Source organism: Paramisgurnus dabryanus, chromosome 3 (genome assembly GCF_030506205.2).
Source record: "Paramisgurnus dabryanus chromosome 3, PD_genome_1.1, whole genome shotgun sequence".
In the NCBI taxonomy this organism is placed as follows: Eukaryota; Metazoa; Chordata; class Actinopteri; order Cypriniformes; family Cobitidae; genus Paramisgurnus; species Paramisgurnus dabryanus.
Window position 1 is genome coordinate 2,662,209 of NC_133339.1, and position 72,089 is coordinate 2,734,297.

The 72,089-nt window shown below is 37.6% G+C and overlaps 1 pseudogene; it reads left to right on the plus strand.

Annotated features, from left to right (window-relative positions):
- The first annotated feature begins 10,073 nt into the window (after nt 1-10,073).
- Nucleotides 10,074-55,506, plus strand: LOC135733741 (sialoadhesin-like; annotated as a pseudogene).
- Nucleotides 55,507-72,089: the final 16,583 nt, after the last annotated feature.

Here is a 72,089-nt window from a genome sequence, read left to right on the forward strand (position 1 = left end):
CCTTCTCCGGTCTGGGCGGAAACATCCGGGCGGAACCAAACTTTCCCAACTTTTGGTTCCGCCCCAAAAAGATCGTCACCTTGTGACATAATCAATGCTACACCCATCAGTTCAGCATAAGGTATACACTGTTATGTGATCATAATGTGATCGAACTGTACATGTTGAAACGTGTGTGTGTGTGTGTGTGTGTGTTTATGCACAATGTCTTTACTCATAAATTGCTTGCATATCAATAACTTTGATATTGTTGACATCATACTATTTATTTGATGTATATATTCAACTGTTATTTTGATATTGTGTGAGCGTAGTAGCGAGAGATTTTTAATCAATACCGCTCTACCATCATCATGGCATATACCATTTAAGTGATGGGGGTTGATAATTCGGTGTATGAGCATGTTGTGTTAACTTATGTTTTAAGTAATGTGTATATTTATGCATAAGCATAAGCTGGTTTTAGCCGGTCTCCCAGCTTGGGTTTAGCTGGTTTTGCTGGTGTAGCAAGCTGGTCTAGCTGTGTTTTGGTCACTTTTAAAGCTGGTCAAGCTGTGTTTTGGTCACTTTTTAAGCTGGTCTAGCTGTGTTTTGGTCACTTTTTAAACTGGTCTAGCTGTGTTTTGGTCACTTTTTAAACTGGTCTTGCTGTGTTTTGGTCACTTTTTATGCTGGTCCAGCTGGACTTAGCTGGTCAGGCTGGGAGACCAGCTGACTCACCATCTTGATCAGCTTATGCTGGTTTTAGCTGGATTTTTCATTATGGTATTTATGAGATGGAATAATATGGTGTTTTAATGTTGATTGATGATAATACCATGGGCTTTTGTAATGATACACTTAATGAAGATTGTTTGGTCCCCGCTATTTTTAGCTGTTCCCCAGTGCTGGCGCGAAAAGGTGTTCATTAGTCTGTGAGTGTTTGCACATGGGAGAGCCTATATTGCATTGCTGTGAACTGAGAGGTTCTGTGTGACCAGGTGCCCTTCCACGTGATTGTGAACCTCTATTTCCTCTCTCATTACTATTCATGAGCTCTCCAACTTGAGACCGTGCCCACAGAATACATGTAGTTTAGTGAGTTTTCCTAACAAGTCACAGCAAGGAGGCTGAATGTCAACCGTACCGTATTCAGGCCATTGTTTTTCGTCAAGAGACATCATTACTATCAAATGTTTGGATGTTCAGAAGAACGTTGGATTTGAAGGGAGACTGCGATTAAAAAGCAATGCTACTCCATCAATTTTGGATCTGGACAGAATGGCGCAGCTTATGTGAGTAAAACACTTTAGTAATATGTGTCTCTATCAGTTGTGCGAATTCACACAAATTCATCCAACCATCTCCATTGACTTTGTATTGCTAGATGCCGCCTCCTTTTCATTTCTGGGTTATAACAAATGCCTAAAAGCTGCTGTGTGACAAGATTTACAGCTAACAAGCCAAAAAAACCAGAACTAAATTTTATAAGCTGTCGAGCCGTAAAACTCAGCCTTTAAGAAAAAAGTGGGTCGTTTGTCACAGTGGTTCCCAAATCCAGTCCTCGGGACCCCCCTCCCAGCATGTTTTAGATGTCTCCTTATATGAAACACCTGAATCCACTCATCAGGCTCCTTCCAGCCTAGCCTGATGAGTGGATTCAGGTGTTTCATATAAGGAGACATCTAAAACATGCTGGGAGGGGGGTCCCGAGGACTGGATTTGGGAACCACTGTCACACGGTGACGATTTTCGGGGGGCGGAACCAAAAACACAGAAGATTGGTTCCGACCGGAAGGTTTCCCACCCGGAGGTAAAACCGGAACACCGGACTTCCGGGAAAACGCCGCGAAGAAAATTAGGCAAACGAGACCCAGGTGTAACAAATAAACGCAGCGATCTATGATTGGAGGAAGAGACGGATAGAAGGAGGATAAAGAGGACCTGAAAATGAAGGTTAGGGTGCAGTGGATTTTCGGGGAAAGCAGTTGACTTTGGGAAACGCTCCGCTCCGCCAAGGGCGGATTAAACGTCCACTCTTTAGACGGCGCCGTTGATCCGGGGATCGCTCCGCGAACGGAAAGAAGACGGCTGAAGGAGCCGACAGGGAGGAGGAAGACGTTTATAAGGAGTCCCACAGAGAGTTCAGTTTGGCTGAGTTTGGTTCAGTTTTGTGGCGGAGTGTGGCGGTACGGTTTGGCTGTGTATTGTGGCGGTGCAGTTTGGCTGTTTGGTGGGCTGTGCATTAGGAACATTTGTATTGGAGTAACAAGCAAGTGACTGGGACCTCAAGACGGATTAATCTTGGCTGGGCTGAGTATGATCTAAACCCCTGTTGTATGTAAGATGTCTGACTCGCTTGATATGTAGAAGTGTATGTGGAGTTCTTTTACTACAGTTACCGAACCACGTGATACACAAAGGAGAAATCGAACGGTGGGGGAGCTAAGAAGACGCAGAGAGGAAGTAATATTCACCACTTGTGAGTACCAAAGGTGTAAAAGTGTTACGTGTATATGAAGTATACCAGCTGTTTCATGTGAGAGTTTTAGCAACAGGCGTAGCGGCCCCATCACGGAACAGTGCGGTGGGAGAGCCGGGAACGCAACACCATTGGGAATCTGGCATCAGCGAACCCTTTTCAACCTCTGGCTTATTCGTCGCAGTGCCCCGCGGATTCTTCAACCGACCCCACGAAAGATCCATTGGCCTGACCTTATTTATTCATCAAGTGTGTCGTGGGTGAGTCTGGATTTACAGAGTGAGTGTGTGCACGTGATTGTATTGCAGTGAAGTGCTGTGTACTTGTTGTCAGAAGCTACCATTGTTTGGAGTCGGCCGTATTCGAACGGAGAAGACGCTGTGTGGCGAACGAAGAGTCAGCCTATCATACGCTGTCCATATACCCTGGGTGTGGAGGCTGGTGAGACACTACGAGGTCTCCGGCCCGGGCAACGTGTGTTACGGTGGTGACGGTGGGAAAAGGGTACAGAAGGAAAAGTTTGCGCGTGAGTACAATTCAGAGTGTTGGTCTGCCTGTGAGTGAAATATTACATTGCTGAAGCTTAGTCGGCTATTCACTGCCTGTCACGGAGTCTCTTCAAAGGTGCGCCCCTGTTCCGAGTCCAGCAAATCCCACGTATGGGAAGGAGAGGGCAGCGTTCGGCTCGGCAGTGACGGCATTCCTTTTCTCTGACTAAGGCCCGGGCAAGAAGGATTGCTGACCTACTACTCACCGAACCCATTCGCCTGTTCACCACCTGTAAGTAGAGAAAGCCACCGTTAAAGGAGAAAGTGTGATTTGTGTTACAGCCCTGAGCCCTCTAAAGGAGGAAAACGACGAGTCAGTTACCTGAGAAGTACCTACCGTATCCACTGCTACCAGCCACCTGCAAGTAAGAAAAGCAAAGCTAACAGAGAAAGTATGATTTGTGTTACAGTCCCGAGCCCTCTAAAGGAGAAAAACCGACGAGTCAGTTACCTGAGAAGTACCTACCGTATCCACTGCTACCAGCCACCTGCAAGTAAGAGAAAGCCACCATTAAAGGAGAAAGTGTGATTTGTGTTACAGCCCTGAGCCCTCTAAAGGAGGAAAACGACGAGTCAGTTACCTGAGAAGTACCTACCGTATCCACTGCTACCAGCCACCTACAAGTAAGGAAATCAAAGTTAACGGTAAAGTGAGATTTGTGTTACAGCCCGGAGCCCTCTAAAAGAGGAGAACGGCGAGTAAGTTACCTGAGGAGTACCTACTGTGTCCACTGCTACCAGCCACCTGTAGGAGAGAGCGAGAGAAGAGATCACAACCATAGTCCAGTGTGCTTTTGTGTCCACAGCCTCGAACCCTCCAAGCGAGGAGATCACGAGCCCGCCACCTGTAGGAGAGAGAGAGGATTAATCCACAATTAGTAGTTAGAAGAGGCCGTTTATTTTAAGTTCCCCTTTCCCTCCCCAACTAATTTTAAGTAATTTAAATAAAGTTTGTTTTAATTATACGCTTACCTTGTGTGTCTGGTCATTGGGCTGGCTTTGGGAACCTCCTCGAGGTGGAAACTAGGAAGGGGCGTGACCCTTTAGCTATCTCGGGTCCGCTCCAACCTGTGACACGTTGACTACATTTCCCTCTAGTGGGTGCAGTTCTACTAATAGAAGTGCTATGAAAAGTTACCTGTTTCCACTTTTTTTTCTTGAAACGCTCATGGGGTCGACAAAAATGATCTTGTATGGACTTTTTAAGGTCTTTGTCACTGTTTCACTATTAATCATGTTTTAGTGATGTGAATTATTGCTGCAATATTGTGCGTGTTGCGTTTTGCTTTTGTATATTTTTAAGGTTGGTGTATTACATACTGTTGTATAGTTTAATCTGCATCAATGTGTTATTTTCTAAAATAAAAAAATCTGCCTCCATCATTTGGTCTGATAGGTCTCAGCTGTTGTGACCCAATGACAAGCGGAGTGGCAGGAAACAGCAAGTGACGCAACTCCCCCCATAGGCTAGACCATTATATTTCATTTTGCTTCATTGCCTTCAAAGTCTGCAACCTTAAAGGCGGAGTCCATGATGTTTGAAAGCCAATGTTGATATTTGAAATCCCCTAAACAAACACGCCCCTACCCCAATAGAATCTGGACCGTCTGTTGATAGACCCGCCCCACACATACGCAACCCGGCATTTGATTTGATTTGATTGGCTATAAGTGTGTTTTGGTAGTCGGCCCGTCTCCTTTTCCAAACCGTTTTTCAAACATCGCGGACTCCGCCTTTAAAAGGATCCAGACCCTGAATCGGGGATGTCATTTGCCTTCAAATACAGCATTGGAAGGCTACAGTCCCTGAATTGGGATGCACCCACTGATTCATGAGTTTATTTTTAGATCAACACACCCTAGTGGTGAGCCATCGGAAGTTCAAAACGTTTTGAAACAGTAAACAAAGCCTCGTTTGCATAGAAGGTTGACATCTTGGGGTGGTTATTAAATTATTATTATTTACTAAAACATTAAGTTTAAGACTAAAATTTTATTTTATCAATCATTATAAGTTCTTTACTAAAGAAACCATTTGCCAAACAACTAATTTGATAATATTGTGGATGTTTAGCCATTATTGTGTTAAATTGGTGGAAAACTTTTACATTACAAATTCAGTCAGAACTTATAGTCTCTGTTATTATTTTATCCAATTCTTTTACTTTTCCTCCTGATAAAAGTGTCAAAAAGTTCCTAAAATCTAATGAATAATGGTCTTTGTAAAATTATATTACTGCAAATGACAGCAAATTTAATTGAGTTCAACCACTGAGAGAGAGGACACCAAACCAAATGAGTACTCTGAATTAAACTGAAGCAACAGTCAAGAAGACCATATTTAGATTATGTATATAAATATATAATATTTTACAGATGTCAAATATCCATTAAATTTTTCTCTTTTATTACTAAAATGTCACAGCAAACATCACGCAGGCTTGTACAGCTCACAAACATGAACACACACGGTTTGAAGACTTATAAATGATGGGTACGTTAATCTGCAGGTTTTTCTAAGGGTATCTGGGTTCGTGGAATCTGGGTAGGCTGTCTTTATAATATCTATAAAGACAGCCTTCGTGCTTTCAGTGTGGAACTAGTCAAAGCTAGACAGACTTTCTTTTCAAATATTATAAACAACAACATAAATAAAACACGCACTCTTTTTGCTACTATAGAGAGACTAACAACCCCCCTAAGTCACATTCCAAGTGAAATGCTCTCAGACAGCAAATGTAACGAGTTTGCTTACTTCTTCTCTGAGAAAATCAATAATATCAGAAAGGTGATCAGCACATCTTTGAGCTGCGCCGGGGTCAGACAAGTCAGACCACAACATCAGAAAGTAGTTACAATGTCTGATTTCGAAGCAGTTGATGTTAATATTTTGGAAGAAACAATATAGCATCTTAAAACATCAACCTGCGCCCTTGACACACTCACTTTCAAAAGTGTCTTTAACTGTTTATAAGCAGATCTCCTAGAAGTGGTAAATTCATCACTTATCTCTGGGACTTTTCCAAAGTCCCTTAAAACTGCAGTTGTTAAGCCCCTCCTGAAAAAGAGCAACTTGGGTAACACTGTGTTGAGCAACTACAGACAAATCTCAAATCTTCCTTTCATAGGCAAGATCATTGAAAAATGTGGTTTTCAATCAGCTGAACAAATTCTTAATTTCTAATGGTTACTTTGACATTTTTCAATCTGGTTTCCGACCGCACCACAGTACAGAGACAGCGCTCATAAAGATAATAAATGATATTCGCCTCAATACAGACACAGGCAAACTATCAGTGCTGGTGCTACTCAACCTCAGTGCTGCTTTTGACACTGTCGATCACAACATACTTCTTGACAGGCTGGAAAACTGGGTCAGGCTTTCTCGGATGGTCCTAAAATGGTTCAGGTCATACTTAGAAGGGAGAGGTTATTATGTAAGTATACTGTAGGTGGCCATTAATCTGAGTGGACATCCATGACATGCGGGGTCCTGCAAGGCTCAATTCTAGCGCCACTCCTGTTCAACTTGTATATGCTGCCATTAAGCCAAATAATGAGAGAGAACCAAATTGCCTATAACAGTTATGCAGACGACACTCAGATCTACTTAGCTCTATCCCCTAATGACTACAGCCCCATTGACTCCCTGTGCAAATGCATTGATGAAGTTAACAGTTGGATGTGCCAAAACTTTCTTCAGTTAAACAAAGAGAAAACTGAAGTCATTGCGTTTGGAAACAAAGATGAAGTTCTCAAGGTGAACGCATACCTTGACACTAGGGGTCAAACAACTAAAAATACAGTCAGGAATCTTGGTGTGATTCTAGAGTCTGACCTTAGTTTTAGTAGTCATGTCAAAGCAATAACTAAATCAGCATATTATCACCTCAAAAATATTGCAAGAATTAGATGCTTTGTTTCCAGACAAGACTTAGAGAAACTTGTGCATGCTTTCATCACCAGCAGGGTGGATTATTGTAATGGCCTCCTCACTGGCCTTCCCAAAAAGACCATTAGACTGGCTACCAGTTACATTTAGGATTGATTTTAAAGTATTATTAATGGTATATAAATCACTCAATGGACTAGGACCTCAATACATTGCTCATCGAATATAAACCCAACAGATCACTCAAATCATTAGGATCACATCACCTAGAAATACCAAAGGTTCACTCAAAGCAAGGAGAGTCAGCTTTTAGCTATTATGCCACCTTTAGCTGGAATCAGCTTCCAGAGGAGATCAGATGTGCTCCAACAGTAGTCACATTCAAATCCAGACTCAAAGCACATCTGTTTAGCTATGCATTTACTGAATGAGTTCTATGCTGCGTCCAAACTGATTGCACTATATTTTATATGCACTATTTTAATTCTTTTTATTTCTCTTGTTTTTATTCTTATTTTTAACTGTTTTATACTTTTATTCCTGTTTTATTCTTTTTCACACATTTAAACAGTTTTTATAAAAATCACATTTATTTTCTTTAAATTGATATTTTTAATTCGTGTAGATTTGATTTTTTGTTTTCTCATTTCTATGTAAAGCACTTTGATTGACCCTGTGTATGAAATGTGCTATACAAATAAACTTGCCTTGCCTTGCCTTGCCTTGGGCAGACCTGCTTTTCATCCAGAGCTTGACGCTTTGTGTGATCGACATTATGTGGTGCTGCGCAGACTGATCGGCATATGACATCAAAGTATCGAAAGAGAAATGGTAAAGGAGGACCATTTCATAATATTTCGACTTGCTGTCACAGTACTCTCATTTCATAAGCCGATCGGTCTGCACAGCACCACATAAAGTTTAACTGGGCAGTGCCCTATGATTCTTTGCAGCAAAGTACCAGCAACATGAGAAGGGGTGGTACGCAAGAGAAAGTTAAGGTACGTTTGAAAGCCTAAAATATAAAAGTGACAGTAGGCCTACAGCGAGCACTGCTTTTACTTAAATCATGTTGCTCTTTTACCACATCTTACAACCTGAAGCATCACACATGCACACCTGCTCTGTAGTTTGTAGCTTGCGCTCCGGCTTCTTTGATTTGATTGGCCATCGCATCATTTTAACTTTGACGAGTGCTTTTAGACTGCTGAATGAGGCAGACAGATAGAGTTTTTGGCAGACAGATAAAGAGGCATTGGAGTATTTAGGCACAATGGGCAATTATTTTATGACCACAGGGATCTTTTTCCCTACCATTGACAATTTTTCCAGCAATCCACAATACTGCTATTATCCACAAAATGGCACTCTTACCCAACTTATGCAACCAGGAAGCAACCAGATGTCTTTCACAAAATCGCAATTATCTCAGCTTTTTGCTCAACATTTTGTATTTTTGGAGAAACCTACCCATATTTGAGAGGTGATAAAAAGAGAACAAATTAAGCTAGGGTGATTTTTTTTCTTCCATTTGATATATTGTATGTTTATATATTTAAAGATGAACATTTTCTGGAAGGCATTAAACTTTGTGAAAATCATAAATAATGCTGGTGCTGGCTGGACTTTTTTAATAACACTGGCAGGGAAAGAGTTAATGGTGGGCACGAGCCTGCATGAGAAAATGAATGTGTGGCTTGAGACAGTGTAGCTGTATCCCCTCTAGCCAGAACCATGTGCAGTGCATTTCAAATCAAAATCAAATCACTTTATTGTCTCATCCTTGACACAGGTGGAGTGAAAATCTTGGGTGCATAGTCCTGGCAGCAGTGCAGTTGAGAAGTTACAACAATAAATACGCTAAACATAGTAATACAACAGTAAGTACACAAGTTACAAGAATAAATACACAGGTCACAGTAAATAGACTATACACATGTACATAACACAATATAATACAGTATACGCTGAATTTCACAGAACAGTACAATGATACAGGACAGAATCTATAGCAGTAGTTTAGTAGTGATTGTGAGTTAGTTTTGTGAATTTGGTGCTCTGATGGCCTGTGGGAAGAAGCTGTCCTTGAGCCTGCTGATCCGGGTCTTGCTGCTGTAGTACCGTTTCCCTGATGGAAGCATGCCCAGAAATTAGAAACACCTGACCCTTTCCACCATCTGATCATTAATGGTAATGAGGTCATGGACTACTTTGTGTTTTCTGTTGTCAGCTCCTTAGTCTTGGCAACATTGATTGTATTGTTAAACTGCTTTATATACTTTCATATGTGATTTGTGAGTATTAAAGCGTTATTGTTTGTGGCTAAAATTAGTTAATATATATATATTTATATTTTATATACATTAAAATAATTCTTTATATTCCTTACATTAAGATTAAAAAATAGATCCTCTTAAGCGCCACTGATAACTGTGTTCACATGTGTGTATATATATCATTGTCAAACTCAGCACTGTCTATATCAGTGATCTGAGGAAGAAGTTGAGCTCAGTGATGTTTCAGTTTCAGTTCTGTTTTAGGTTTTTGGTATTAACCAATGTGTAAAGGACAGCAGTTGTTTATCAGCTTCTAATAATTTTTTTCCTTTAATTTACAAACACGGTCACTACCACAATTATTATCTGCAGTCATTGACAAATAAATGTAGTTTTAGTCCATTTGATGCTGGATGAAAAAGTCACAAACAAACATTTTTTGTGTAGAACTGCATGTAAGTCTTTTGTGACTCTTCATTTTTGGATTTTATATCAAATATCTATGCTGCATTTCAGTTTACCCACTTATATTATGCCCTAAATTTATGTACTCTTTTATTGTGAAAGTACACAGTATGCATCTAAATGTACAGTAAAAGATTAAAGTACTGGGACATATTAACACATAACAGAAGTGGTTGTTTTTGTGTTGACACATCCTGTTATAATCAAACATCAAAAGACAACTTACATTTTGTCTTTTGTTCGTTCATTATTTCTTATGCAATGATCACTTCATATAATCATCACTAAACACCTCCCTCTCACAATGAGTTGTGGGTAATATCAGCAGTTAGATTGTTTATAGGTCTATACATGGTGTTATAGCTAGAGGAAGTGTTGAGTTTTTATCACAGAGTGTTTATTGTTTAAGTGTCAGTCATCAGTAGATCAATATGGAGTTGATTTCTCTTCCTCTAGTTCTCTGTGAGTATTATCTTCTCTCTATGGATTTAACTACACATCAATTAATGTCACATTGTCTACAGAATCAAGAGATTTACTGCTCATGTATTTTTACTAAATCTTTTCATGCTCTTCTCATGATGTATGAGTGAATGATGTTTGCATTAAACAGTCAGTCAGTTGTGTCAATAGTGTTAAATCTCTAAACAGCACAAACACCAGAGAGAGGTTTTGTGTTAATGTATAGCCCACCAGTTTATACTGGTCACAGTGATGAGTGTGAAAAGGTGGATTAGTAGCAAAACATGATAGAGTCGGTCAAGTTTTTTAGGGCTGTGGTTGGTGCCATTCTTTAAATAATATCGCCATAGTCCACAATTGGCAGTACAGTCATCTTACCAAGGGTGCATTTGGTCGCATGAGTACAGGAAGCTTTGTTGCGGATAAGAAAGTCTAGTCTCGCTTTGGCTTTTGCTTGAAGGTTATTTATGTGTGTAATGAATGACAGGGATGAATCCAACCAGATGCCTAGGTATTTATATGTTTTGACAAATTCCAAAGCCATGCAGGTGTTGTAAGCAAAGTCTTAGTAAAAGGTTTTCGGCTAAAGAGGATGCACTTTGTCTTACTGGTGTTAATACGTAGGTGCAGGTTGTCAAAAAATGCTTTATAGAGGTAAAGCTGCTCCTCAGACTGGAAGCCGCAGAAATGAGAAAGGGGCACACTGAGTACAAAATGGTGTCATCTGAATAAATGTTCATCCTGGACTTCAGAGGTAGAGAGAAGTGTAAAGGAGAAGCCACTGTTGCTTGATGGAGAAATTTGAAGATCTTTTGATATAGAAACTGAAGTGTCCATTGAGACTGGGTTTAGGTTTGACATTGAAATTGTATGGGTTGTAGGGCTGTCCCCGACTAAGGATTTACATATTTGAATCAAAATTTTCTAATCTTTCTATAGTCGACTGATAGTCAAATCATCTATGTGGGTGTGAATAGGCTGGGAGGGGCACGACCAGTGGCGGCTGGTGCTAAAAAAATGGGGGGGGGGGGGCGCATACAAACTTGAAATTAAACTTTTACTGTGGTAATGCAGGTCTGTAAATAGCCGTTTATCAGGTGATAAATATCATTACTGCTTAGCTAAAATGCTGAAAATGTTACTGTTGAAGTCATGAACTAAATCATGAAATAAATTTACTATGAATGTGTAAATCTGAGTATAATGTGGGTTTATTATCAGTAATGAACTAATCATGGTAATCATTCACACACACACAAACACACACACCAGAGTTTGCGTTAGACTATTTCATTTGAAAATCCCGACAGTTAATTATCCGTCTTTTCATGTTTTAATGATAAGAATTGTTTTCGTTCACCTGTTCATTTCTAATCATGAACTTACAAGACGAGCATTCAAGTTCAAATGTGTTTATTTATTTGTGAAGAGAACATATGATGAACAGAGACTGTGGATAACTTTACATGTTTAACATCACATGAAGCAGATTAATGATTTTTTTTCTCGCAGTGACAGACAGCTGAGGCGATACAACACACAAAATTTGTGCTGAACGGGCAAATATGAACAAATCAAATCACAAAATACTATTGCGACTAAAATGTATGTGTAAAAATCTCTTGTCATTAGATTTTGTGTTTTTACCTCAGAAAGACGACGCAGTTTTACTTCTGTTCTGGAGATTGATTGCGTGCTATTACATTACGCTTCGGTTAACGCGATCTGACACACACAAACACACACGCAAACACACACAGTAAAGTTGCCTAATCACAGACCAGTACGTTGCAATAAAGTTGACCAAGCCACGGAAAAATACCGGATTATCTGAACATCATGTCCACGCAAAGGCAGCTCTTGCAAACAGGGAAATAATACAAGGCATTTGACTTACATAGCATCCAGCTAACGTTAGCCAACTCCGTTTGCCATAAGTCCTGGAAAAGCATGCAAACTCGACCATGATCATTTCCTGCTGCTCAATCTGGTCCAAACTCCTTAATCCTTTATTTATTCTTCAACTGAACGTCTTGAAAAGGGTGATTTTATAAGCATAAAATCATGTTTTCTTTTATCTCAAGGTATTTCACTTGCTTTCACTGATCAGTACTGTATCTAGCAGTTACATGGCAATCTGCAGCGCAGTTATGAGACTCTGAAAACAATCCATCACATGAGGTCAAAGACATAAAAAACTATTCTGATTTGCTTACAACATAAGCGGGAGGGTTTGGGGCGCACAGTCCTGCGCCCCAGGGCGGATCCGAAACCAGCCAATTAGAGCTCAGCCTCAGGTCACATGTTTTTACCCTTTTTACTAACCTACATAGACCCTCATTAGGGGTGCGCCCCAGACACACAAACATGACACACACAAAGCGAACTCAGTTTTGATTATTTATTTTTTTAAATAAATGGTAACATGACTAACAGTGAAATGACACCACTAAACGATTTTATTTTGTATTAATTTGCATTATATATTTATCTTTTTTGTAACATGTTAAAGCTTTCTACTCTGGCCAACTTTGGGGGGCGGCGCCCCAGCGCCCCCTAGTGACCAGCCGCCACAACACTAGGTAGTCAGTTATTTTCTTTTACACTGCACACAGCAACAGCTTTTAATAAAGAGAACAAAACTGCTTGCCAACTGACAGACGAACTGATAATGGCTTTCTTATTTAGGTTTAAATAAAAAGTAATGTGGATAAACATTTTTTTATTCACATAACAATTCAAAGCCGCGGTCGAAATACAGAGCATCACACAAATACATAAAAGAACATTTTGATAAATAAACCTAAACATGCCTAGGGAGGAAAAGAACACACTGACTGCAGACAGGATTTACATTTTCACATTTTGCGAAATTAAATTAAATCGGCAAAATTGCCTCTGCCAGCAGCATGCATAACTGCAGCGCAACATCGACAGAATGAAAAACAATAAAAACATAAATTTACAGAATTAAATTAGAACAGAATATACACTTTTAATAATAAAAAATTAATGAAAAATAAAATAAAGTCAGAATCAACTCACAGGGAGCATAATAAATGTGTGCAAAATGTCAACGTTCAGGGGAACATATATTTAAAAAAAAACGTTAAATTAAGTAACCCTGAGTGATCAATAAATAAAAATAAAATAAGTAAGTTATTTAAACAATAAAAGTTTAGCCAGAATTGTGAACTTTCTCTTTTTAACTGCTGAAACAATAAATGATAAACTGAGAGTTTTTTAACTAACATGTTTACTGCAAATTAAAATGAGAAACGGCTGAAATGTTTGAAAACACTTGTACCCTACCTGATCGAAAAAAATCCAGTCTTTCACTCTGCTTGTGTGTGTTTGAGTTTTTTAATATTGTGTGTACTCCTGGTTTTACTGATAATAAATCCACCCTTGGAGAAAATTCTTTCTGATGGCATGGAAATAGATGGGATGCTGTGGAACATCTTTGCGACCCTGGACACAAGGGATCTTTCTTTAATGTGCTGTTTTAATGCACAACTGCAGTGTATGCCCCACACAATGGATTCCCTGGACATTTCCCCATGATGGATCTTGGGCCAGTTGATTGGTGCATGCAACCATATTCGTTGCATTGTCATGAAGAACAGAAACGATCTTGGTACCTGGAATGTCCCAATCAGAAATGACTTCTTTCAGTGTTTGTGAAATGTTTTGCTGTATGACTTTCCTCCATTTTGTTTTGTTGCTAACACAAAATTTTCCAGTTGCCAAGCTTCAGTAATAAAGTGGGCCGTAACTGTAAGATATGCCTCCATTTGCAGGGAGGTCCAAATATCTGTGGTGAGGCTGATTGCTTTGCAATTGTTTATTAAAATGTAAACCTCCGCGCGTATGGACGCATGTATTTTGCATTCAACGCATGCATAACAGTCTCTCTTTTGGGAACTGTGTATCCTGGCTCAAGTGTGCGCATTAATTCTTTGAAACCTTCACCTTGCACAACATTCACTGGCCTAATGTCGAGTGCAATAAACTCCGCAATTTTGTCGGTGATATCTCTTTTCCTTTTTTCCGACAATGGCGGTCTCAAATCTAGCTTTCTTTGAGTTAGTTTTGGCGCAGCTCCTGTACTACTACTAGATGAACTGCCATTGTCAGTCTGATACTGTGGGTGGCTCTAGAAAAAAGACGAACATATTTTGAGTCCCAGCATATGATACTGCTTTTCGTAAATTAAAAGCGCCATTATATATGAAAGAGTGAACCGTCTTTATTGGTAAGAAACTTATCTGTTTTAAGTGGAAAGCAATGTTTGTTGTTGATGAGTGGTAGGACATGAGCTGTTGGCACAACTTACATTTTACTTTTTTTGGATAATCTTTAACAATTTCAAAGTGCATCCACACTTTAGATTTTCTTATTCCAGACATTGTTAAGTAATCCCTACCTAAAAGATGCTCCTCGTCTGTCATGGATCAGGGAAAGTGAAACTTAAATCTGTCACAGGGGTGGTTGGATTTATTCACAGAAAAGTATTTATTTAATGCTTCTTTCTTTTCACGTTTTTTTACAACATTATCATAATTAAAGGCTGTATATAACTTAATATAATCTTACAAAACCAGTAGTTTTGTGTGAAATTAGACATTGAGCACCCCCATATTGCTAAAATGGTATGATCCTCGTTTCATAACACCCGCGAAGATTCGACTGTGAGATCGGTGGTCGAATCAGGCTCCGCATATCAATGCATCGAATCCTCGACTATTCGGGGTCACACCTAATGGGTTGCATGAATAAAGTGATTTTTTAGAAGTAAGGCCATCTGAGACTTTTCAGTAATGATAATGTCATTAAAGGCATAGAAATTGGTAAATGAGAGGAAATAAACGTATTTTATGCCCTAGCAACAGTGCCACGTGTTAAATTTCTCTTTAACTCTTTCGCTGCCAATTACGAGTATTTCTAGCTTTCCGCATTACCACTATTATCCACCAGGTGACGCTCTTCCGCAACTTATACAAACCGGAAGTAACACCTCACCTGACAGAGAAAAAACTCAGTGTATGTTTTAAAGATCGCTCTGCATCTGATCTCTATCAAAAGTCCTTCACAAAAATAGAATTATCTTAGCTTTTTGCTCAAAATTTTGTGTTTTTGAAGAAACCTACCCATATTTGAGAGGTGATAAGAAGAGAACTAATCAAGGTAGGATGATTTTTTTTGTTCGTTTGAAAGCAGAGGGTTTGTTCTTTCATTTGATATATTGTATATTTATATATTTAAAGAACATTTTCTGGAAGACATTAAACTTTGGTGAAAATCATGAAAAATGCTGGTGCTGTCTGGCAAAAAAATCGCTGGCGGGGAAAGAGTTAAAATGAGAGATTTTGGCATATCTGATAGCCTGTGTTGATTTATTTCTGCATTGACGAAAGGCCAGTTGGTCAACTAGAGATTGGGTGGAGCAGGCTTTTCTCCAAAGGGATTTTTACGAAAAACACGGACTACATCGATTTTTGATTCAAAATCTTTTCAATGGGGCATGCTTATTCATAATCAAACTGAAAATAAACATGCCTCTTCCAATGAGGGTAAGGAATTAATTCTGTCCCAGGCCACAGCCGCAACATCTTGGAGACAATTTTGGATGCCAAGGTTTTCAGAGAGCACATGGTTACAATTACTGGTGGCCCTTTGACTAAGAGGCCAGAGTGTAAACATGCAATAGCGCAGTTATCAGTTATTTGACTGAAAACTCCAGCTTGAAAATTAGATGGGGTGTTAGTCAAAAGTAGGTCAATCAGGGTGGATCATGAAGAAGAATTAGGATTAGGTTTTGTGGGCTCAGAAATAATTTGAGTTAGGTTTAAACTCTTGCAAAACTGTGTCTGGAGGGTTGATCATATCCCAATTTAGAACACCCATAAGGAAAAACTCAGAGGATATGTATGGAGCTGAGAGTTGACTAAAGGCTGTGAGTGTAGAGGCAGGGGCTGAAGGTGCTCCATAACGAGAGAGAGAGAGAGAGAGAGAGAGAGAGAGAGAGAGAGAGAGAGAGAGAGAGAGAGAGAGAGAGAGTAGCTGAAAGCCTTAGCTTTAGTACCAGTAGTTCAAATTGTTTAGGAACGGACTTAAACAGAGCAACAGTACTGTACATTGCAGATGATCCTTAACATACATAGCTACACCACCACCCCTTCTAGCTTTGTATTGACGAAACACATAATCTGGAATAAAGATGTCAAGATCTGTGTTTCCTTTTTAAGCCCGGATTCAGAGATAGCAAGAACATACGGTTTAGCTGTGTGCACCAATGTTTTCAAAGCTTCAAAGTACGTAGATTTTAACACACTGCAGATATTTACATGTAAAAAAAAAAAAGACAACTGGGCAGTAACTCAGTTAGCTGGCCCAGGATTTGGATGAAAATGTTTTACAAAATACATAACTGTTTGCAGAAAAATTTGTAATATCCATTTATTAACTTACAATTACAAAAGTTTCTGCATCATCTCTCAAGGTTTGGGCAAAAGTCTCATGATTTACATCCAGAACATAATGCATGATGGGATATGTTTATTGGTATATATATATATATATATATATATATATATATATATATATATATATATATATATATATGTGTGTGTGTGTGTGTGTGTGTGTGTGTGTGTGTGTGTGTGTGTGTATGTATGTGTGTGTGTGTGTGTGTGTGTGTTTGTGTGTGTATATATATATATATATATATATATATATATATATATATATATGGCAAAAATGTCTATGATAGAGTGTTGTGTTTAGTTTGTTTTGGCTGCTGTCCAACACTGATTGCGCACACATATGCACGCACGCACACACACACACACACACACACACACAAGAAGATGATAAAATAAAGTATTTTCAGCTTTGTTTAAACCCTAAGTTTTTCTCTTTGTTTCTTTTACAGTGCTGATTTTAAACACCCACTCTCAACAAACTCAAGGTGAATTAATTTATTTGAATTTAAAATATGTGTTTGATTGATTAAATTTTGTTTTGTAATTTGTATTATTCTGTAGAAAAAGAATTAAAATTCTTGAAATGTTTTTGTATTATTTTGATGTCATCTGCATGTTGGTGTTATATAAAGTCAAACACGCCCTTCAGGAAATGACTTACAGTGAAAGAAAAAAAAATGTTTTAGTGGCATAACATTGATTAATAGTCTAGTAGCCAGCCCATAGAGCCCCATTGTGAACCCGGAAATGTTGAGTACACCAAAGTTTTATTGCATGAATGGGAAGTTTAGGTCCCCAACATACAGAAACTGCCGGATGCTAATTTGCATATGTTGAGCAATTTGCATAATTAGCATAATTAGCAATATTAGCTTAATTGTCCATTTTGGTCACATATTTTGCACTGTATGGCCAATTTCTACAATATGTAAGTGGTTTTAGAGGTTTTAGAGGATTCTGATTTCATTTCTGCCACTTTCAGACTTCAAAATGGTAATTCTATAACAGATTTGGATTAATTTAGACACTTTTTTATTAATTCCGAACAAAATTTTAGGTTATTTTTATGGTAAACACTATATTCTCACATTTCAGAATCACAAGAACTCATGCTCTTTGATGTGAATGTTGATAACCTCAATATGTTTACATTTCTTAAGGTCTGGTCATGTTTTTATGCAAATAAGCTGTTGCAGTGAGCTGTTGTATATACAATAAGTATGTTGTGAAGCAAAGGAGCATAGTCTATTTTTAAAGTCGAAATTATCCTTGCAGATTTTTTTATATTCTTATATCATATTTATGTTTTCACATTAAGATAAAAGGTTATAATGAGTTATAATGACAGTTTTGTTCAGTACATTGTGAATTTCTATTCAGATCCATTTTGTGAGTGAATCTGGTGTTCAAAAATTAGTTACCATTATTAAAAAAATTTGTATTCTTCTTTTTTTAAATTCAGACTTCTTGTGATTTGATCAGGAATGGATTAAAAACATTTGATATTCAGTGTTCTTGCTGCTTTCTCAAGTTGTCGTGTAGTATTAATTTAACCATTCGGATCTAGGTTTAAAGGACAAGTTCGGTATTTTACACTTAAAGCCCTGTTTTCAGATTGTTTATGATGAAATAGAACGGTTTTGGCTGAAATTTCGACAAATGCGGCTGCCCTGAGAATTTTTGGGTGTTTGTGTTTCACCTCACACCTCTACAATGGGTTTAATGGTGCACTGGAACAATCCTTTCTAAAATGCATTAAACTTTCGTTTACAAAGACGTGAAACTCAGTGAGTGGTCAGGGGTGTTCACTGACATGCTCACACAAAAATCGCTGCAAAAGATGCTATTTCACTATTTCATCATAAACAATCTGTAAACAGGGCTTTAAGTGTAAAATACCGAACTTGTCCTTTAAGTACTTTCAAAACAAAGAGAAACGTTTTGATCAAGTCGAAATGTCAGGAAAGAAGTGTCTGTTTGCACCATGCAGTGGCAAAAATAGCGACTTTAAAATATCTTTACAATCAGAGGAACTCTGTAACCTTGGATGGAGCCCGTATTAAATTTACCGAAAGCGCAAAAGGCCCCCAGCAGTGAAAGCACTACCTCCTACAGAACATAATATGCGCCTTCATGGAAGACGTGCCCACCTACAGGTGCTACTATGAAAATCAGCTGACCAGCCTGATCCACCGGTTGTGGATATCACCTTGTTTGGATGGGACAAGAAGATGGGTCTAAAGGAAGGAGAGGAACTGCTTATGCCCACACAGGATTCAAGTCCAGTTGCTCCTCCTGCTTTGTTAGATGTTGTCAGCTGTGGTTTCAAAGCTGTGTTGAAACCTTGTACATCAGCAAAGTCCAGCTGTGTAGCTGCAGGTCTGGGCTGTACCAGTTATTGTTCCTGCAAAGGCAATGATGGTATATACTGCATACTTACACAACACCAAGAACACAAAGAAAGAGATGAAGGGTCTGGAGAAGATGATGACAGAACAGAAGAGAATAGTGAAGATGATGAGGCTGCCTTTTTATTAATTGTGAGGCATAGCAGTTTGCCTGAAGGTGTTAGCCAGTGTGTGCTTTGTGTGGTGCGGAGGTAAGGCCCTCTTGGTTAGCCTTCCGTCTGGCGGGCTGACCCGGGTTGCCCAGACTCAGTTTTAACTCTTCCGTTTGGCGGAGTTTTAACTGGGTCCTCATTTGATTTTGCGACTTGCGGACCAACCTGGAAAGCACATCTGCCATTCTGGAATGGCCCTAGTGACTTGCGGGGCCTGTCTTGTATGGCATATTTACATGTTTGCCTTGGTGCAGAGGTGAAGCCCTCTTGGTTAGCCTTGCGTTTGGCGAGCTGACCCGGGTTGCCCAGACTCAGTTTTAACTCTTGCGTCTGGCGAAGTTTCAGTTTACCCGATTACTATGTATCATACAGTTCCAGGATCCAAGTTATGTCAAATACCCGCATTGCTTTTTCATCCAGAAATGCATAACATTCAGCCTAACAAAGATTCATTGTTTTTCCAAAAAGCTATTTTGAATCTTCAAAAGTGTCAGGAGGGGATTCAGCCTCACTATACCCTGTAAACAGTGAATCAACATTTATAAGTGCACTCATGATTCTGAAATGTTAGATTATTGTATTTACCTAGCCTAGAAATCTAGACGCACCCTAGCGGCTGCAAAATATATTTGCTGCCAGGGTTTAGTCTAGGCACTCACAATACACTTAACAGCTCCAAAAACCAAAATTTGGTCAGGCCAATCACATCGTGTGTAGCGTCTGTGGGGCGGGCTTAACATGATGACGACAGAGCTGCAACGGTTCCTACTTGAAAACAAAGAATGGCTGCTGCTGCTGGCGAACAGCTTTCTTTTGAAGCGGCTTTGGCCGCGACTCTGGAGGACTTAGACTTATGTTTTTCTTTGAGAGAAGAGCAAATAACCCTACTGAAGTCCTTTTTAAGCAAGAAAGATGTGTTTGGAGTTTTGCCGACTGGTTACGGTAACTACGTCACCTTCTTCGTTGCTCTGATTGGTCATAGCGCTATCCTATTGCGTGCAGAGGCATTTTGAGGGACAACCTTATATTCCGCCCCTTGCATTGAGCCGTTTGTGTGAAGAGTTGCCAGACCTTACATCTTGATGTAGGTCTGGCTAACCAGGCTAGTATTTACCATAAAATAACCTAAAATCATGACTGAAAGTAATAAAAATATGAATAAATAAATCAAAATTTGTAATAAAATTAGCTCTTTAAAATCTGAAAATGCCAGAAATGAAATCAGCATCATCTAAAACCTCAAAAACCACTCACATATTGTAGAAATTGGCCATTTAGTGCAAAATATGTGGTCAAAATGGACGATTAAGCTAATATTGCTAATTATGCAAATTATGCAAATTGCTCAACATATGCAAATTAGCATCCGGCAGTTTCTGTATGCTGGGGACCCATACTTCACATTTCTGCAATAAAACTTTGGTGTACTCAACATTTCCGGGTTCACCTAGTTGGCTACTAGACTATAATGGAAACACTGTCATTTCATAATATTTTTTTAGCCACATTTAGTAAATATCGCTAAAGTTTTGTGCAAATCTTTAACAGAACAAGGCTGTTGTGAACTGAAACTAATCTGCTTTGGTGCTCAGTACAAGCTGTTTGAAGTTATGGTAGAAAATATAAATATTGCTTACTGAATCTCAGAGGACAAATGAATGTGAAGTGATTAGCAAATAGTTGTGCTGCTCTTCAACTTAAAATCACCATGAAATGGAAGTTGCGATGGTGTTCGCTTTTGTGATCTATACCCGGGTGTGACGGCTTCTGGAATGAGAAAAATGTAGGTCGGGGTTTGGACCATTTGAAGTTGGGCATTGCTAACAAAATGCAATTTGTCCCGCCATAATACATACTTGTGCTGTTTTATTTATGTAAAACATCGGTCAGTCACAGTCAGTCAGACCGTCACCCCTTGCTTCACCTCCCACGTCACACACATTGGCTTTGCGTACAAAAACTGCCGTTGCCAAGTTAGCATTTTTTCCCAGAAAATCACATAGCAAGAAATAACACTAAGTTTCATTCAGTAGAAATATCAACAGTGCTGCCATGTGGGCGTGGAGTTTGCCTTTGCAGAAGTGAATTGAGTTTCGATCATTTGTAACACTGCATTCCATAAGAAAATAAGAATTTTTTGATTCCATAAACGTATGTATTTATCAGCTAATATTCATTGTTGTCAATGTAATCGCTTGAGTCATGAGTTGGACTTGGACAATAGCTTGTTGTCTCAATCATCTCTATAGGTTGATGTTGATCTGTATGCTTTGAATCTCTCTACGGCACAAAAACTTTAAGGGTGGATTTACTACAGTGGTCAAGCTGTATTAACGCCACAATGACTGAAGAAATGTTAACAGCAAGATGGTATAAAACTGTGTATTTTTTTTGTCAATAACCACCCTTCTGCAACTCTTACCAATGACGGAAATAAGCGCAGTTATGATAGCAAAATATGTGGTAGAGCATTGCTAGAATTAACATCAAATCAAAACTAAACAACAGATTGATAAATGAAAAGGTTTAATAACAATACCGACTTAAAGTTTCAATTGAAATGGTAACACTATAAATGCATCCAATGGTAAATCAGCCCACAGGGAGATGTGGAACAGAAGATGCAGAGCATCTCCAAACATCGTTTTTTATCCTCCCCACCTTGACCATGTGACCAAACCCAAAATGATAAATTCAAACTGACCAATCAGGAGACCACCTTTAACCCCCTACTGTACCTAAAAACTATTTTCAATCTTACCCCCCCCCCCCCCCCCCAAAAAAAAACACAAAAAACAAGATGACTGCCTTAACATTCTCTGTAACACCCCAGAAACAAGCATGAAAGAGAAAATAAAGCATGAAATGTCTTGATGTTAAAGAGTTATTAGACGTAGCGCACAAAAAAAGAAACTTAGTGTGGTACCTAAGCTGTTTGACACACAACTGAAGCCGCCCTTGAGCAACAACAGATCAGTGTTTTAATAATATAAACCATATGAATTAATATTAATTTATAATGTTAATTTTGTAAAATTACTGTTAATTTACTCACCCTGTGGACAATCAATCATAGGTGACATTGCTTCAGTAAAACAATAAAGAAGCTTTTTAACTGAAACTGTCACTACTGAAAAATCCAGCTAAGGCCAGCATAAACTGGTGAGCTGGTTTTAGCTAGTCTCCCTGCTTGGTTTTAACTGGTCTCCCAGCTTGGTTTTAACTGGTCTCCCAGCTTGGCTTCAACTGGTATTGCTGGTGTAGCAACCTGGTCTAGCTGTGTTTTGGTCACTTTTTAAGATGGTCTAGCTGGACTTGTCAGACCAGGTGAACCACCAGCTTTGCCAGGCTGGGAGGACCAGCTTAGACCACCTACTGCCACCTTACCATCTAAAACCAGCTACCAGCTTATGCTGGTATTTGCTGGATTTTTCAGTAGGGGTGGTCCTTAACATCTCTAAAATCTTCAGGTGACATTGTTTCAGAAAGTTTAAAATACAGAAGCAACACAAAAGTAATTCCAGCAGCTCCCCACAATATATTTAAATCAATCAATCTCTGGATGAAACAGAAAATTATTTACAGCTTTATTTCCAGTAATCTAAAGCGTTAACTTCAGGTGAATTTCAATCTCATCCACATGTCCTATTGACTTAGAAGAGCAGAGATCCTGAAATGAGAGACTCTGGAGGGATATGAGCAGTTATATCTCATAATACTGTATAGCTGTTTGATCACACTTTCAAACGGAATAATAAATAATGCCACATTTCTTTATCTGTGACGGCCCTTTGTGTCTCCTTGTTTCCTGGACAAATGTGAGTTTTTCAGGGCAGTTGGACAGACATGATAGCGATGAAGAGATGACGACCCCTATGAGGATTTCAGATGACAACAACTCTGAATCAACACAAAACTGACAAATGTTTCTTATTGTACTTGTTAAGATGTAAACATTTCTATAACATGCTCATTGTTACCAGTTACAGCAAGATCTTGTTGAAAAACCTTCAAAGCTCTCAATGATTTTATATGACAGATATAACACCGACTCTGACTGTGCAGCCACAGACGTCTGTGTTCATTGGAGACTCAGTTACTCTGATCTGTGAGATTCATCAGTCCACTGGATGGAAGTTTATCTTTTTCACACCATCAAACACTGAATTCACTGAAACTACAGGAACTAAAACAATCAGATCTGTGCAAGTCTTTGATGGAGGAGAGTACAAGTGCAGAGCCAGAAGTAAAGAAAACCCTCAGGTTTACACACAATACAGTAAACCAATAACAGTGACCGTACAGAGTAAGAATTTATACTCAAATTTTGCTCAGAAAACACAATGAAAATCATTTAATAGGACACTGAACGAGTGGCAATTACTGTTACAGGGGATACAACATTTATATATAGCGTTTTCAATTGCTTAAATAGTGCCAAATTTTAAAGGAAGCTCAAAATCTCTCAATATTTTGATTATAATTACATTTTGATGTGTATATATTTAAACCAAAATATTATCTAGATAATCGCTTTTTTATCCGTCAGTTGTATGAGTTTTCAGATTTATCTGTAATATATGAATGCACTAATAATGCTTTACCAGTTACAGTAACAAATTCTTGCTTTGACAACTTCTATTGATTTTGTATTGACAGATGTAAAACCAATTCTGACTGTGCAGCCACAGACGTCTGTGTTCATTGGAGACACAGTTACCCTGACCTGTGAGGTTCATCGGTCCACTGGATGGAAGTTTAGCTTCATAAACCCTTCAAACACTGAAACCACTGAAACTACAGGAACTAAAACAATCAGATCTGTGCAAGTCTCTGATGGAGGAGAGTACAGGTGCATAGCCAGAAGAGGAAACCCTCAGGTTTACACAGAATACAGTAAACCAATAACAGTGACAGTAAAGAGTAAGTATTTATACTCACATAATACACTTTGTTCTGAGAAATCAATGAACATTATTTGCTATGAGTGGGAATTACAGTATCTTTTAATGCTTAAAAGTAAATAAGGGCAATAATGTTTTTCCCTTTCAGTCGGCCACTATGACATCATGTCATGACCGACGAATTGGGAAGGTATATAACTGTATATTTAAATAAAAACCTTTTCTGGAAGGCATTAAACTTTTGTGAAAATCATGAAAAATGCTGGTGCTGGGATTCCATCAGAGAAACTTGAGATCTCAGGTTTCAAGTAACAATGGCCAGAGACAGAGCAGGCATGACACAGAGATGTGTCTGTAACTAAAGATCACATAAGATAACAATAACCTTGTTAAAATTTTATATATTATATATACTTATACTGCATGATCACATTGCTGTATCACTGTGTTTTAGCACTATAGAGATGTTAGCTTATCTTAGTATGTCTTATAACCCAGGTCAAAAAGACGTAGTATTTAATGTATTAAAAATATACTTAAAATACAAATAGTATGTTTATAATACATTTGTATTTCCAACATACTTATTTGAAGTGTATTAAAAATACGTTAAATTGCATTTAAACGTATTTTTTAAAAGTATACTAGAAGTACACTTGTAATAAATATATACTTAATTACATTTTTAAGAAATATGCTAAACTTAAGAATATTTTTAATGTATTTATATTAAGTGTACTAGAAGTACATTGGTAATAAATATATACTTAAAACTCCATAAGTGGCGCTGTCCCGCTCACGGGACACCTAAGTTTACGTCAATATTTTCCATATAAATTTTATGTATATCACTACAAACTATATATTGTTGGAAAGGTCTAAGCCTCTAGAATACATATATCAACAGTGTTTTATAAAATAAATTATGTAGGGAGAGTAATTGATTCAATTTTAAAGAGAGTGCGCCTCAAAACATTAATATCCTGATAAATGTCACTGTCCCGCCAGCGGGACGCCAACATTTACTTCAGTGTTTTGCATTTGAATTCTTATCCAATCAGGACAAACTATATATCATTTGAAAGCTCAAAGAGTGTAGATTTCATTTATTATCACTATTTTGGTAAAGGAATGACATAGTGTGAGCTATTTTCTAAAATGCCACGGGTATACAGGTTGGCCCACGTTGTTGTTATATATTTGTAACACTAATACCCTGTTCCAAACCTAAACAATCATGACAAACTATATATCACTGGAAAGCTCTAAGAGTGTAGTTTTCATATTGCATCACCATTTTGGGAAAATAATGATGTAGTGAGAGTCAGTTTCTAAAATGTCACACTGCCACAGTTGGACTCAACTTGTTTTTGCATATGTATAGCACTAATACCCTGTTCTAAACCTAAACAATCTTGACAAACTATATATTGTTGGAAAGCTCTAGGTGTGTAGTTTTCATATTTCATTGCCATTTTGGGAGAATTATGACGTAATGAGAGTCAGTTTCTAAAATGTCATGGGGCCACAGGTAGGCCTAATTTGTTTTTACGTATTTATAAGACTAAAACCCAACTCTAAACCTAAAAAATCATGACAAACTATATATCACTGGAAAGCTCTCAGAATGTAGTTTTCATATTTCAAGGTCATTTGATGATAGAAATAATGTAGTGACAGTTTTTAGTTATATGACCCCACCCCCCATAGGAATGCATATTAATTTTATATATTCATAATTCTAATATCATATTATAAATCTTCAAAAATGTTGACAAACTATATATTGTTGGAAAGCTCTAAGAATGTAGTTTTCATATTTCAAAACATTTTTGCAGTAATAATAATGCAGTGATAGTAATTGAATAATTTGTGACAAGTGTATGCTGCAAACCGTTGACAACTAGTGGCCGTTGTTGGCAAAACCACTAAAAGTGTGACACACACCTCATTTTTTGTGATTTTAACTTGAAATTTGGATCAGAACTACTTGAGACTTATGGCTTCATGTTTGCATTATTATTTTTGTGAAACATTTACATTATTATAATTTTATTTATAAAAATAATATGTTATGGAATTATTTCTATTTATTAAAACAAATATAAACTGCTATAACAATTTAATTATTTAATATGTTCACCTCGTTTCACCTCTGTGAAAACCCGCAAAGTGTCTTCTTTAAAACAAGACCAAGATTAGGCTTCTAGACCAAAAAATGCCAGAGTTATATTAATTTGAAGATGTATATCACAATTTCACCCCCCCCCCACTCTAAAGGTATTTGCGCCACCTAAGGGGTTAATTACATTTTTAAGAAATATGCTAAACTTAAGAATATTTTTAATGTATTTATATTAAGTGTACTAGAAGTACATTGGTAATAAATATATACTTAATTACATTTTTAAGAAATATGCTATACTTAAGAATATGTTTAATGTATTTATATTAAGTGTACTAGAAGTACATTGGTAATAAATATATGCTTTATTACATTTTTAAGAAATATGCTAAACTTAAGAATATTTTTAATGTATTTATATTAAGTGTATAGAAGTACATTGGTAATAAATATATGCTTTATTACATTTTTAAGAAATATGCTAAACTTAAGAATATTTTTAATGTATTTATATTAAGTGTACTAGAAGTACATTGGTAATAAATATATACTTAATTACATTTTTAAGAAATATGCTAAACTTAAGAATATTTTTAATGTATTTATATTAAGTGTACTAGAAGTATGCTGGTAATAAATATATGCTTTATTACATTTTTAAGAAATATGCTAAACTTAAGAATATTTTTAATGTATTTATATTAAGTGTACTAGAAGTACATTGGTAATAAATATATGCTTTATTACATTTTTAAGAAATATGCTAAACTTAAGAATATTTTTAATGTATTTATATTAAGTGTACTAGAAGTACATTGGTAATAAATATATGCTTTATTACATTTTTAAGAAATATGCTAAACTTAAGAATATTTTTAATGTATTTATATTAAGTGTACTAGAAGTACATTGGTAATAAATATATACTTAATTACATTTTTAAGAAATATGCTAAACTTAAGAATATTTTTAATGTATTTATATTAAGTGTACTAGAAGTACATTGGTAATACATATATACTTAATTACATTTTTAAGAAATATGCTAAACTTAAGAATATTTTTAATGTATTTATATTAAGTGTACTAGAAGTATGCTGGTAATAAATATATCCATGATTACACTTTTAAGAAATATGCTAAACACAAATGTACTTCTAGTGAAGTTTTAGTATATTTGGATAAAACATACTTTTTCAAAACATGATTCATTAATTGTTATAAGCTAACACATTGAACTTTCCTCAAGCATTTCAACATTATATAATTCCGATTGCATAATAAACTATTTTTTCAAAGATTTGCTTAAAATCTTATGTTTGCTAGTGTTTATTTTCAAACAACACACGTGACACACGTGACTAAACCTGATTGGTTTTGCTCATAGTAACACGTCACGGTACTATTTGAAAGCTGTTTTGTTCAGTTCAGTTCACAAGGTGCATGCGGTTGCTTGCATTAAACGTATAAACTGTTAAATTAGATGGCGACTCTGCATTAAACGTATTTATTTAATTAATCGGCGATCATATTTCACCAGAGGACTAAGATAAAACAACTCGATTTAAAATGTGAGCAGTTTTAGTGGATTTGACGTCGAGGGAAAAAGTATTTCGCTTTTTGTTTGGAGATGAACGAGACAACATGAGGGTAAGTGATGACAGATTTTCGCATTTCTTTATTTAGTTAAATATTGAATAAGTAAAACATTACAGTTGTCCTTATTTTAACCCAGCTTCTTTATGTAACGTTATGTCGGTGTCACGTGTGGTAATTGGAACGTCGTTATTGTGTGACTAAGCATTTCTCTTAAGCATTTCAGAAATCATTAAAACCTTTCTTTTTTTTAGCACAGCGACATAAATATGACCAACCAGAGCCAAGTAGACAGGTACAAATGAAGATACAGCCCATAGAAATACTTTTTCTTGGTGGTAAGTTTGTTGTTGATATTTGAATAACATTAAGTTCACGTTTAATGATATGACCATATGGTTATTATAACTCCAGTAATGTTCAATGGCTAATGTATAGCAGTTCAATCTTGACAACCTTATTGTCTTTTTGTTTATTTTTAAATGTATTTCTAATTACATATGGACACAAAAATGACATTGTAAGAAGGGATACTTTTATGAGAGATTGTAAAACTGCAGAGGCTGGGTTTGATTATATTATATTGTCTTAAAGGTATAGCGGAAGATTTTCGTTTTCCGGGTGGATCATCAAGATTATTGGTCATCCCAGATGTCAATTAGGGATGGCGAAAACGAAAAAATTTCTTGACCGGCCACCGAGCCTCTTTAGCCGGTTGAAACCGGTTAACCGATAGGCCTATTAGTTTAAAATATGCTATGCTATTTAAAATAACAGCCATTTAGAGCCGCGCCTGCAATTTCGCAACTCGCATCTCTCTGCGCTCTGCCTCCGGCTCACACACAGACCTCACAACACTTTTTAAATCCCCTACAGCGCGAAACATAAGTCCAGCGGCGCCGTGCTTAGTTTCGAAATAGTTTAGGTACTAGGTGATCGCCTTGAACTTGAAAATAAAGGCGTTTGTGAAGCTCATTTGAAAATTGCCGCGGCTCATTTAAGAAAATGACAGCTTCGCAGAGAGTGTGCTTTAGTTTGGGGTAGTAATAATAAAGACATAGGATGATCATCATCACCTTTTCTGTTACCACTGAAATATAGATGTAATGTATTTCCAAATCTAAACGGGCACCTTCAGAATGTGTAAAAGACGCACCGGCCAAAGCAGGTCTCGCACTGTGTTTGTTCTAGAACAAATGCAGCAAAGATATTTAATGCTTGTATGAGGCATATAGGTTTTATTTATTTATGATGAGGTGCGTTCTAATTAACAATGCAATGCAAGTAATTATATACTCTATATTTGCTTTTTATTTATTAAATACATGCATTTGGTTGATGAAACATTTATTAAAATTAAGATACAATTTATACAAAACGAAATTCACTTTAAAGAAATGCTTTCTACAAAGCAAAACTTAATAAAGTGGTAAAAATCATGGCTGAGGATTTACAGAAACAAAACTTACTCTGCACTTTACTGTTAGCCTTGTAGCGGTATTTGGCTTTGAAATTAATGGGTTCGGGCGCCAGGGGTAAAAACCACCACAGTAATCAAATTACTTTGTATTTTACCACAATCTTATATGGTAAGAAATCCAGTTGAAAAAAACATACCAAAAAAAAATAGTAGCTTATACTTTTGTATTTTAGGTTTCAGACAAGTTGCATTTAGATTTAAGCACAACATTACGTAACTATATAGTGAACAGAATCACACAAAAGGGAAACAAAAAAGAAAAAAAACATTTCCAGGCCCAGACACATTTACCTTATAATCCCGAAACAACTATCAACGGTTGACCTCTACTATACGATCCATCATAATAATTAGCTCCACATGACAATAGACTCTTATAACTTCATGTGCATATTATCCTAGAATACACATAATAGAGCAGTCTTTAACACACGTGCTTTACATAGGCCTCACAATAGCACGGATCCAAACACACTTGTAATATAAGCACATAGGATAGACTTGCATACACAGATTAAAAGAGTCTTTAACATAGGTGCACTCTAGGAGCAGTCTTTAGCATATGCACCGTAGAACAGTCTTTAACATACGTGCTCTTCAAAGGCCTCAAATTATCAACAGATCTGAACACTTTAACATGAGCACTTCAGGTTAGACTCTGGTATATGCACAATAGAATAGTCTTTAGCATGTGTGCTTTTCATAGGCCTCAGGATAACAACAGATCTGAACACTTTAATATGAGCACATCAATTTAGACTCTGATATATGCACAATAGAATAGCCTTTAACATATGTGCTTTTCATAGGCCTCAGAGTAACAACAGATCTGAACACTTTAATATGAGCACATCAATTTAGACTCTGATATATGCACAATAGAATAGTCTTTAACATATGTGCTTTTCATAGGCCTCAGGGTAACAACAGATCTGAACACTTTAATATGAGCACATCAATTTAGACTCTGATATATGCACAATAGAATAGTCTTTAACATATGTGCTTTTCATAGGCCTCAGTGTAACAACAGATCTGAACACTTTAATATGAGCACATCAATTTAGACTCTGATATATGCACAATAGAATAGTCTTTAACATATGTGCTTTTCATAGGCCTCAGTGTAACAACAGATCTGAACACTTTAATATGAGCACATCAATTTAGACTCTGATATATGCACAATAGAATAGTCTTTAACATATGTGCTTTTCATAGGCCTCAGGGTAACAACAGATCTGAACACTTTAATATGAGCACATCAATTTAGACTCTGATATATGCACAATAGAATAGTCTTTAACATATGTGCTTTTCATAGGCCTCAGGGTAACAACAGATCTGAACACTTTAATATGAGCACATCAATTTAGACTCTGATATATGCACAATAGAATAGTCTTTAACATATGTGCTTTTCATAGGCCTCAGTGTAACAACAGATCTGAACACTTTAATATGAGCACATCAATTTAGACTCTGATATATGCACAATAGAATAGTCTTTAACATATGTGCTTTTCATAGGCCTCAGGGTAACAACAGATCTGAACACTTTAATATGAGCACATCAATTTAGACTCTGATATATGCACAATAGAATAGTCTTTAACATATGTGCTTTTCATAGGCCTCAGGGTAACAACAGATCTGAACACTTTAATATGAGCACATCAGAACAGACTAACATGTACATAATTAGTATATTAGGTCAACCGTTGGACTACTAGGCCTGGAAAAACTCACATTAATAAATCCCAACATATTCAAACAAAACACCATTTTACTGGGAGCGCTCCACCAAAAAAGAAAAGAAACAATTGCCTGCCCGTACCAAAATATCTCTAAATTTAGCGGCAAACTCGCTCTCTCCGGTATAACAAACAACGCTCTCGTAAGGCAAAAATACTCTCGTATTACACATAAACCTAGGAATCATCAGCAATGACTCCACATACTTCCGCATTAATATTATACCATACACTCACTTCAAAGCAACATAACGCGGTTTCAGTACAAGAGAGTAGAAAATATACCATCATACTCACGGCAGTGCAACCCACTGCACACTCCGACAACAACAGAGGAGAAACGCGAGCGAACCTGAACCTGACCTGAACGAGAGTGCGACCCGGCTCACAAGAGAGAGAGAGCGAGCGCGAGAGCGTCCGAACCAAACTTCCTTAAATAACTTCCGGTATCGCATATACACACGCATAAGCTCCGCTACCAATATTAGAAAAAAAATATTGACAACCGTCACACTCTCCCCCCCTTAGAAAAAGAACACATACTGTTCTACACTATTATAACTTCCACCACAGAAGAATTTATCAGAGAGTCACCATAAACAAGGACACCAAAGTCAGGTAATATGAGGCATATATAACAACATTTCAAAAACCCCAAAAGTCCTCCTCGTCTGATTCCTCAGCAAAAATCTTCAAGACCTTTTCCTTTTCTTTCTGGTCTAATTCAGCCGCTGTGGGATACGCAGGCTTTAAATTACAAACATGTACTGTACGCAAATCTTCTCCATTGTCCTCACGCACAATACGGTAATTTACTGGTCCTAGCCTTTCAACAACTCGATAAGGACCAATCCATCTTGCTGCAAATTTAGCTGCAAAGTCTTGAGAGGCTTTGGAAAGAGGATGAGCTTTCATCCACACTCTATCATTCCTAACAAAACACACATTCCTCCGACCAGCATCATAGTGCCGTTTTTGTTTCTCTTTAGCTTGAGATAAGTTCTTTTCCACCATCTCATGCAAATCTTTGACGACTCTCAGACTAATCTGATGTGGTTCTAGAGCACGTTCAAAGGGCCCTGTCAACCTTCTATGAAGGAGTATCTCAGCTGGGGAGTACCCAGTGCTCTCCTGAACAGCAGAATTAATAGCATACCTCAACTCAGGCAAATAATGATCCCAACGATTGTGTTCTGCACCCACATAAGTCGATATCATGGCTTTAACAGTTCGATTCACACGTTCTGTAAAGTTTGTTTGGGGATGATATGCTGTTGTCAGCTTTTGCACTACTCCCCACCTAGTGCACAATTCCTTCAAAATTTCGGAAGTAAATTGGGGCCCCCTATCTGACAACAAGTATTTTGGGACACCCCACCGGGTCAGAATTTCCTTCCGAAGAGTTTGCGCAATGGACACAGCCGTTGCTTTACGGAGTGGAAACAACTCAACCCAATGGCTATAATAATCTACCACAACCAATAGTTGAGTATTACCTTGGGTACTTCGAGGTAGTGGCCCCATCAGGTCCACGCCAAGCAATTCCCAGGGTTCCTGTGCTTCTGTCTGCTGCAACAAGCCAGCTGGTTTGCGACATTCTGGTTTATGTTGTTGACAATGAGTACAATTACGTACAAACTCTGAAATATCCTTCCACATATTCGGCCAAAAGGCAACCTCCATCAACCTTTTCTGTGTCTTATATCGCCCAAAGTGCCCACTTAAAGGATTGGAATGATAGGCTTCCAACACAATTTGGCGAAGGTTCTGTGGAACAAACACTTGGAAATGTGTTCCTCTGGAAGGATGAAACACCTTCCGATACACCTTATCCTCCAGAATAACAAATCCAGATTCAGAATCATCAAGATCCTGCTTATTGGCAGTTACACTCTGATATACTTTTTGGACATCTACATCCTGCTGCTGTGCTGCCCAAATATCTTCATCTGAAAGGGGAAATTGCAAACCCGCACTTTCTGACACCACTTTGTGGCCATATGCAGCCAGAATTGAGGGACAGTCTGGATTATCCACACGAGACAGGGCATCGGGAGCACTATTAAGCTTCCCTTTACGATATTCCAGAATGAACTCAAATTCCTGTAACCTAAGGGCCCAACGAATCAAGCAAGAGTTGGCCTTTGTAGTGTTAAACACCCAAAGGAGGGACGCATGATCAGTTACAACATTAAAAATCTTCCCCTCCAAATAATGACGCCACCTTTCAACCGCCCAAACCACTGCTAGGCACTCCCTTTCTGTGGTAGAATAATTCTTCTCTGCACCAGTAAGAGAACGGCTTGCATAGGCTAACACTTCCTCTGTTGCCCCAGATGAACGTTGGGTGAGAACAGCACCTAATCCAGTTAAGCTGGCATCTGTATAAACTATGAAAGTGTAAGCATGATTAGGGTGACCTAATATTGGTGGAGAAGAAAGGTGTCCTTTTAGATTGTCAAAAGATGCCTGACATTCGCCTGTCCACTGAAACCCTGCTCCCTTTCGCTTCAGGGCATTCAAGGGTTCTGCTATAGCTGAAAAATTGGGCACATACCTATGATACCACCCACTCAGTCCCAAAAATCGTTGGACTTCCTTTAAATTGGTAGGAACCGGGAAATTCTGAATGGCCTCTGTTTTAGCAGGATCTGCCTTCACGCCATCAGGGGTTACTACATGGCCAAGAAACTTAATCTCTGTCAGACAGAAATGACATTTTTTCAGATTAAGGGTCAAACCTGCACTCTTTAAACATGTCATAACCTTTTGAAGATCCTGCATGTGTTGGCTGAAATTTGCTGAATAAACCACTATGTCATCTAGATAAACCAGACAACATTGCCCCAAACACTCAGTTAATACCCTGTTCATTAGCCGCTGGAAAGTAGCAGGCGCATTCTTCAAACCAAAAGGTAAAACCTTAAATTCATATAGCCCAAAAGGGGACACAAAGGCGGTCTTAGCCACACTGTCTGGATGCATCGCCACTTGCCAGTACCCACTGTTGAGATCAAGGGTACTGAACACAGTGGCACCAGCAAGTGATTCCAAGATTTCACTCACAGTAGGAAGAGGAAATGCATCACTCTCACTCACTGCATTTAACCTGCGATAGTCCACGCAAAAACGCTGACTTCCGTCTTTTTTAGGGACTAACACTATGGGTGATGCCCAAGGAGAATGGGATGATTGAATAATGTCCCGTGCAAGCATATCATCAATTTGATCTTTAACTATTTGCTTTTTGTGTTCTGACAATCTGTAAGGCTTTTGTGCGATCACTACCTCGGAGCACACTTTGATCTTATGTTGAATTAAGTGAGTTCTACCCAAAGATGAAGTACATATTTCAGGGTGAGTATACAACAAGGTATAAAGTTCATGAGATTCCTTTACAGTTACCATGCTCTCTCTTACTTTATTTTGAATTAACTCTGCAGGATCTACACCAAGTTCTTCCTGGACACAATGATCTATATACTCACTATCTGGACATACAGGCTGAATTGGAGGTACAGCACAGTAAAGAGAAGTGGTAGGTTTACCATCCACAGGTGGTTTACAATATCTCCAGGAATCTCCAGGAGTAATTGGTGGTTGAAATGGGAAAACACGTTTTTCCACATCCTCTGTAAAACTATACACCTGATCTTTGATGTTAAGTTGCAAGCCAGTCAATGCTATGAAATCAAGTCCTAGCACCATTGAATACACCAGGTTCCGAGCAGGAAGAACAACTGTGGGGACCTGGAAATGTAAACCATGCAGATAGAAATCCAAAACTTTCTGCCCTACCGGTACAGTAGCATCCCCATTGGCCAAATACAGAGGTCCTTCATGCCACCCATCTAATTGTTCCTTAGCCCCTTTCATTTGATTCCACAAATCAGTATGTAACAGTGTATAGGTAGCTCCTGTATCTACAAGGGCTTTCCCCATGCAATTCCTCACTGTTAAAGGAACAACTAACTGACGAAGAGTAGCAGGGCCACCCTTCTTACTTGGTTTAACAAAATTCTGCCTACCATTACTTTGATCTTTCTGTGCAGGTTGCTGAGTATTATAAGCAGAGACAAAACCTTTTTGCTGGTTACGACCCTGGGACTCTTTGTTTCCCTGGCCTTGGCTCCCAGAGTGTTTCCCGCCCAAGAAAGCTTTAAAAGTAGGACAAGAGCCTGGAGAGTGATTTTCATGACATCTCCAACACAATAAACTTACATTTCTGGGCTCTAGTGATGGAACAACCTTAGTGTCTTCTCCTTTCATTTTCCTAGCTTGTGAGCTTTGGTCACCTACAGTAGCTTTAGATAACTGAAGCTGATTATACTTTCTTTGTTGGTCATAATCTCTCTCAATCTGTGTTCCTAACCTCACCAACTCCTCTACCGTTTGTATACGCCCTCGAAGCTGACTTGCAAAATATGGATTCATAGCCTTAAATAAAGCTTTCAATATCTCATCTTCTGTTGCTTCATTTCTCCACCTTTTGAATAATGCTTGAAATGAAAAAACAAAATCACGCACACTTTCATTTGCACCCTGCAACCGGTTTCTTACCCTATCCTCCAACTCATCTTGATAGTCCTCTGGTAAGAAAACTGATAGAAAAGCTCTCTGAAAGTCTTCCCAAGTCAAAGTTTTTAACCTTACAGTCTCCCACCAATCACGAGCTGAAGCATGTAAAACACTCCGCATGGTAGCCAGTATTTCCCCATTTGACATTGGTCTCAGTGCCAAAAAATCTTTACACCTTTCTAAATAAATTAAAGGGTCCTTTTCATCATTCACTCCACCAAAAGACGGAAAAAGCATCTTAATAGGTAGTATCCTGCCACATGTCAAATTAGGTGATATAGGGACCTGACTTGCTAGATCACTAGCGTCCCCATGTGAGGTGGAATCTGAACATACCTGAGATAGTGAAACATCCTGGCCAGCTATCTTTCTGTCAGGCTGAGTTATTCGGCGAGTTAGGGAATCGATGGAAATTTGAACCGTAAGAAACTGCTGTTTTAAACTGTGAACTTCTTCATACAGCTCCTTATCCCCTACCTTGCATTCTTCAATGGCTGCTTTAAAAGAAGACAGTAAGGTTTTATTAGTATCATCAAGTAATTCCTTTAACTCACTATGTGATTGCTTTGAATTCCACTGAATGGCTTCAATCGTCTGATTAGTAAAAATTTGCATACGTTCAGTCAAAACCTCAAGAAACCCAAATTGAGCTTTTTCAACCACTGCTAATGTTTCTTTAGGAACATCAACATTATGTAAGTTGATATTTTCTTCAATCCAGTTCTTTTGCCAAGCTATAGTATCTACAAAAATACTTTTAAGTGACTCAATAGCTTGAGTTAAATTAGACACTTCATTTACTGAACTGCCTGGATTAACAAGTGGAGTCCCAAGAAAAGGTTGTTCTAAGTCCATATCATCATCCAACAATGAACGCTCAACAATTCGCGGCGTAGATGGACTATCGTGCGGCGGACCCACACAACTATCCCCTATAGTTTCAGGAAAGTTAATAAGATAATTTCCTGTTTCCATAGTTACAAAAATATGCTCCAATAATCCCCCAGCATCTGAGGGTCCCTGTTCGGGCGCCAAATCTGTAGCGGTATTTGGCTTTGAAATTAATGGGTTCGGGCGCCAGGGGTAAAAACCACCACAGTAATCAAATTACTTTGTATTTTACCACAATCTTATATGGTAAGAAATCCAGTTGAAAAAAACATACCAAAAAAAAAATAGTAGCTTATACTTTTGTATTTTAGGTTTCAGACAAGTTGCATTTAGATTTAAGCACAACATTACGTAACTATATAGTGAACAGAATCACACAAAAGGGAAACAAAAAAGAAAAAAAACATTTCCAGGCCCAGACACATTTACCTTATAATCCCGAAACAACTATCAACGGTTGACCTCTACTATACGATCCATCATAATAATTAGCTCCACATGACAATAGACTCTTATAACTTCATGTGCATATTATCCTAGAATACACATAATAGAGCAGTCTTTAACACACGTGCTTTACATAGGCCTCACAATAGCACGGATCCAAACACACTTGTAATATAAGCACATAGGATAGACTTGCATACACAGATTAAAAGAGTCTTTAACATAGGTGCACTCTAGGAGCAGTCTTTAGCATATGCACCGTAGAACAGTCTTTAACATACGTGCTCTTCAAAGGCCTCAAATTATCAACAGATCTGAACACTTTAACATGAGCACTTCAGGTTAGACTCTGGTATATGCACAATAGAATAGTCTTTAGCATGTGTGCTTTTCATAGGCCTCAGGATAACAACAGATCTGAACACTTTAATATGAGCACATCAATTTAGACTCTGATATATGCACAATAGAATAGCCTTTAACATATGTGCTTTTCATAGGCCTCAGGGTAACAACAGATCTGAACACTTTAATATGAGCACATCAATTTAGACTCTGATATATGCACAATAGAATAGTCTTTAACATATGTGCTTTTCATAGGCCTCAGGGTAACAACAGATCTGAACACTTTAATATGAGCACATCAATTTAGACTCTGATATATGCACAATAGAATAGTCTTTAACATATGTGCTTTTCATAGGCCTCAGTGTAACAACAGATCTGAACACTTTAATATGAGCACATCAATTTAGACTCTGATATATGCACAATAGAATAGTCTTTAACATATGTGCTTTTCATAGGCCTCAGGGTAACAACAGATCTGAACACTTTAATATGAGCACATCAATTAAGACTCTGATATATGCACAATAGAATAGTCTTTAACATATGTGCTTTTCATAGGCCTCAGGGTAACAACAGATCTGAACACTTTAATATGAGCACATCAATTTAGACTCTGATATATGCACAATAGAATAGTCTTTAACATATGTGCTTTTCATAGGCCTCAGTGTAACAACAGATCTGAACACTTTAATATGAGCACATCAATTTAGACTCTGATATATGCACAATAGAATAGTCTTTAACATATGTGCTTTTCATAGGCCTCAGGGTAACAACAGATCTGAACACTTTAATATGAGCACATCAATTTAGACTCTGATATATGCACAATAGAATAGTCTTTAACATATGTGCTTTTCATAGGCCTCAGGGTAACAACAGATCTGAACACTTTAATATGAGCACATCAATTTAGACTCTGATATATGCACAATAGAATAGTCTTTAACATATGTGCTTTTCATAGGCCTCAGTGTAACAACAGATCTGAACACTTTAATATGAGCACATCAATTTAGACTCTGATATATGCACAATAGAATAGTCTTTAACATATGTGCTTTTCATAGGCCTCAGGGTAACAACAGATCTGAACACTTTAATATGAGCACATCAATTTAGACTCTGATATATGCACAATAGAATAGTCTTTAACATATGTGCTTTTCATAGGCCTCAGGGTAACAACAGATCTGAACACTTTAATATGAGCACATCAGAACAGACTAACATGTACATAATTAGTATATTAGGTCAACCGTTGGACTACTAGGCCTGGAAAAACTCACATTAATAAATCCCAACATATTCAAACAAAACACCATTTTACTGGGAGCGCTCACAAAGATATTTAATGCTTGTATGAGGCATATAGGTTTTATTTATTTATGATGAGGTGCGTTCTAATTAACAATGCAATGCAAGTAATTATATACTCTATATTTGCTTTTTATTTATTAAATACATGCATTTGGTTGATGAAACATTTATTAAAATTAAGATACAATTTATACAAAACGAAATTCACTTTAAAGAAATGCTTTCTACAAAGCAAAACTTAATAAAGTGGTAAAAATCATGGCTGAGGATTTACAGAAACAAAACTTACTCTGCACTTTACTGTTAGCCTAAAAGACATAAATGTTAATAATTTGGAACACAACCAGGAGAGACTTTAATTTTAATTATTTTATTGCTGTATTTTATTTACTATTCGAATAAAGGAATTTATTAAAAAATAGCCTGTAGCATTTACTTTTCGCAAACCTTGTGAGCATGCGAAACCAAACGCAGTGACCTCGCGCCAAATGTTTTTTATTGGTTTATAAAGTACAAACAGACCAGTTATGAAAAACTGAGTGTGAGGGATTTGTTCAATTCACACAAAAAGATCTTGGAAAGAAAGAGATGACTAACTGTAGTAGGGTTTAGTCCACTGTCTATAATAGCCTAACTTACAGATCCCTTTTTTTAACCGACAACTTTGACCGGTTAACGTTGATACGGTCAACCATCGGTCAAACGGTCATCGGTTAACATCCCTAATGTCAATCATTCTGATTATATGTTGACGTATTACCGTCGTACGTGCTCGCCTCTAGGTTCGCTTGCTGCACATGCGCACTTTCATGTGTATGTGTGTTGTGCTACGGTTTCAACCATTCATTGAAGCTCGCGTTCTCGCTGTGTTTTTTTCCAAATGTCTGAGGGTCGCAAGAGAAAAAGTGTCTACGAATTGTATGACAAGAAGAGAAAGGACTATATAGAAAGAAACAAGACCAGAATGTTTATGGGAGACTATTTCACACGCTGGCGTGAGCTAAAAGGACAGGTTGGGCTTCCTACGCGAAGTTTCTACTGGAAAGGTACATTTTGTCATGCTATTTGGAGAAATCCATTTAAAATCACTGCTAGTAAAAGTTGATGTAAGCTATGATTAGCGATGCTAGCCCTGGTACAAGTCACGAACCGCACAGACGCGGTAAACATGCCGACAGAAACATGAAAACAGAGCGAAGAGAAGAACTGAGCTCCTGCACGCTCTCTCTCTGTCTCGTGCACGCGTTTAACAGGCGTTCCCTCTCGGGAGGAGGGGAGAGTGTTGTGTGTGCATTTTTTTTTTAATATCGAGGGGCGGTTCTTTTAAATAATTCGGGAAAATCTTCCGCTATACCTTTAAATATATTGTACTCAGGGTAAGTAATTCTTAAAAAGAAAACAAATCATTAATCATCATTTACCTGCCTGTTGTTTTTCAGATCAACTGCTATTGACATTTTTTAATCGGGACAAATGTGGAGTGATTCGGAAGAAAAACGTTTGCAACACATCCATTCCAGGTGGCTAATTTCTGTCCTTTTGAGTTATTCATGTAAAAACCTGGTTTTTTTATTGTAAAGCTGTAAGGGACTTGGCCTAGTCATCCTTGCATATATCATTTGGCAGGGCTCCAGACTAACTTTTTTTTACTAGGAGCACAGTGGCCCCCAACTGAAAATTTTAGGGGCGCAACCAGAAAATTTAGGGGCACACACGGTAAATCAACATGCTAACCAAATATTCACATGTCTACTAATTTCCACTGTATTACTAATAAATACTTTAATTATAGATTCAAATTCAGTGTCATATCACAAAAAAAAGGTCACATTTTCTGGTCGCACATGTGCGACTGGTGTAAAATTCAGTGGCACACTCTCAAATTTAGGTGGCAAAATGCCACCATTTGATGGCAGTCTGGAGCCCTGTTTGGCAACATTTCTGATTTCCTTAAATCTCCTTAAACAGAGGTGAACCTTACGTTTGCAAGATCACAATAGACAAACAATGGAAAATGATCTAGGTTCAAATAAAACACAATTATCAATGTAAAACATATCCTGTAATACACACAGGTTGCTTTATATCATGAGCCTGTTCTAATCCTATCTTCATTCCCACTTTTAGAGTGCTCTGACATATAAAACTGACACGCTTGATGAGGACACAGTCAAAGCTTTAAAAGGTAAACTGAGAAGTTAACAAAACTTCCATACATGCATATCTATGCCAATTTATTTTAAACATGGATAGCCAAATGTTCATTCATTATTGGTTAATTGGTATATTCTGTTTCCTTTTCACAGACCGTCAGATTACTACGGTGTCTGAATTGCAAGAAGAAGTGACCCTCCACTTAAACACTTGACATCTAAACCGTTTTGTATTTTGGTTCAGCTTTTTATAGGTTTATCTTAAGTTGGTTAAAGGCGGAGTGCACCATTTTTGAAAGCCAATGTTAACATTTGAAATTACCTAAACAAACATGTCTCTACCCCAATAGAATCTGGACCTTCTTTTGATAGACCCACAACACACATACGCAACCCCGGCAAGGATGTCGGTTAGTAGACACGCCCCTTACTACTGGTTGGCTACAAGTGTGTTTTGGTAGTCGGCCCAATTTCCTTTTCCAAAGCTTTTTTTAAACATTGTGCACTCAGCTTTTAAATTGCACAGTAATTTTTTATGCAGAGAATTACATTATGATTATTATATAATCATTGCTTATGCCTATTCAGTGATTGCATATTCATAGTGTACTTTTCATTAATACATTTAATGTTAATGTTGTACAATTTGATAGCTCTGAAAAGTAGCTCTGTAATTGCATTTCTCTGATATTTGTTTTATATTGTTTCTCTTTGGTCAAGAGATTATGTATGTCTCTGTGCTTGATTAATTTACTTTAGATATTTTTGTAATGTACACAACACAATATAAAATATATTAAATTGTTCTGTATTCAAAATCTGTGTATGTGTCTTAATATTTAATGATTTTAATATAACATTTTAAATATTAAAAACAGCTTTATAATAAAATACTAGTGTAATGCTAATACATTTCTATTAATGTAATGCTAGTATATTTCTAATATGCTGAAGTACTATTAAAGTGTTCTTAAAGCACAGTTAAATTAAGCTTTAAATGTATTCTAACTGTATTTTTAAGTGTATGAGAAGTGCATTTCAAATGAATTTTAAAGAAGTACACTTAAATTGCACTAAATATATTTGAAGTTGTTCCAATTTAACACAATTTCAATATATTATATATAATGCAAATAGATTAAAATTGACTTTAAATATATCTTGAAATGCATTTAATATATTTGAAGTGGGTTCAATATAATACATTTAATATGCATTTATTATAGTAGCTTTTAAATATATTAAGTATGTCCCAAAAAATACTATTTAAATATATTTCTTTTTCACCTGGGAATTCACATTTATGAAATTATTATTTGATGTGTGTTTAAACCATATCTTGTGTGTACACTGTGATTAATCCACTTTTAATTTCCTGATCATTGACATGCTTCATGTTACCAAAACAAGTATTAAACTCGTTCAATATTAATCCAAATTATTATTGAAACATCTGCATTAAACAAACTATGCAGATTAAGTCTGTCGAGAACAAAGACTTGTCTTCCCAAACCACTTGTTTTCTCAAACCACAGCATCTCACATTGGTCATCTCAACTTTAATGGGTTGGGCTCATGAAAGGTCAAAAGGACGTTCCCCATCATCGCCTACAGCCTACAGTACGCAGTTCAACATGCAGCCACGGCACCCAACACTGCAGATTCGCAGATCTGCCGGAAACATTGCAGACTCAAGACTCTCCGGCTCGGGGGGCTAATCAGGACACAGTTTTTTCTATATTTCCTCTATATTATTATGGTATTATTGTCACGGAGTGACTAGATGGGGCGGAACCAAACTGAGAGAGAAGAGGTCCCGCCCGGACCGGTTCATACACCGGCACTTCTGCGTATATGATGTGGCGAACAGTGACTGGGCGAGTCGCGCTGGGGAGGAGGATATAAAATGGGCAATCAGAAGAGACAGTTTAGTTTTCGGTTGCGTTGGACAGACGCTGTGAGTATCTGCTGTGAGAGCCTGTAAAGAAGAAGATACTCACCTTGACTCGAGCTAAAGCTAAACTTACCAGCAACGATCCACATACCTAGGAAAAACCTGTTGAGAAGAAGATACTCACCTTGTCTCGAGCTAAAGCTAAACTCACCCAGCAACGACTCGTTACCTCAGATAGCCTGTAAGAGAGGAAGATACTCACGCTGTCTGAGCTAAAGCTAAACTCACCCAGCAACGACTCGTAAACCTTAGAAAGCCTGTAAAAAGGAACATACTCACCTTGACTCGAGCTAAAGCTAAACTTACCAGCAACGACTCGTAAACCTTAGAAAGCCTGTAAAAAGGAAGATACTCACCTTGACTCGAGCTAAAGCTAACCTTACCAGCAGCGACTCGTAACCCCAGAAAGCCTGTAAGAGAGGAAGATACTCACCTTGTCTCGAGCTAAGACTAAACTTACCCAGTACGATTCGGAAACTTAGGAAACCTGTAAGGGAAGAAATCTAGGAAAAACCTGTGGAAAAAAGAGATACGCACCTCGGCCCGAATCCACGCCCAATCCACTCCATATTTGATTGTAGTCAAACGCAATACTCACCTTGTGTTTACTTTGCCCTCAGGAGCAACGAGGAGCGCCACGAGGAGTCCTTCCACGCAGGAGGTGGGCCGAGGACGAATGAGCTCCGCCTGGCCCTTGCCCTGCTAAACCCTGGCCCCACGGAACAGACTTCTCCCCTCCAACGTCCCTTGCCCCGTAGTTTTCCCCCTTGAGGGCGAGAAGATATATTTTAGATTCCCTTCCCCATCTCCCTTGATCTTTTAATTAAGTTATATAAAGTTTACGGTTTTTATTCTACTTATCTCTCATTGTTTGGACATTGGAGTGCTTTTGGGACCTCCTCGAGGTGGAACTTTGGGAGGAGCGTGACACACATAGTCTGTGGTCTGCTCCGGCCGGTGACATTATTATAACGCCTATTTTTCTAAAAGGTCGCCTATACACACCAAACCTAAAACTAGACCAAACCTAGACTCAAGTGACTCACACAACCCGGATCACTTTAGTGAGTGACTCACAATAACCCGGATCCTTAAAAGGAATCGAGTTTGCCAGACCTAATCGGAACTCTTTTCCTCATACTCTTATGCGCATATACAGCTTGACGCACACATGCACCTCACAAAAGCCAGTGCAAGTATCGTTTATTCATTTGCTGTGCTAAGTTATTTCTAAAACTTTTTAAATTAAAACCAGTTTTACTAGTTCACTATCGTGGGTTTAGGAACAAATAGTGAACGTCCTCTCTGCAAGTAAGCCCAGGTTCCGCCTCTTTAAGATAGAAGATGGAACGTTTACGCAGGCACTGGAAGGGTCAGCTTTAGTGGCGCGTTGGTAGGGATTCCCAATTTGTTGGTCACAAAGTGACATTGTAGTGGCCGACTGAATGAGAATGTCTTGATTATGGATCTAGCCCTCCTTCTCTGAAGGAAGGAAACATAGACATCACGTCCTGTCGCTATAGTTTGCTGTACCATTACTGAGGTTAGCTGGGCACTGATGCTCGGCTTTCTCAGCAAATACAGCTGATTTGGTATTGCACCTGCCTCTCGTTATATACATGCATGCAAAGTTCATTGCTGCTTTAGTAGCTTCTGGAAGTAGATTGGTCCCGCAAAGCACATTCCCAATTCAGGGAACGAGGGTTACATCCATAATCGAGGGTTTTTATTTTTTTAAATAGTGCTTAATTAAAAAAAAGTCAAAACATTTCCCTCAGTATTTTAGAATTTAATTTTAATCGGTTCATGTTTAAATAAACAAAATTCTAAATACATTTTATGCCGATTTTTCTTTAATGTCAGTAAGAAAACACACATAGATTTCCACTGTCAATCATACTGGATGAATTTTCAGATTCACTGTTTACATTGATTTTATATTGACAGATGTAACACCAACTCTGACTGTGCAGCCACAAACGTCTGTGTTCATTGGAGACTCAGTTACTTTGATCTGTGAGGTTCATCAGTCCACTGGATGGGAGTTTATGTTCATAAACCCTTCAAACACTGAATCCACTGAAACTACAGGAACTAAAACAATCAGATCTGTGCGAGTCTCTGATGGAGGAGAGTACAAGTGCAGAGCTGGAAGAGGAAATCCTCAGGTTTACACAAAATACAGTCAACCAAAAACAGTGACAGTACAAGGTAAGTATTTACACTCACATTATTCACTTTGTTTTAATAGATTAAAAAAATTCTTAAGACATTGAAGTGGCAATAACAGTTACAGAGGAAAAACTATAATATGATACAGCACCTGTTTATGTTGTGGAATCAAGTGTTTATTTGACATTATTTTCAATAGAACGACCAACACCTCAAGTGTCTGTTTGGCCGAATTATCTTTTATTCAGAGGGGAAACTGTCAATCTCAGCTGTGTCATCAATGGAGGAGGAGTCAGCAGCTGGCAGTACAGCTGGTATAAAGATTCAATCATCCAGAAGAATAAACTTCAGTATTACACAATCAGATCTGTTACTGAGTCTGAAGCAGGTAAATACACCTGTAAAGGAAAAGAGACAAGAGGATCACGATATTCACACATCAGTGATGCAGTTACACTGACAGTATCAGGTGAGTCTGTTTATCATCAATCACAATATACAGTCATATTCAACTCATGACAAACTTCAGTTCAACCTGTAGTTTACTAAATGAAATGCTTGGGATTAAAATTACTTTTACAAGAGGGATCTGACCTACAAACAAAATCTCATTATTATAAAGTAAGATATAAACATTTAAACGACAATTGTATTGAAAGTTGAATATACCAAAAGTTACCTTTACCTTTCAATGCAAAATGGTATGTAGCTCTGAGTGTTACACTGTAAACAGAGACTCTCTGTGTTTTATTATCCTGTAGGATTAAAACCTAACTCAGATCAGATATCAAAGTATCTGTACTGAGAGCAATCATTTACCCTTTATATTTTATACACTCTAAAAAAGTTTCCTTGAGTTTCTATATAGAACCCTGGGGTTCTATACTTGGCCAATAGAATCTTTTACCAAAAAATGGTTCCATTTAGAACCCTTGGAGGGCAAAGAAACATTTTTGTTAAAATGGTTCTATAATTCACGTTTTGTGGCTGAAGTGTAAACTATTAAACAGTAATTACAGAACTCATTCACAAACCTTTTTGTGTCAAAAGGATGAGTGACAGCTGTCGAGAGAGAGAGAGAGAGAGAGAGAGAGAGATAGAGAGAGAGAGAGAGAGATTCAACAAATAGGCTATTAATATTAAGTCAGTGTATGATTTATTTCATGTGAGCTTTTTATGCAAGTTTGTACAATAGCATGAAACTTACAGTGCAGTTTGCCTTTTTTGGTGAATAACCAGGTGTTTTCTTTATTTTGTACATTCTATATTGTCAAAGTTTAATTTAACTTGAAGGGACATTAATAACAAACAATCGCAAAAGTGCCCCCTGGTGGCGTAAATCTGTTGGATATCCTTACATTCCTATTGGTGGATTGGCGAAGATGAGCGTCCAGACATGACAGGTTTTTTTTTTCAAACTGAGGAGTCCGCAATTTCTGCTCGTTTGTACCCTGAGGTAAGTAAACTTTCTACATTTTTGAAACCATATTACTGAAATAACTAAATTATTTAGTATAATTAGTTAATATTTATTCTTGTTAGAGTAGGTCTTGTGCTAAATAGTGATACTAAAAGCTAAATTTATAATATTTACCTCATTTAAAAAAATACTGCTGGTAAAGCACTGACACCGGTTAAAAAAGCTCTGTTAAAAAATTTTTGCTCTGGGTTTACTGTCTCGCTTTATTTCCTTGTAATTTTACATTAAACTGCCAATCACAATAAGACAGCTGTGTTATAAGGAGACGATATTCGGGACAGAAGTGTACGTTAATTTCAATTTGAAGTGCGTGGTCGCTGTTCGTTAATGGTAACTGTACATTCACACCAACGCCGACTTGAACTTCCAAAGTTACCAGAAGTCGTTCATTTACAATGGAAGCTGGCTTCTCTCAGCTGCAAGGAGCATTAAATCCATTGACATCACGTTTTGGGCGTTTTTAGCAACCAAAGCGTAAATCAGAAAGATGAAAGAAGCGCAACTTTATGGTAATGAAAACCGCCAGCAACCAATCGGAATATAGCCAAGACGTTCGTCGTTGGCTGATTCCGGAGAAACATATGATGTAAACTTTCATTTCTACCAAATCATTAGTTCAGAGAAAACAGACTTCAGAGATGCCAAAGCGTCAACAAGCTTCACCGTACTTTTTGACAAACATCCTTGACTGGGCGGCCTAAGCTTCTTTGGAAGCTCAAGTCGGTGGCTGTGTGAACGTACAGTAAGATGACGATTAAAGCAAACCGGTTTGAAGATGAAGGGAAATTATATGTGAATGTCTGTCGCAGTTTTACACATATTACGTAAGTATTTTTAGCTTGTTCACGAGTGTTTTATCAGGGTTGGAGCTAAACTCCTAAAGTGCCCGTATTATGAAAAACTCACTTTTTCTGGGTTTTGGGGTGTTCATTTGTGTCTCTGATGCTCCCACACGCATACAAACTTGGAAAAAAATCCATCCATGCTGTTTTGAGTGAGATACAGGTTTCTGGAAGTCCTCTGCCTTGAGTCTCAGATTGCGCTAGTTAAAACTCAGCTCCGTTGTGACTTAACAAAACGTTTCGTCACATTCAGTTTGAATCATCCCGCCCACCACCCCACTCGCAGGTCTCCTCCCACCAGGTAGCTAGAGAGCATAGAGCAGTCACTTGAATGAGACCCTCTGTGCTGTTATCATCTCTCACGGAAATAACAGCGCTATTTGGATATTATGGATTATACTCCCACCTACTTTTAAAAACAAAGTTTTAACGCGTGGTTATTGGAACCCGTAGTAATCTTATATACACTGTGTTACGACGCAAACAGTCCTCAGATTGTAGGCGACAAGACCTTCATGCGAAATCTGATGTAAACAACAGACTATGTATCTATATTTCACGGATTATAAGCATTTGTGGAAAAAAATGGTAATTGGATGTATTTTATTGGACGTTCATGAATCATTCACACATCTGAAACAGACTGGATTCGATTCGCGATCGCGTTGTTTCATCATTAAAGGTAAGAAGTCACGTTATATTTTGCATGTTGTCATCTTCTGTCACAAAATACTACATTTATGATGCTAGAGCTAAAAGCTTTTTGCCAAACTAACCGAGACCGCACGCCCCGGCTTTTCTGACGAGGCGAGCCTCTAATAACTTTATGGTCCGCATAGATATATACACGGTCCGGACCTCCCGCTAGCATGCGGTCCACAAGCAGTATACATCCCCCGCCGGGTCTTAATTTCTGTAATTTGCGAAAATAATGCGTTTGAAAATGTTTATAACGGGAATATGTTAGTATTGTCCAGGGAAAATGAGTGTATTGTTGAGACTGCTACATCACAATTTACGGTGGAATCTTTGTGTGTCATGATGAGTTTGACACACCGAGACCGGGCCTTACCGACCCGGCTTTTCTGACGAGGCTAACCCCCGAGCCTCTTATAAATTTACGGTCCGGACCTCCCGCTAGCTTCTAGCAATTAGCACGCGGTCCACACAGGGCCAGATTAACACTTTGTTATACCCTGGGCAACAATATTCAAGGGCCCCATCATCACGACACCAGGATCACCATAATATGGTCATATACAGAATATATTACTGTATTATACAGTAAATATACTCAATACTTCAAATTCTAACTGTCATCAGGTGTATTTTGATTTACAAATATTTAAATGCTCATACAAATGCACTACTATGTCCCCTATCAAATACATTCACTCACATATGATGCTATGAAAACAAAACGCATCAGCATCTGTATAATCTCCGGGCTGTAAAAGTAAGCTGGCGGTGTAGAAAAGTCCAGGCTAATTTAGCTGAGTTGTCCTCATCGTTGACACTTAACAGAACTTTTTAATTAATACACATTTAAGATGACCATGGATTAACTCTAATTTGCATAGTCATTGATATAAAAAGCTTATTTTTTGCATATACAAGCATTGTCTAAAAATGAAAATAGGCTTTTACTTAATTATTATTACAAGACCATCATATAGCCTAATATTAGACACCCAAACCAAAGTGAAGAAAATGATCTTTAATTTGCAAGTCTGAACTGAACATCAACGCAGACATGAATTTTCTCACAGAAGTTTAAGATCATATAGGTTACATCTTGAACATAGATATATAAATCAACACAGGGAAAGGAAGTTTAACACTGTGAAGCACAAGCAAACATGCTGGAAGGCAGCTAAAAACCATCAGGACATAAACACCGGCTTATTTTATTTTATTGGAGCCTTACCTCCAGATAACGTAATAAACTGGATTGATGATTTAAATGTTGTTTACTCACATGTGCGTTGTGAACTCTCCGGATTTTATGTTGTGCACTGCTCCACTCGTTCACTTGCCACATGGTCGGTTTGTTTACAGTATCGCGTGAGCAGCTACACTGCAGGTTCGACTTCATTTGGCGCTAAGCAGACCTCTCGGTGATGTCAAAGTACCGCGAGAGCGATTCAAAGCAGATTTCTCCATGTGATACCTGGAATCGCTCTCGCGCTACTGAGCTGTCACTCGTCTGTGGGTTCTCTGCTCCCCAGTCACTTTCACGCCGCTATAGTAATTTGATTTCATATGCCGGTCGGATCGTGCAGATACCTGCGTATCACGTAGACTACACCACTGTTTATACTTTACATTTTCTGCCCAGTTGCCCGTATGGTTAATCCGGCCCTGGGTCCACAAGCAGTATTCATCCCCCGCCGGGTCTTAATTTCTGTAATTTGCGAAAATAATGCGCTTGAAAATGTTTTATAATGGGAATATGTTAGCATTGTCCAGGGAAAACGAGTTTATTGTTGTGACTGCTAACGTAACATCACAATTTACTCTGGAATCATTGTGTGTCATGAGTTTCTTCTCCTGTAGTGTACTTATTAGTGATACTTTTCTGCATGATTTGTCTGTTGGCAACATAAATCGTTAATAATAATAATATATAAAATAATAACACAGTATGGTCTGTACTGCTCACGATATCACTGAGCACGCGCACATGACGTTAGTAGTGGGGCGTGATCAAAGGAGCAGCAGCTCATAAATATGTAAGACTAGCTCAAAACGGCACAATCTGAACTGCCCTGAAACAGAGGCTACTAGAGATGGGTAACAATCTTTTCCTACAAGCTATTTCGAGCAAACAACTTTTGAAACATGCTTTATGGAACTCATACACCTATATAACTTGTGGAAAAGCAGTCATAAGATGGGCACTTTAAGGAAAGTGGAAACTGCTGGCCACAGTTGAGAACTTTCTGCCGGTCTGAATTATAAATTCACGATTGCAGTCACAGTGCAGCGTTCGTTTCCGCACCCAGTAAAGGCATTCATGTTTTCTGTGTTGCACACAATGAATAATTTTTTTTTATTGAGGTTTGTGGATCCTGGGCTGTCTACAGAGTTCACGTTTTTTACAGTTTGAACAGCGGACAGGCAGCAAGCTGATAGTGAGGAGATGTTTGCTGTATGTAACAAAAAATGTTTTATGGTCTAAAACGCGTGAATTTGCTTAGAGCACCTTTAAAGTGATGTTAAAGGTATTGCGAAGGATTTTCTTTTTCTGGGTGGATCATCAAGACTATTGGTATTCCTAGTTGTCAATCAGGAGTGTTGCGCCATTGCATTTTTTTAAAAAGTGGAGAATGCGGTTCTTTTCTAAAATTCGAGAAAATCCTCCGCCACACCTTTAAGTTAGCTGTTAAGACAAATGTCCTAAAAACAAACGTGTTTATGTTTTTTATGCGTAGTTGGTTTGTGACATGTAATTTATGCTTTTTTTCCTTCCCCCCTAGATAACCATGGTTGATAAATGGTCAGTAGATGACAAATGTCACTGGCTTCAAAATATAAATCCCATTGATGCAAAAAGGTAAGGTGCTTAAAGGGACCGCACTCTTAAACCTGCTGCTGTGACTTCTGTCACTAATGTTAATCAAAGAGCAAAAGAAAATAAATCTATGACCTCGTTCAAACTGCAAACATTAATGCTCAATTCTGATTTTTTGCTCAGATCTGATTTTTCCTTTGACTGTTCACATTATGTGGCTAAAATCAGACAGCCGTGTTAACTGTTCATGGTCCTGAACTGCATTGCATGCGCAAAAGAACAATACTATGTCACACGCAGCACGCGGTAATATGGGAATGAACATGCAGACTACTGAGCAGGTGTTGTGGACTTCATACGGAGCTGCGCAGACCGGCCAGTCAACGCGTTTTATCTCAGTTCCGTGGGAGTGAACGATACGAGCCAAGGCAGTCTGCTCCCGGGTCACGTGCAGGTCCGTCATTTGGACAACGCTTCAGGAAAGTCAAACACACTTATTTGCGTGTTAGGGGCTTTCATGTATAAGGCGATGTGCAACAGAAGCTTAATATTTAATGTCTTGACTGTTTTTAAGTGGTTTTGCAAACATGCCGTTGGTGCATATTTCCGCAATCGTGACGCACATCAATCTAGAATGATGTTAAAGTCACATGAATTCCGATATGACTGTTCAGACTGAGGTCGCATTACAAAACATCCGACCTGTATCTGATTTAGAACCACATATGGAAGTGGCTCAAATCAGAATTGAAAAGATCAGATTCCATGTGGTTTGTGCTGTTCACACGGTCATACAAAGAGACAGACATGCATCACATACAGTATGAGCAGAAAATCGGATTTTGATGACAGTGTGAATGTAGTCTATGTGTTTTGTAGCTTTAATGAAAATTATTCTGTATTTCATTTAGAGTTTAGCATTAAAGACTGTAAAATATTTGAGAACTTAATTCAAATTCTGTTTATTTCACGCTCACAATTTTTCTTATTGAACATTCATTTTGAAAAATACATCACTAGTCAATTTCAATCTCAAGTTAATGTAGACTTTAAGAAACTTGTTTGTCTGAAAGTGGGTAATATGCATGTATGCATCTGAAGTAAAAAAAACTATTTTGTGTTTTAAGATGCTACATGGAATGAAAATGAGGTTTGGAACAGACTTGATGAAGGACATGGACACATCTCTAAATAGAATGGCCCCAAACATCATCAGGAGTGCAAAAGAAGGAAGTAAAAAAAGTAGCCTTATTTGCATTGTCGATAATAATAACGATAATTAATAATTCGTTACATTTATATAGCGCTTTTCTGCAGACCTCAAAGCACTTTACATATGAATGGGGGAATTTCCTCGACCACCACCAATGTAAAGGTTCTAGCACCTATAAATTGTATAAGTGAAAATATGAAATAATGTTAGTATTAACTCTTTCCCTGTCAAGTTAACTTGTTAATTAAGAGAAGCTGCCGGGAAAAGTTAAAGTTTACCCACAAATGAAAATTGGCATCATTTACTGACTTTCTTCAGCAGAACACAACAGAAGATATTTGAAAAGTATGGTAATCGAACAACAATGATGTCCATTGACCTGCATTGATTTTGTGTCCATTAAATGGCTACCAGTGTTGTTCGGTTACATTCTTTAAAATCTTTTCGTGTTTTAGTTTGTGTCACAAATCATTTCCCCTTGTTTCCTTGTGGCCTGATTTAACTTTCTTTGAGAAGACCAATTCAACAGCACCGGAGAAATTTGCGCTCAACCAGACGCTCAAAAATGTAAACAAAATGTGAGTGCAGATGGACTAAACCATTTGGCGCATTAGCAAGTGGTGGGACCGTGAGACTTTAGATATACTAGTCAACATTTGAAGTGGATCAAAACCTTTCATAAAAGTTGTCTTAAAATATTGGACAATATGCGTTCTTGTCTTAGGACACCTTTGATCAACCTTTTTTGATCCACTTCGAATGTTGACTAGTGTAGTTTTACCTATACAAAATGTAGTCAGTCAAAAAGTTATTCAACCAATACACTAACTTTACATTTTATCTGACATTCATTATGAAATTTAATTAAGAAGTGAAAATATCCAGGTAAAATAAAATATATTCCAGACTTTTCAAGGGCCCTCTCTTCCCTTGGGGCACTGGTAATCAGTAATGTTTTTACCCCCAGTCCAACGCCCCTGGTTGTTAATACTTATCTTCTGATGTTAGTGAGAGAAAATGATAAATATTTATAAATATTTACTCAGAGAATTTGACTATGTATAGATAGTTTATAGATAAATTACATCCAATGGGGTGGCATACAGCTCCACATCAATTATTATGAGTCTTGTTGGTTCTTGTGTGTCGCTTGCCTTGTTGTCATATTTTTAGGTACTTTTATCACCAACCATAGTGTTTCGACGGCTATCCTGATCCCCTCATAGCTGAAAGTGTCAACATTATAATGGACAAAGTAAACATAATATGTGAAGAAGAAATTGACAATACCCTTGTAAATGTTCAATACCCTTTTGCCATTAAGCACACAATGACTTTTATTTAAAAATGTATGCTTAGATTTATATACCTGTACAAAAATGTACAATCATCTTGTATAAATTATCATTCTATAAAATAGATTGTTCATGAATTGTCTTTAAACGCATTGTGACTTCTTTTCATCATTTCAGAAACATGTAAAAGGTAGTACTGTATATATCTTTGTTAATAAAAATTGAAAATGCGTAATGGAAATACCTTAAAACTTTTGAATTTATAGTGTAATTAAGGGTTTGTAAAGTTTAGCTGTTTAATGCAGAGATGCAATTTTATAAACATCTGTTTATAAAAAGTGAAAATGCTTAATAGAAATAAACTAAATGGTTGAATGAAACTAATTTAAAGTTTTGCTGTCTAATACAGAATAAAGAGATGTGATTTTAAGTAATTCTTATAGATTTATATTTCTGTATAATACAATTAATAAATAATAAACTTTTTCATTTGGTTATTATTTCTTATCAATAATAAATTACTCATAATAATAAAGAACCTTTAATGGTTCTGAATAGAACCATCTAACTTAGATTCAAAGAACCATTTGGGTTTCTTTTAATGAACCCATTAAAGTTGTTCTATATAGAACCATTTTGGGGGTTCCATATATGAAGCGGGTGATAGAACCATTTCTGGTTCTAAATAGAACCATTTCTTTTAAGAGTGTATCATACATTAATTGATCTCTTATAAAGATGATTTTCTGTCATTTTCTTCTCAGGTGTTTCTCCTTCAGTCTCTCTGATCATCAGACCCAACAGATCTCAACACTTCTCATCTGAATCTCTCTCTCTGAGCTGTAAGGATCACAGTAACTCTACTGGATGGACAGTGAGAAGATACACAGACAAACTGAAATCTTGTTCATCATCAGACTGGAGATCTACAGGAACAACATCTACATGTACAATCAGATCTCTCATCACATCTGATACTGGAGTGTACTGGTGTCAGTCTGAATCTGGAGAGAAACTTCATCCTGTTAATATCTCAGTACACAGTGAGTCTACATTTATTTATTTTAGAGGCAGAAAAATTTTACCATTAGTGCACAAAGAATAAATTTATATAAACTCACTTATGCAGACCTTAAAGTCCATGTAAAGTTTGATATTAAATTTGTTCTCAGTTTGTGACACCACAGAAAAATGTGATAAACCACCCAGACAAAATTATAAAAAAGCCAAGTTAATAAAATAAGTTTATCAAAATCTTGGAAAACCATCCATGATTCTTGAAATCTCTGCCCTCAAACACTGTCAGCGCTGAAACAACGTCCACTTGCGGGAAAGCTGCCCCTCTCAACTATCAAATAGCGCTACAACCTGAATGGATGCTCATGATTGTATTAGGGATGAGGTCATACTCTGTGGATCACCCACCCCAATTTATCCTGAAAACTGTTTAACGGTGTAACTCCACAATTCAGTACTACACAGTTCACAGTCTTTTTAATGTGTTTAAACAATACATTTCTAAAATTTATAATGTGTTTAGAAACAGTTATGACTTTAAACAGACTTTAACAACAAAGGGCAAATGCAGATGGTTACCAGAGTGTTGCTATTTGACTGCTAAAGTTTCCCAAGTGGTTTTTACCACCACTTTTACTACTGTACTGTATAAGGTTGCAAGGATTCTGATATATTTGTATAATTTATAATCATCAGTAATTTCTTCTGTTGTGTAGATGTTGATGTGATTCTGGACAGTCCTGTTCATCCTGTGACTGAAGGAGATCCTCTGACTCTACGCTGTTTATATCGAGATAAAAACTTCTCTAATCTGAGAGCTGAATTTTATAAAGATGAATCAGTGGTGCAGAATCAGACTACAGGAGACATGATGATCATCCCTACAGTCTCAAAGTCACATGAGGGTTTCTACTACTGTAAAGACCCAGAGAGAGGAGAGTCTCCAAAGAGCTGGATCTCAGTCAGAGGTGAGAGTCTAGAGAAATGATGTCAAGTGATTTTGTTTGTTGTTGTTCAGATATACTACATGATAACATGTGTTTCTGTTTCAGGTGTTTCTCAGATGTCTGGTCTCAAGATTTTCACTTTTCTGCTGGCAGTTTGTCCAAATCTGATAGCAACAGTCGTGCTGGGTGTCAAATGCTGTAGACTGAGAGGTGAAACATCTGTCTGATTTATTGGGTCATTACATTTGATTATTATACTGAATTTAACAAATTAGTTCATATTGTCATTATCACTCAGTGTGGCTGGATTATATCTGAATAAAATAACATTGATGTCTGTATGATGGATGAGTTGTGTTGAATTTGTTGTGGCCTCTTGAATTTCTATCATATTTCATTTTATTGGCGCTGCTCATCTCTGTCTGTACAGATCCTTTGATTTAGATTTTTCTAATGTTTCTTCTTCATCTACTTAAACATTTTTGTTAATTTTGCTTATTATTGTCACATTTAGCTTGCGCTCACTGAGGGATTTGTCAGTCACTTTTCTTCAGAAAGGGTCTTTGAAATTATATGCATTGAATTGAAAAGTGTTAAATGTGCAAAATAAATTGAAATCAACCTGTCTCTCTCCATATAATTGTTTTTTTTTTTTTCATTCAAATACACATTGTATGCATCTAAAAACACAGACATAACGGTAACACTTTACTTGAGTTGATTTAATGTTAATTAATTTAAATTAATTACATTTTTTGTTCATTTTTTCTTTTATGTCAGAACATTTCAGAACCCTCTGTGCGATGAAGAAACAAGATCTGTTAGTTGTCAGTTTTTTATGTATTTTACCATATAGTCATTAACACTTAATGACTATATGGTACATGTCCATACTCAGGCTAGATCATTAAGGTCATCCAATCGGTTGTTTCTCAATGTTCCACGGTCTAGGCATAAGAACAGAGGAGACCGAGCATTTTCAGTGGCAACGTCTAAATTATGATGCCTAAAAAATGTATGACAAGTTATGTTGTCTTGGTTTATGTCAAGTTGTCATAACAAAGACATCTCAAACAATGTTATCTTTGCATTAAAAATGACATAATTGAGCAAATGACACTTAATGACATTTGTCATAAATGTGCATAAAATCTTCTTCATGATGATCATGGCACGTGTCATGTCATGATTATGAAGGTGTCACGTCAGTCTTATGAACACCCCTTCAGTGAGTAAATGATGACAGAATTTTCATGTATTAAATATTATTAAATTATTAAATATAAATTTTCTAAAGCACATTACAGAAATAGGCTCCATTAAAAAACAGACTGCAAAATGTCAGTAACACTTTTCTTGAAGGGGTGTTCATTAGACTGACATGACACCTTCATAATCATGACATGACACGTGCCATGATCAACATGAAGAAGATTTTATGCACATTTATTTATTTTTATGCACATTTATTTTAATGCCATCTTTTAAATAGGAAATAAAGCTAATGTTGTTCGACAAAAGATCAGATAGCCTATACTAGGGCTAGGTTAATTCAAAATAAGACACGTAAGTGTGGCAACAGCAGCTGGCCCGCCATCTACTGGCTAAAAAAATATTGCCCCGTGGCCAAAGTTACTTGCCGACCCCTGCAATAGGATAAATTAAACTGCTAGCAAAAACTTGAGAGAATTGGGTGGGGCCAAGAGGCTGCTGCTGCAAATACCTGAGTGGCCCCTCCCTTAATACTGTAGATGTAATCTCACTCTAAACTTTTAATAAAACTTGAGAGCCCGGTGCTGCATCTGAAGCTGCCTACTTCCATACTATTTAGTAGATGAAAAGCAGTAGGTAGGGCGAGTAGTATGTCCTACTACTTCCGGCAAGACCCCAAAGCTTGCTATTCCATAAGCCCCGGGAGAGGAGTTATCCATCAAAGAAGGAGAGGCATTGTTTTATTAAAAAAATTCCAAAAGCAGTAACACAGCTCTATTCAAATGCAAATGCATATATTAAACAGCTGTTAAACTGTGTTTGTTTACCATCATTCCAGTTAATGATTTACTTGTTATGACGACGCATGTCACGTGATGTATCAACATGGCAGATGTAGTACATCGGAATTGCTACATACTATCCATATTCATACTAGTATCTATTGTTTTAACAGGTGATAAGTAGGTATACCTTCACCTAATTCAGTACCTACTGTCACAGTTTGCGATTTTGGACGCAGCCCCAGTGTTAATATAGTAAATTGGAAGCTGTTGCTCCTTTCCAGCGCAGGGATCATTTCTCTCGGCGTCTACTCCGTGTAGTAAGTTCCAATGAGAAGCAGCAGATTACATTCACCTGTACGGCCGACAGCGTTTCCGAAAGCCGTCCCTGTTATTGACTGTCTGGATATAAACATTCGTCTGTAAATGAGCACATGGTTAGCCAGACCGTGGCTGTGGACTATGTGAAGAATATAGCTAAATTGCTGTTCTTCAAGGTGTGTGATTGAAAGTGACGAAGTCATGGTTATGAATCTAAACTGACAACAGAAAATATGTAAACGACAATGGCTTTTTGAGCAACATGCTGTATTAAAATACATAATGTTTAGAGAATAGAAGCAAAATAGGCTTGAAGTTGCAATTAAAACAATGTGATCCAGCGTCACAGTTAAACAAATCCTAGCAGAAACACTGTTTTTGGGATAAAATAATTTAAAAATAATTATTTGTTACATTAATATAGAGCTTTACATATGAAAGGTGGATTCTTCTCAACAACCACCAACGTGCAGCATCCACCTGGCAGCCATATTGCATAAGAACGCCCAGCACACACCAGCTTATTAGTTGAGAGGAGACAGAGTGATATAGCCAATTTATATGAGGGGATGATGAGTGGGCCAATGGGCAAGTTAGACCAGGATCCCGGGGCACACCCCTACTCTTTTACTAAAGACATCCTGGGATTTTTAACGATCTCATCTGAAGGTAAAAGCTAAGTATTGCATAATGTTATCACTTGCTCTGCCCCCCTCCTGAGGTTTCTGAAGAGGAGGGTGTCGAGAAAGGGAGTAGTATGAAGCCCTTACGTCTTACGACCCACACAGACCACTGGGTGAGCACCCCTGCTGGTCTCATTAACACCTCTACCAGCAGCAACCTGGTTTCCCAGGAGGTCTCCCAAGTACCAACAGGCTCAACCTTATGGCGCTTTTCCATTGCAAAGTACACCACGGTTTAGTTTAGTTTGGGTCGGGTCGGGTCAGCTCACCTCACTTTGGCGTGGTTAGCTTTTCCATCGAGTTTAGTATCACTTCGGAGTGGGAGGGATTATAGGCGTGTCGTTATATTTACGCTGCCTACTGCTGTGACATCATACACGTGAGAGCGTTGTTGTACATTCCCATACATTCATTTATTTCTCAGTCTGCCACAAAATTAAAATTGGCCACCACAAATAGATGTTTGCACATCGCGTTTATAACTACCTCTGTCTCACATGACAGTTTCTGTTCAAACACCCGACCCGTGGCGTCAGTTGACGGCGCTCCGCTGAGCCTCATTCAAGTTGCCTTTAACACTCTGGGGTCGACGGTGGCGCGGGCGCCGCAAACTCTTTATTTTTCAATCACTCCGCAAAGAGACTTAAATTACTCTGCTGATTTTTGACATACAGATATGATTTATACATCATTTCAAACGTTAAAGTGTCTAGTTTTTTTCTGTCCACTCCCAATAAAAACAGAATGTTGTGCTTTTCGCAAAATTAAGGAAATAAACATGATGCACGTTCTGTTCTCTCTCCCTCAGTGAAGTCCTTTCAGAAACGCGTCAGAAAAATAAACTGTAACTTAACGAATACTTGGTGTAGAAACAAAAGATAAATGTCTACATAATGCTTGGAATGTCTCCTTTTAAATGATATAAGTGAAATTGAAAACAGATATTGTCATTCGGTGTAAACTGTATGAGAAGGAGGAGAAGTACCGTATTTCGCCAGTTACCTCATTATCTGTAATGAGATCAGATCGCCACACCCCCGCGCCATTGAAGTGAATGAGCAGAAACATCCATATGCATGACTCGTGCCTCCTGCAGTCAATGGATATGCAATCCACAATCCAGTCTCTCCATTCCTTGTTGTTCCATCCGATTGCACCAAACATGACATAAATCCTTATTTCCTTGCGTATGTGTGTCAGTATCTCCAGACGCGAGTGTTTTCTTTGTTCTTCCGTCAAACAGTTCACGCGATTGGAACACACATACACAAACACGCGAGTCAGGAAACTCGACGCGCTTTTTGGTATTCTTATATAATGCGCGATTCCAAACAGTACAATCCTTATTTAGTTGCGTCTAAGCGCATATCTCCGCACAGCAAGTTTATTAAACACAGGATCACTCGCGTGTGCACACATTCACTGCTTTCATGATCAACACGTGAGGTAATGGCGGCGGTTGTAAACAAACATTGATACGTTTACCACGCGTGTCCCTTGTTGTGTTTCTACTATAATGATTACAAATACACAAATAAGAGTCCAGACAACGATAGGCAGTTGTTCTTTTGAGCTTTTTACTGCACAAAAGTAAACCTCTCGCTGGCCAACCAAACACTAACCCTGGGTTGAAGTGTGTTCATGTTAAGATGGCCAAACAGTATCTTTACCATGATTAAGCTACTATGGTTTTTAAAAGGTTATACTTATAACTTATACTTGTGAAATTAATAGAAAATATTTCAATAGAAATATATATAAATATATATAATGTGTGTGTGTGTGTATTTACATTATATTGAAAAGTAAACCTTATCATGGTTTTACTACAGAGAAAGTTATTCCTGTTGAACATCCACACAAGGCTCATTAGTGGCTCATTATTCAACTCTTTTGTCTCTCAGCTGTCAATCACTGATTATTCAGGAGCTTTCCCGCCTCCATGCATACAGCCTTTCCCAAGCAAAAGTGTCTTAGAAATTGTAAATCAATATCTTGCTTTATGTGATTGAGTAGGCCTAATGATTTTCACATCATTTTGAAGAAAAAACTCTAGACTACTAGATCCAGTTTGGAAAGTCTTGGGAAAACATGTTTAGAATGAGTTTTGTGGAGTTATATCAGTGACTTAAAAATTTTGCTTTTTCAAAAACCACGCATAAATATTTTTCTCTCAAAAATACAAACATGTACATACATGTTGATTATATGATATTGTAGCCCAGTTTGTGATGAACACAGTGTTATGAGACTTTTGCCATTAATATGTTTTTAAGCAACTGAAAAAAGCACAAATGTCAGTGCATGTCAAAACTTCCCAAGGGCCCTAAAAACCCCTTAGACCCCAGAGGGTTAAGCATATATAATGCGGACGTGCACGTCGCGAATGTGCCGCCACAAACTGCAAGTCTGGAAAAAACTGTTAAGGTGTCCCGGATTCTCAACCTGCGGATGTTATTCATCGCTAAAAGGGTGTTTGGAAACTTATAGCAGAACACAGATAACAACATGTTTGCTTGAGACAGCGCAAGCTAGCAGTAAGCTAAAGCTAATATTTACATTATAGCGATGACGTGACGATTCTCTCAGACCAATCAGTGATCTACAGTGTTTTCGCGTCACGTTTGGTATCAGCTCGGGTCGCTTGGAACCCCAACCGAGGTGGTACGAAAAAAAGTATCGGGTACTACGTACTGCACCCAATGGAAAAGCTCCCAAAAGTAAGCTGACCCGACCCAAACTAAACTAAACCGTGGGGTACTATGCAATGGAAAAGCGCCATTATTTAGCTTCAGTGGGTAACCAGTCTTTGGCTACAGTGTGATATGGCTGCTGATGATATCACCCTCTGGCTAGAGATGCCAGAATACTCTATTACATTCTGTTGTGCTCCTTTGCTTGTTGTTCAAATACTGTATGGTTTATGTGGTGTTCTGGTGTTGACTGGCATGGTCAAAAGATCACACCATCAATTCTCTTTTATTTTGGTCTCCAGATACAAAGTAGCTCAGGTTCCCTTTTTCTATGTTCAGTAAGTCTGTGGGGGTTTTCACTCACTTTATTATCCAGTAAACAGAAATGTTAAGTCTGGTTGGTTAAAAACAAAACGGCACAACAAGTTTGATTTCAGGTATCATTCAATGTCTGTAGCACAAATGATGCAGGATGACCCTTACAAAAATTAACCATGGTTTTACAGTTAAGACAACAACAACAACAAAAAAAAACATGGTTACTGTTGTAAAACCATGGTTACCACAAAATAACCATGGTTCTGAAAACCACGGTATTCAAAAACCATAGTTAAATTATGGTTACTACACCTTTACCACGCAAAAAACATAGTTAATTTTCATAGTTCTGCTTGGAATACTGTGATAGGTTTAGACACAAATACAAACCTATGCATAAACAGTTAATAATAGTTAAGTATCACTGATAATTCAAAACTGACAAGTGCATATAGCAGCACACATCAGTGTTAGAGGTCTGAATGGATATAAATTTCAGTGTGTTTTTAGTTTCAGTTCTGCGATAAAAACCAATGTGTTAAAACCAGCTTTTGTTCATCAGCTTCTAATAGATTTTTCCATTACAGACACTAACACCATTATTTTGAGCAGTTGGTGATGAATGATTGCTGTTTTGCAAAACATGCAAAGATTTTGATCAGAAATGCAGGTCTGTGTGATGCTTATTCGTAGATTTTATAAATATCTTAATTTTTATTTTTAGTTCATCCTTAGTTCTTATTTTAAACAATTTCATTTTTGAGAAATGGCCGAAGTCTGCAGGATGGTAGCTCACTAGTGATTGGAGAAACAAAGCTTTTCGAAGCTTCAAATCAATTGAACCAATTGCTTCGCGAAATAATTCAGTGTTTCGAAGCGTTCAAAACACCATATCACGTTAGCGACACCTGTTGGTCAAAATGTGAAAAAGCAACAACATGTAGGCCCAAACATAATAATACCTTCTACATACAATTTAAAAATATGTTCACAACAGTGTAATGCTTTTAATGTAATTTAAAAGTTTAAAAGATAGGTCTCAGCTGTTGTGTCCCGATGACAAGCGTAGTGGGAGGAAACAGCAAGTGATGCAACTCCCCCCGTAGACCGTCTCATTTCAGTTCGCATTGTTGCCTTCAAAGTCTGCGGCCTTAAAAGCATCCAGACCCTGAATTGGGATGCACCCGCTGTGAGCGTTACATATTGGATTCTTGGTTTCAGGGGGGAAAAGGCCATTAAGAGGCTTGTATGTGAAGGAGTCTTTGAATTGGGACAGCCTTCGTCGCGCCCCAGTGATGTCATTTGCCTTCAAAACTGCCTTGGAAGGCTGCAGTCCCTAGATGTTTCTCAATAGGCCTGGCAAACTCGATTCCTTTTAAGGATCCGGGTTATTGTGAGTCACTCACTAAAGTGATCCGGGTTGTGTGATTCACTTGAGTCATTTGAGTCAGTATTGCTAAATTGCCAAGGAAACTCAGTACAGACCCACTTGTAACCGGCTGATCCACGCGACTCGAGATTCTCAGAGCCGGAAACATTGCAGACTCGCAGACCATGGACATGAGACTCACTCTACAGATCCACTAACCGGCTGATTCGCGTGGATCAGCCGGAGCCGGTTAGTGGATCTATAGAGCGACTGAAGTCTCCTCAAAAGCAAATCCATAACAAAAGCCTTTCACTTCTGAAGTAACATGCTTATAGGTATAGGTTTGGTGTGGACCATTTAAAAAAGAAGCCTAATAACAATAGCATAATAATATAGAGAAAATATAGAAAAGAACTGTCCTGCTTATGTAGCCCCCAGAGTCGGAGAGACAGTTCGCGCAGATCAGCCGGTTACGGATCAGTCGGTTACGAGTTGAGAGACTCTCGAGTCAGAGCAGATTCGCATGTCTCTCGAGTCCGCATTGTTTCCGGCTCTGAGTGAGAATCTCGGGTCAGTTCGCGGCTCGCGCGGATCCACAGGTCTCTCGAGTTTGCAATGTTTCCGGCTCCCGGTGAGAATCTCGGGTCAATTCGCGGCTCGCGCGGATCCACAGGTCTCTCGAGTTTGCAATGTTTCCGGCTCTGAGTGAGAATCTCGGGTCAGTTCTCGCGCAGATCAGCCGGTTACGAGTGGATCTGTAGTGCGAGCGAAGTCTCATCAATAATGTTGAAAGAGGTTTGTGTGTGTGGTGGCGCTGTTTATGGTTTTACATTGAATTGTAGTAGGACTCAACTGATCCGGGTTAATGACACTAGAGACTCGCGACTCATGAGTTAATTTAAAGATCCGGGTTAAAGATCCGAGTGAGTCGCGACTCGAACAGGTCTATTTCTCAATGTCAAAGATACTTCCTTCCTGATAAAAGTGTCAAAAAGTTCCTAAAATCTAATGAATAATGGTCTTTGTAAAATGTACAAATGACAGCAAATTTTATTGAGTTCAACCACTGAGAAAGAGGAGAAGAACCAAACCAAATGAGTACTCTGAACTAAACTGAAGCAACAGTCAATACCATATTTAGATTCTGTATATAAATATATTACTGTTTACAGATGTCAAATATCCATTGAATTTTTCTCTATAAAATTATTTCTAGTTATTACATTATTATTATTACAGTTATTACTAAAATCACCGCAAACATCATGCAGGCTTTTACAGCTTACAAACATGTTCTCACGGGGTTTGAATACTTATCAATGACATGTACTTTAATCTGCAGGTTTTTTTTAAGGATATCTGCGTTCGTGGAATTTGGGCAGGGCTGCTTCTTATCCAGAGCTTGATGCTTTGTATGATCCAAATTAAATAGTGCTGTGCAGACTGATCGGCTGATCGGTTTGTTTTTTCATTTGATATATTGTATGCTTATATGTTTAAAGAAGAAAATTTGGTAACACTTTATTTTACGGTGTCTTTGTTACACATGTTACATGTAATTATTATAGTAATAACAGTTAATTTTGCATAATTACATGCAACTAACCCTAAACCAAACCCTAATCCTAACCCCAACCCTATAGTAAGTACATGTTGTTAATGATTATTACTTAGTGCTTAAATGTATAATTACACTGTAACAGTGATACCGTAAAATAAAGTGTGACCGAAAATTTTCTGGAAGGCATTAAACTTTTGTGAAAAAGAAATGCTGGGCCTGGCTGGCAACTTTAAAAAAAACACTGGCGGGTGAAGAGTTAATGGTGGGCACGAGCCTGCATGAGATAATGGATGTGTGGCGTAAGACAGCATAAGAATGAGATCAATTGCGTAAGTTTCTCTGGCACCCCTGCCATCACTAATTTCAAGGGCGGATTGCAAAAGCCACAAAGTGTTCATTAACTTTGAGATGCTTCTGGTAGAATAAAGACTCATTTTCTCATTGACCACAGAGTGTTTAGAAGAATATTGAATATGACACCCATGTTGTTTGGTATTGTTAGCCAACACATCCTCATCCCATGGCGTCAATATTTGACGCCACTTGACCATGCGTCAATATGTTACGCGGAGGGTATACCCTTCGCGTCATTTTTTGACGAACTGGGGACTTCAATACTATTAGGTACGCGAAATTAAACAGTTGTCGCCTGACATTGGGGTTAGGGATAGGTTTGGGTAGGGATGTCATTATGTAAATCTAACCCTAAACCGACGCGAAAATGGTAAGAAAATGGTACGAAAATAGGAAATAGAATGCAACGGACTCAATAGTATTGAAGTCCCCAGTTCGTCAAAAAATGACGCGAAGGGTATACCCTCCGCGTAACATATTGACGCATGGTCAAGTGGCGTCAAATATTGACGCCATGGGGTGAGGATGGGCTGTGTTAGCAGTTTATCCTCTGATATGCTAATTAGCCATTTGAAGTGGTTGTGGCTAGAAGGGATACAGCTATGGCCAAAATCTCATGAAATTGAGCCCTGTTTTCATCCTAATTCTACCCCCAAACCTAACACTAAACAAACATTTTTTTTTCGAGATTTCGCCATAGCTGTATCCTCTCTAGCCAGAACCATGTGCAGTTTTCAAATCAAAATCAAATCATCGTATTGTCTCATCCTTGTCACAGGTGTACATGGAGTGAATATCTTGTGTGCATAGTCCTGTCAGCAGTGCAGTTGAGAAGTTACAACAATAAATAGGCTAAAGAAAGTAATACAACAGTAAGTACACAAGTTATAATAATAAACACAGAAGTCACAGTAGATACATTATACACATGTGCATAACACAATATGATACAGTATATGCAGAATTTCACAAAACAGTACAATGATAGAGGACAGAATCTTGCAGTGTATTGGTGGAAGTAAGTTATTATGTGAGTTTAGTGATCCGGTGGCCAGGGGGATGAAGCTGTCGCTGAGCCTGCTGGTCCAGGCTTTAATAATGCAGTACCGTTTGCCGGATGGAAGTTTGTGGCTTGGGTCTTTGATCATTTTCTTTGATTTCCTCAGACAGCGATCTGAACATGTGTCCTAGACAAAAGGGAGTTTGGTTCTATGTGTTAAGCAGATGGCACTACTCTCTGTAGTGCTTTACGGTTGAGGGCAGTACAGTTCCCAAACCTGACTGTGGTGCTACGAGTTAGTATGCATGAAAGTGCTGTTGCTGAGATTCTTCACAGGTTTTTATGTGTGTTCTCTGTCTACGTAAGGTTGAAAACTTGAAAGAGCTGACCCTCTCCACCATGTCATAATGGGGCCATGGACTACTTTGTGTTTTCAGAAGTCATCTCCTTAGTCTTGGCAACATTGATTGTATTTTTTTGTTAAACTGCTTTATATACTTTCATATGTGATTTGTGTGTATTGAAGTTTTATTGTTTGTAGTTAAAATGCATCACTGATAACTGCGTTCATATGTACATATATATCATTGTCAAAGTCAGCATGAGTGATCTGATGGAAAAGTTGAGCTCAGTGTGGTTTTAGTTTCAGTTCCGTTTCTGTTTTGTGGTATTAACAAATGTGTGAAAGCCGTCAATGTTCAACAGCTTCTAATAAAATGTTTCCTTTAATTTACAAACACTGTCACTACCACCATTATTATGTGCAGTCAGTGACAAATAAATGTAGTTTAACTCCATTTGATGCTGGATGAAAAAGTCACAAACTAGATTTTATTGTTATAGATTTCAAATATATTTAAACATCACTAAACACCTCCCTCTCAGGAGTTGTGGGTAATATCAGCAGTTAGCTTGTTTATAGGTCTATACATGGTGCTATAGAGCAGTGGTTCTCAACGTTATTCCTGGAGGCCCACTGCTCTGCAGATTTTGTATGTCTCCCTTATTTAACAAACCTGATTAAAATAATGAGCTCATTAGCAGCGATCTCCATGAACTGAACTGAGGCCATAAGAGAGACATACAAAATATGCAGGAACAGAGTTGAGAAACATTGTTAATGAGGAAGTCTTGAGGTTTTAACCCAGAGTGTTTAATGTTTAAGTGTCAGTGATCAGTAGATCAGTATGGAGTTGATTTCTCTTCCTCTAGTTCTCTGTGAGTATTATCTTCTCTCTATGAATTTAACTACACATCAATTACTGTCACATCGTCTACAGGATCAAGAGATTTACTGGATTTACTAAATCTTTTCATGCTCTTCTCGTGATGTATGAGTGAATGATGTTTGTATGAAACAGTCAGTCTGGTGTGTTGATAGTGTTAAAACAGCACAAACACCAAAGAGATGTTTTGTGTAACTGTGATTCTGTAGATGAGATGAAGCTGAAGTTTAACAAACTTGCTGATTAAGGCTCTATACAAAGTGTTTCTGGAACAATACAAATGACTAAATATTTATTAATGAAAGAACATCACTGTGTGTTAAAAGTGGGTTTCATACATGTTGTCAATCAAACAAACACATTAATATGGTAAATGTGGTATAAACGTGTGTTGCAGTACTCTCAGGTTCAGTGTTTTTTTTAAGTTGCATTAGAGTCATCAATTATGAAATGTTTTGGAAAATTGTTAAAGAAGTGATTTACAGCAGACTGAGGCTGTACGCATTATTCAGTCCATCGGCATGATGGACGTCCAGGACGTGCGCTTTAAACATATTGTTTTGTATCAGAATGCTGGTCATTCAGCCATCAAAACTAACACAAAAACACAGAAAATACATTGTTTTACAAATTTCCACAGGACAAAGAACCTCAGAAAACATGGATTGTTAAAATTACAAGGGGCATATGATCCAGGTTGAGATGAGATTATCACATTATGTACAGTAATATCTGTTTTGGATATTAACCTGTTGGCTTATCTCTTATTTCTCATGTTGTAAGCATTTATTATTCTTAAAAACACCAATATAGTGCAACAAAACAATATTTTATGGCATCTAAGTCTACATCTCCAGTTTGTATAGATCATAAGAGTTTGTACCATTTATTTTCTCCTTATGTTTTTTCATGACATGAACATTGACTTAATAACATGTGATTGACTTGATAACAAGCTAAAGTATTTAAGTAATAGTTTGTTGTGCAAGTATTGTTCAAGGTAAAACCCATATGAACCCAATATGTTATTTATTTATGAATCCTGCTTCTGTTAAATCCTGCTCAAAAAACTTCCCAGAGAAAAGTTTTTAATGTATACATGACTTGCGGTTTTTGTGATCTCTACAAATTGGAGATATGTACTTAGTTATAAAGTAAACATGCTTACAACATTAGAAATTGATGATTAACCAACAGGCTAATAACAAAACAGATTTTAAGTTCACTTTGCGCTGCTCTTATCTCAAAATGAGGTCATATGTCCCTCACAGCCTCGTTTTAGAATCAACGTGGCGGCGGACTGAATCAGGCGTATAGCATTGATTCATTACAATTTATCTACAGAGAGGGTAGAGGTGTGGAGGATGCTATTCTCTATCTTTAAAATTTAGTTTACACATATTTGAAGAAATCTAAGACTAAGAAATCTAAGATTCACACGAGTAATTTTTATTTATAAATTATGCTTTTAAAAGTTACTTAAATATTCAAATCTAACTAAGGCTTAGTCCTGGCTGTCCGGGAAACTGCCCCCATAAGCCACATCTGTTAATAGAGAAATTATCTTATTTTGATATTGATTTAAATGTTGCTGGATGGATTTTAGAAGAAGTGTCTGACTGTCGTGTTCAAACAAACGGTTTTGTTGTACCCAATAAACAACATAGAATGTTGTTAGAAGTGGGATCGTGTGAAGAGCGAATTAAAAGAAAGACAGGACGAGACACCATTATATCTCAGTTTCAAGTTTCTCAGCTGGAAAATTCTCATTTAAAGCAGATGACTGGCTGAAATTGATCAAGCGTTTTGAAAGGATTCCTATCACATCAGGCTTGGAGACGCAGGCGAATAAAAATTAAGTGAATAGCCTAATCTATATGATGGGTAAAAAAGAAGAGGACATATTAACTTCACTGCATTTAAGCGCTCAGGAAGCGAATGAGTACGAAACAGGAAAGAACTGACTGAATGATCACTTCATAGCTTGTAGAAATTTTATTTTTGAAATTAGAGACAGCAATGGGTGGGCGAGTCTTTGGATCACTTCATAACATGTATGTAACCCTCAGTCCCTGAAAGAAGGGAATGGAGACGTCACGACGTGACGTTGTAGTGACCGACTGAAAGGGAACTGCCCTGTCTAGTCCAGCATTGTGAATCCGTACAATTGCACGATGAGATGGTGAGAGATAGACTTGTTGTGGTACTTAAGATAGATAAAAAAGTTGTAAGAACAATTAAAACTTGAATTAATCCTGAATTCTGAAAATAATTAAAATACAGAATACAACTAAACTAAAAGCCTCATGCAAAGCATTCTGGGAACGAGAAATCCTCATCAACCTTTTTCTGTTTTATTCTTTCATATTTTGTTTCCAAGAAAGCTTTGTTGTTATTTTAGTGGTATTCTGTGAAGACAAATACTTCACTGTTAAACCTTGCTGTAGATTTCCGGGTAAATAACTGAAAAATTGGCAGTATTTAGCTTTAACATCGGTGAAAGGTATTTTACTCTGATATGGGGTGCAGTTATGTTGCCCTAATAATTAACTACAGTAAATTACTCTTTGCACCAATTAAGGGAAATAACTGTAATATTATCTGGTAAATTACTGTCCTCTACATTCCCCATGATGCACTACGTCACAATTTATTGAAAACTGTTTACATCTTCAGTCAGAAAACAAGGATTAATGCATTAAAACACACATACGCACACACACATGTGCATGCATATTGCATACAAACAATATGTTTGTTTGTTTACTCTGGAGCGTGCTGTGTTTAACAATATAATAGTGGATTTGTATGTTTAAAAGCTGAAAATGGATCACACAACTATGAGTAAGTAAACTGTTAAAATATTTTGTCTTTAAAACACATAAAGGTAAGATTCCAAATAGCTTCCTGATAAGCAAGTTTTTAGCATCTCCTATCAACGTTAACCCTTGTGGATTGTTCAAATTCACTGCCCTTTCATGTTGTTTGTGGCCCAAAAATGCTACTAAATTAAACTGTTGTAAAAATGTATCAGATTAATATATATATATATATATATATATATATATATATATATATATATATATATATATATATATTATTAAATAAATCTGTTAATCAACCTCAGTACTGATCAAAATTACCAAATATTTACACAAATTCCATGATTGTAACTTTTTAATTGCCAAGTTCATAAGTGATGTTACTTATTTGGGGGGGAAAACACAAAATGACTTATTTTCAATATAAAAAGTGATTTTGGACTGGATTTTTTAAACCCTTTTCACAGTCTTGAGCATTTCAAAGATTAGATAAAACATTGGCTTTGATAAATTTTTAGTTTTGTGCAGCATCAGATTTTTTTTTCTTTTTCTAACTAGCTGGCAACAGTTTTGCCAGTAATTTACTCCTAAAAAGCCTGGTAAGGTTTAACAGTGTTGTTAATGTTTAATGTTCATTTAACTTTGAACAAACTGTTGCCAGAACATATTTAAATCTACAGTAAGTTACTGGCAAACAGCTGACAGTACTGTCATTTCTACAGAAATAGTTTACAGTGATCCAACAATACAGATAAAGCAGGTCGCATGTATTTTTACATTAATATATGCTTTTGTGACAGGAACAGTGAGATGGTAATAAGGAAAAATGTGTTGTAATTGCAAACTTGAATTGCTAAACATTTCTATTTTCTTTATTTGATTTAAAGGATAATTCCGGTATTTAACACTTTGGGTCTCATTTCTGGTTTGTTTTGGATGAACTACAGTGATGGACACAGAAATTTTGACAAAGGGTCGTGTCTTGAGTTTTTGACTTGTTACGAAGCGTCTCTTGACTGCTTCAGAATGGAAGTCAATGGCCATGCACAAACATGTCATTAAAACAACACTTAACGTTCATTTTCAAAACTGTACTACTCACCGAGTGGTGCGTGGTGTTCGTTGTTGTTTAAAAACAAGTTGTGAAGCGAAATACAGTTTCTGTCGTGTTTTATTTGGCATTTTGTAAAATTCCATTGATCTCTCTTGTAAGACTCATTGCTCGCTGATATATCACTCCGCCACTGGGAAACAAAAAAGGGTATGTTTACATGTGGTTGTAGTTTTTTCGCTCGGTTTCTCTCGGAAGAAATTTTTCCCATATTTGTAGGGCTGGACCAGAATATTTGAATATTTGTTCCGTGGGTTGACATTCGATTTTCAGTTTTGAGATTCTCATATATATAGTAATATTTCACAGCGTTAATGCAGAGCTTTTGCCAAGCAGTAAGTGCGCTTCACGCTCCCGCTCTATAGGTGGCGCAGAGAGACCAACATCCATAGCCAACAGCCACCAAACGCCACCAGTGGAAGAGATCGCCTCGAACGGAAAGCACGCTTCCTGCTTTGGTATTCACGCTAATAGTGTTGTAAATAACGTCCAGTTTCTTGCAAAAACTGATTGATTTGCTTCACAAGACGTCAATATGTCACACGGAGTTATGGGGGATTACTGTTGTATTGGATATATATGCTTTAACTCTTAAAGTGTGCGGATCGGTTGACTTGCAATGACGGAGCACTGGGGTTTCTGCAAATATCTTCTTTATTGTTCTGCTGATGAAAAAACATATTGGATGATGTAAGTGTTATAAATAAACTTAATTTGGAAAGTATGCTACCGTTTTATTAGTTTGTTGAACTTCGTTCATTTATTTTCGTTGTTTTATTTAAATAGCCTACCCTTTACGTTGTCAGTAATTACTGTGCTGTTAATTTCTGATACGGGAGTGTTTGTTTGTTAGAAAAATGTAAGGCTACCTTATTAAAAGTGCTCTTGTGTTTTGTTTCACTAATGCTGTTCTCGCAGGACGCGTGACAGGCATGCCGAGTGTGCTAACGCTTCTGACTCAAATATAGAGCGGAAGTATATACGCGGTTGTGAGGTATCTGAAAAAATAGTTCCACTATAGCAAATAACACGGATTGAAATCATACATTGCGCCAATATATTTGTTTTTAATCATCAACGAACACCACGAACTACTCGGTGAGTAGTACAGTTTTGAAAATGAACGTTAAGTGTTGTTTTAATGACATGTTTGTGCATGGTCATTGACTTCCATTCTGAAGCAGTTAAGAGACGCTTCTAAACAAGTCAAAAACTCAAGACACGACCCATTGTCAAAATTTCTGTGTCCATCACTGTAGTTCATCCAAAACAAACCAGAAATGAGACTCAAAGTGTTAAATACCGGAATTATCCTTTAATGGAAAAATCTATGTATACTGTAATCAAATAAGATATTAGTGTTTCCACTAGGGTTTTGTGTATCTGTGGGGCTGAATTACATTACATACTATTATATATATAAGTTACATCATCACCTAGATTTTGAGT